Source organism: Artemia sp. Qi Xiang Cuo, chromosome 21 (assembly GCF_049724085.1).
Source record: "Artemia sp. Qi Xiang Cuo chromosome 21, ASM4972408v1, whole genome shotgun sequence".
NCBI lineage: Eukaryota > Metazoa > Arthropoda > Branchiopoda > Anostraca > Artemiidae > Artemia > Artemia sp. Qi Xiang Cuo.
The window spans coordinates 42,181,346-42,242,293 of record NC_142814.1 but is presented as its reverse complement, the minus strand read 5'-3'; the positions used below and the strand labels follow the sequence as shown (position 1 = coordinate 42,242,293).

The following is a 60,948-nucleotide window of genomic DNA, read 5'->3' as shown; positions in this document are numbered from 1 at the left end:
GCAGGAATTTCAGATGGAGGTTAAAACTAAAAAATCAGAAAAAGAACAAATGAAGGTGATTATTCAAAAATAACTGAAAACTGCACTGAAAAAACGTATACATCCTAAGGCCCTGCCCCATCTAAATATATGCCCGCACAAAATTGGTATGTTTGAGAGCCATATTAAGTCTTGCATTCCACAATTCCCTCTATCACCTTCTATTTACTCAGTTCTAAATTGAGCGGATGTCTATAGAAAAACTGTTTTTGAAATCCTTTCATGCGAAAAATTTTGAAGGGCTTTCTAAGAAAGTGGCTGATATTAAAAGTCAAGCTTTAGTAACACTTTCTTATGCACTGTGGTTCAAAACTGAAGTGCGTAGGGAAAGTATTAGAACAGGGCGTTAAAGTGATTTAAATCATGAACAAGTCTCTTGAAGTACTTAGCGGCTTAAAACTCTTTCGAGCGTTATCATATTGACCACGATAGTGAATAGGAAGCAGGGCCATATCCAGAATATTGTTCGGGGGATGGGGTATTTTTTCGGTGGAGGGGGGGTTACAAAACTACTTAGAAAAACGCATGAGAAATTTGTTTACTATGCATTTAGTTACATCTTTACAAATAGGACAAACATTTCGGGGGGAGGGGGGAATTCAAAACCCCTTCCCCTGGATACGGCCTTGACATTAAGCATATATTGAATGTCATTTTTAGTTAACAAACAAATATTAATAGAATAAGAAGTTTGAGAACAATGAAAACTTCGAAAATACTCTATTTTGATTTCAGATTCTACGTACCTTTTTGTACGTAAAATTGTACGTTTTTTTAGTTGTACCTTTTTTGAACTGGAATCTTGCAATCAGACTCAATTTGGGAGTGCAGAATGGGCAGCCTTCCTTGATTTCCCCACGTAGGTAGTGAACAACAGGAGCATACCCAAGGATACCATCTTTGGATGACAATTCCATTTTTGGATGAAACTTAGTGGCATAAACGGTTAAAAATATTTTAAAGGATCAAGAGAGCCGGAGATGGCCAGCAAAGAAGTAAGTTACAGATTCTTCAAAATTCAAAGTCAAGTCAATGAAACTAGGGAAGAACCTATTACGGTTGCAGCTATTGCTGCAATCTGGTAAAGAGCGATTCACGGGCCATGGTAATAGGAAGTTTAAAACGGGTTTGAAGCAAAACTCTCTGGTGAAACGAATTGCAATTGGAAGCTGATTCAGGTGTGGTAGCTTATATTTCGGTTATTAGTAATAGTTAAAGGCTATCCCAAAAACAAAATTATGGAATTTCGAAAAAGAGTCAGAAATATGGAATGGAAATAGAAATGAAAAGTGCACCATTAGAATTACCATGTCCAAAACTCTATACACGAGGATTACAGTCCCGACCTTGAAGAACAAGAAAAATCACTTTTTTGCATGGGAAATACTAATGTATTTTCTGTTTTATTCTTCTTCTTCTGTTTTATCTGGGGTGATAATGCTTATCCAATAGTCGTAGAATGTTACAAAAGGGCTGACTTAAAAGGAATCTAGTACCCTTTTTGAGTAACAAAAGACGCTGGGCCACAGCAACGTGGTGTTTTCTGCCATTTTATGTCAACAATTATCAATTCTGGCCCAAAGAGGATCAAAATGCCAGATGATAAAAATTCTAAAATAACCAAGGAATTATTCATGGTCTAAAACCCTATCCAGTTCCAGTAGCTTTTGACAATCCACAGCAAAGTCTAAAACACTTAAGAGGAAGTTTTGTGCCCCTATCATGAGACACAACAGCAAAGTGGTGTTTTCTGCTTTTCTGTGCCATAAAACATTTTTTTTCTTCGCCTAAAGAGGGTTAAAAGTAGAAGAATGAAAATGAAGAGGTAGCCATTCAATTTTCACGGTCTAAACCAAAGCCCCGAATAGGTGGTTTGAGCCACCACTACCCATTCTGCAAAATGCCTTTAAAGTTTGATGAGAATGCTACACTTATTTCCAAGGTTGTCGATAAATCGTCAGCACATGCCTTTCAAGTAGCAAAGAGACCATGCCAGGGGAAAGTGATGTTTTGGCCATTTTGTCACGCAAACTATCAATTTTTGCCCAATGAGAGTCAAACTGCATCGAAATGCAAATTCCAAGATACGAAATAAATTTCTTGGTTTGAACCCCAACTGGAGTTGCGGACTGGTGTTCATTGCCATTTTGTATGGAAACCATCCAAAAGAGGGTCAAAATGCCAGGTAGTGCAAGTTTTGAGGTAGCAAGTAAGTTTGTCAGGATTTAAAACACCGACCAGGAGTTTTTGAGCCATTGAAAAATGGCTCTAAAATATGACGTGAATGCCGATAAGAGTTCCGTGTTTGTTTATAAGTCTTGTTATTGCCAATTTAAAGCTATTGCCTCTTTCTGCGTACCCCTTGCAAGTTAATTTTAATAAATCTATCTTAAAGTGTCATATAGTACCTTTTGGACTGCAAAGGCTGGGAAGAATAATGGAGATACATTATAACCTCCATGGCCAAAAATCCCTATCCAGAAATTTATAATTCCGCCTCTTACATAATACCCTCCCATCCGCCTTAGTATGCAAAAATTAAATACGCGCTTAAAAAACGACCTAATGAAAAAGATTGTTCATTTATTGAACTCCTTATGTGCAAATTCACAAAATACCGATGATAAAATGCCCCTTTGATTCTAATTATGTGACAAAGGTGCACATATCTCGAGGGAAAGTTTAAGCAAGGTAGGCAGTAAAATCGACACTAAATATCGCTGTGTTTTGACAAAAAAAAAAAAAAAATTGAATTTTGTAAGGTTTATGATGTGCCTTGAAAAAAACGAGCAAAAATTAATTAAAAGCAAAGTCTTTCTTATGGAAGCTAAGAGCGACGGTGAAACCTAAGCCGGCCTTAAGTATTGCTTCGCATATTAAATAAGATCTATCTACAAAAGTAGCTTAAATTACCTGCTCTTTATTTTATTTATTTTTTTTATTGAAAAAGTCGTTTGAAATTTGTGAGTTTTTGGGAGGGTGTGCAGGGAGGCGGGGAAATAGGTTTGGGGGAGTTTGGTAGGTTATGACGATAAAAAAGTTTTAACTTTTTTTGAAGATTAATTATTTGTTACTTTCTGATGAAAAAGAATAAATTAGTTTAGAGTTATCAGTTATTGAATATTTTTAATTTGAAAGACGGATATAAGATAGAGCCACCCACAGAACTTTTTTCTTTTATGTAGCTATTCAGTTTTTATTTAATTTTGTTTTATTGTATTTTTTTTTTTTTTTTTTTTTTTTTTTTTGTTAATTAATAAATAGCTGAATCTGACTGACTCGACATATTTTCCAGTATCTGTAGAATTCTTAACAGTAGCGCTTTTCTGAAAACCGAGCTTGCTTAAGTTTTTCAGAGTTTTATAATTGTATACTAAGATTAATCAATATCATGGCGAGTGAAAGACTTTTGAGAGACTTATAAATTGGCCTCTATTTTGACCACTAATGGAATTTTCTGATCCTAAGTGAACATCCTAGGTCTTGTTGTGTTTTCAGAAAAGTGTTAGTTCTTAGAATTCCTCAGATACTGGAAAATATCACGAGTCAGCTTATCGAAGCTAGTTCTGTGGATACATCTTACGCAATCGAAGAAGTAATAGTTTTTGTTCTAGTTTCAACTTCAGTCTTTACTTCCATAAGAACATTTTTGTTTAAAATAATTTAATTTAAGCCATGTTTAAATAAGGAAGTCTTAAGTGGGTCATTTAATTAAGGGCTGATTATTGGCCTCTTATGGAAATAAGAAAATATATTGGTAATGTTTGGAAAAAGAGGGTTCATATTCACGTTTAGTTTGTGGACGCGCAGATGAAAGCGTGCTTTATTCAATGCGTATGTGCGAAGCATCAAAAGAGTTAGGGGACAATGTCTGCGGACGTGGCAAGTGAGAGGAAGATTTGTTGTGATGTGTTTTAGGAATATGTTTTTGGGAATGTGTATTCGGAAAGATTGATTTGTTTTGGGAATAAATGTAATAGTCAGTTGGGAGTGGGAGCATTTTCAAAAGTAAATTTCATTGGAAAGTGTAGGGTATTAAAGACCAAGTGGATAAATCAAATTTCAAATAGGGATAAATTTTTTTTAATAGACAGTGTTTCACAAACAGTGATAGAAATTCACAAAGATACCAGATATTTTGGTCACATATGCAGTTACCGTTATCAGTAGTATGCAGTAAACGTCATAGTGACTGCATATGTAAACAAGGTGACTGCATATGTGACCGAAATATCTGGTATCTTTGTGAATTTCTATCACTGTTTGTGAAACACTGTCTATTAAAAGGATTTTATCCTTAATTCGAAATTTTATCTATCGTCATGGAAAGGCAATGTGGTCTCCGAAATTATTTTGGGTACTTGGGCATTATATGGGCATTTCTAAAAAGTCAAGTTCGGTTAATGCTAATGAAATAAAATAAAATAGGATGACTACATAATAGTTTATAAACAAATTTGGGCTATTTATTTGCACATTAAGGGTGGGGGGGGTGTTCGGTAGAGCATTGCATATATTAAATGCGTAGCCTAACTTTACCTAGGTACCTTCCCCCCCCCTACATCCCCAAAAAACTGTTTAAATATCGTATACGCAATGAAAACAACGTTATGCATTCCATTACTCTATAGCGGTGTATTAAATTAACCCGTCAAAAACGGGTTTTTCGAGACCGATTTCCTTGTAACTGCCCATATAATGCCCAAGTACCTTATTTCGTTTTTGTTGTTGCAAAGAATGTTATTTTCTACCACAGCCAGCCTAGCTTTCTATCTGAGAAATTACCAAGAATCCATGGTGATATTAGTGAGAAGACGAGAACTGTATAGACTCCATAAGCGAATCCACGCCACTGGTGGAAAATATTCCTGGTTTACTGGTTTTAGCGTCAAATTCAAATTATCTTGCACATGGTTTAAAACAAAATACAAATATCATTGTTGTCTGGATTGTGTAACTCAGTGTGACTTTATCAGAAGAATCGTATTTTTGAAAATATTGCAGAATATAGACGTGATAAGAAGAGTTTATAGACGTGAGTTGATAAGAACAATCGAACCGTGGCCAATTTTTAAATAGCTTCCTTTTTAGTCAATTTTGGCGGTAATAAGCTGATCTTATATGCCGGCTTCGCTTTCTATTGGATATTCCTTGGATTTTTTTATTTCCATTGGAGCATATCGGCTCAATAATTACCGAAACTCTGAAAAATAGTGTTTTGATAACAATTGGTACAACAAAGAACTGGATTTTTATGCTAGTTCCAACTATATAAAGTCCATTAGGTTTAATCCTTCCCATCAGAAGTTACGAGCCTGCGAATGTTTGCCTTATTTTCGAAAAAGGAGGGGGGTCACTGTCAAAATGTGAAGTGATCTTATGAAAATGTCACAGTCAGTATCAGCATATCAAAGAACCTCACTATAGAGGTTTCAAGCTATTATATACAAACATATGGAATTTTGTATCCTTTGCCAGAAAAAGGATCACGGATGTGCGTTTATTGGCTTTTTTTTCCAGGGGCGATCGTAGAATTTTTCATGGAGGGGGGGCAAAGTTTCTAGGGGGGATTTTCCTGGGTAAGTTTTACATGGGAGGAGGGGGAGGATGATGGCCGCGGAAAGAAGTAAGGAAACACAGTATTATCTTCTTAAATTATACATGTTAGTAAATTATTTTCCGCAAAAAAAAGTTTTCAGCAATAATTCTGAACATTTTATCACAAATCTATATATATTTCACTATATAGATTTCCTAAGTATCACAGTCTTTACAACGCCTATGCCTTGGCTAATTTTTCTGAACTACGTGGTCTGAGATAGCTCATAGGCCCTTTAAAAGAATAAAATAATAATAATTCTCAGTAAACATTTAGTACTAAGAAGGGAAAATTGTGGGGAAATGTCTGAAAGGATTTCCAGAAGCTATTTCTCATGGAAGATAAGCTGCTAGTATACAAAGAAAAAAAAAACGGTTGCTTACCTGAAATTTCAAGGACTTTTGGTAGTAAATGATATTCAAGAAAAATTTTTCTCTGGGAAAGCTTGGTTATATAGTATCTACACAGTGAAAATGTCATAACACAAAATACTTTGAGAAAAAATGGGAGTAGTAACGAAAACTTGTCTTACTATATCTAGCTGACAAATTGTTGCTAGTCTAATTTTTCAGGGGAACACATCTATGACTTCGTTTCCTTAAAGCAAGCCACAAACTAACGGTTTAGACACTATTTGTGCCTTTTTTAGCTTATGATTCAAAAGCCCCCCCCTCTTATAAACATCCTCCACCACTCTCTTGACCGTCCTATGCGTATGAAACGATTCATGATAGAGTTGAAGGCAATAATATCACGCAATAAGTCATACACAGTATATTATTGAATATAATATCTAAGCCCCCTCCCTATTTTAATCTTATTAGATATATGGTGGTTGTTTACCTTATCGCGAAATGTATTGTTTTTTCAATATTACCTGGTGTCTAATGTCTGTCAAGGTAATAATGTATGGTGATATATTAATAACCTTCTCCCAGAAGTAGATCTAGAGCAAAATCTTGGAGGGAGGGGGTGATGTGACAAGGGTGTCAATAGGAAAAATCTTGGGGGGCCCAATGTGATATGGGTGTCAATAATTGACAAAAGTGACAAATTCATTTAAAAAAAGTGAAAAACAGAAAACCAAGGAATGAGGGCACCAGAAAAAATCGGGGAGGGACCGGGGTCCGTCCGGCCCTTCTCGATCTGCCAATGCTTTCTCCAAACGGTCTTTTCCATATTAGGTCTGTTTTTCTTATAAAACTTAAAAGCGTTTTTCTTAGAAAATGCTTTTCTGAAAACAAAATAATTTATTAACATTTTGTAAATTTATAACATTGAAAAATAATACAGTTCAAGAAAATCTTGAATTGCTGAGATTCCCAGGAGTTATTTTTATTATATAATAAACATTCAGTTCAATTTCTTTTGAAATTTTTCCAGTCGTCTTGGAAATTACAGTGTTTATTTTTTATTTATTTTTTTTCGTTGTTGTTTTAAATAACTAAAGCCCACTGTTCAAAACACAAAAGGTTTGCAATAAAAGGTAAATAATGCAATAGGCCTTGGAACTTCTATTGCTAGCGGAGGGAGAAGTAGCCAAAGGAAGGGAGAGGGACCCTATTTGTTGTAAATTATGTTCGTTTTAAGTTTGACTTGAATATTAAATTTAATTCTTGCTCGTTTCCGATTTATTTCGTCAGCAGTATGTGTAATCTTTGTGTTTGATATGATTAATTATTTTTATTTCTGTTCGCTTTGGGTTCATTTATTCTTTGATAGTAATTTCTGGTCATTTTAAGCTTGAGTTATTATACGACTCTATTTCTGCTCGCCTTAAGTTTAATATGGCTCTTTACCTTTCTTTGAGAGACTTCTTTATGGGAATTTTTTTTTAATTAATCCAATTAAAATGTACTAGGAGTTATTTAGTTTTACTTAATAACATAGCATATCATCTCTATAATAATTAAATAAAAAAAACAAGTTTTTTAAACTGAAAGTAAGGAGCGACATTAAAACTTAAAACGAACAGAAATTATTCCGTATATGAAGGGGGCTGTCCCCTCCTCAACGCCTCGCTCTTTACGCTAAAGTTTTTTTATTGTTTAGAAAAATAGAGTTGTGAGAAAGTCAAACATTAGCGTAAAGAGCGAGGCGTTGAGGAGGGGACAGCCCCCTTCATATACGGAATAATTTCTGTTCGTTTTAAGTTTTAATGTTGCTCCTTACTTTCAGTTTAAAAAACTTGTTTTTTTTATTTAATTTTTGAACGTTTTTGAATTAATACAGGTTTTGATTTTGGCTCACCGTACATGAATAATTAAAACAAATTTTGCATATTATATTTGGTTAAATGGCGTTCTCGAAACTTGTTTAATTTTATTTACGAACGTTTTTATTAGTAATAAATATACGTAACTTAGAATTAACTTACGTAACGAACTTCTCTATTCATAAAATTTTAACACGTATATTAGGGGGTTCGCCCCCTAGTCAATACCCTGCTCCTTAAACTATAGTTCGAATTTTTTTCCAGTTCTTTAAAAATGACCTCTTAATCACAATCAGTTGATCAGTTGAAAAACTTGTTTTTTTTTATTTAATTCCTGATCTTTTTCTTTAATAATGCTGGGAAATCCGGCGCCCCCTTCAGAGCCATGTCCCTTCCCCCCTGACCACGTCCTTCATGGACTGATCCTTCCATATAGCCCCCGCCCCGCGCCGGCCCCCCCCGCCCCGCACAAATCTCCTCTGAAAAAGTCTGTATACTTCCCAATAACCAATACTATATGTTAACATTGAGTAAAGTTCATAACTTTCAGCCCTCTCCCTGGGGACTTTGGGGGATCAAGTGATTCTAAAAGACATTTTTATCATATTTTCGACCATGCTGAACAAAATAGCTATCTCAAAATTTCGATCGGGTGACTTTGGGAAAAAAATGAGCGTGGGAGGGGGTCTAGTTGCCCTCCATTTTTTTTGGTCACTTAAAATGGGCACTAGAAATTTTAATTTCCGTTCGAATGAGCCCACCCACGATATTCTAGGACCACTGGGTCTATACGATAACCCCTGGGTAAAAAACAAAAAAAAAAAAAAAACAAACAAACAAATAAACACGCATCCGTGATCTTTCTTCTGGCAAAAAATGGAAAATTCCACATTTTTGTAGATAGGAGCTTGAAACCTCTACAGTAGGGTTCTCTGATACGTTGAATATGATGTTGTGATTTTAATTAAGGTTCTCTAACTTTTATGGGGTCTTTCCCCCTTTTTTCGAAAATCAGCCAAATTTTCTCAGGCACGTATATTTTGATGGGTAAGCTTAAACTTAATGAAACTTACATATTCGAAATCAGAATTAAAATCTGATTCTTTTGATGTATCTATTGGTATCAAAATCCCGTTTTTTAGAGTTTCGGTTACTATTGAGCCAGGTCGCTCCCTACTTACAGTTCGTTACCACGAACTGTTTGATATCCCTATTTTTTATAGAAAATTTTAACCAAAGAATTTCACATGACAGTGAATCAAAGGGTTTTTTGAAATTTTATCAGCTGAAGTTGAATTATTTTCCTTTTCAGTACTACTACTGCTATCACAACACTTAGTACCCCATTTTCACCCTAGGTGAGGTCAGCAGGGGTAAAAAGTGTTATTTGTCGTATTATAATAACATAACACATAATTGAAAAAATATGTAATTGAAAGGTCGATTCCTATTATTTCAAGTCCGGGGAGAACCAAAATGACATCAAAATCGAAAAATCCCATCATTTAGTACCTCATTTCTATCTTAGGAGAGGTAAGAACGGGTAAAAATACCATTTGTGGTATTATAATAATATAAAACATAGTTGAACAAAATCGGGCTTGTCTAAAACAATTTCGTCTGAAAGTGAAATCATTCGTCTCATACTCTTAGTATTTTAAATGGTTTTACAAAACTACCCAGACTTTGTTTTGTCACTTTAGCCTATTTTGCGATTTTGTTTTAGCGATTGTGCGATTTTAGTTTTAGAGAAAAAAAAATATATAAAGAATACGGCATCAAACTTTACAGTTCCTACCGGCGGTGCTGATTTTTTTTTCATGGTCCTTCAGCCAGAAAGTGCAATGGAGGGGCTGGGGGCCCACCATCCTGTGCTTTCACACCCCCTTCCTGTTTAACTTTCCCATGTTTCCCCAGGTACACATTTAGAGTTGGGTCGACTCTGGCTGAGCTTACAGAGTCACGCCACTAACCCCAGTTCCAAACCAAATAATCAGCGACACAGGACTCGAACCCCTGTCCTCGCGGACAAAGGATTTCAAGTCTAGCTTGCTAACCATTAGGCTAGGGAAGCTCAAACTCGTTACTCCAATTCATACAAGAAACATAAACAAGCTAGAAACCCCAAATTAAAAAAAATCCAAGTTCAAAAATTATTTTCTGCTCTCTTTAGTATTACCTGATTATAAAATAATTAAAAATAACTTTTCGGCGTCTCTTTTTTGTCATCGCTGCGTCAGTGGCATCCCTAGGCTTAAGCATCTAGACTTCTTAACTTTCTAGACTAAGCATCTAGACTTCCTAAATTTCTAGACTAATCATGTAGACTTTCTAGCTTTCTAGACTAAGTATCTAGACTTCCTAGCTTTCTAGACTAAGCATTTAGACTTCCTATCTTTCTAGACTAAGCATCTAGACTTCCTCTCTTTCTAGACTACGCCTCTAGATTTCCTAGCTCTCTAGGCTACACCTCTAAACTTCCTTTCTTTCTTTACTAAGCATCTAGACTTCCTAGCTTTCTAGACTAAGTATCTATTTCCTCACTTCCTGCATTCATTGAGCCGACATTAATACCGTACAGGTATTCATCACAAACTCGATGTGTCAGTTTGATTACAGGAACGGACTCCTAGACCGGGTGTGCCTATTCCCATTTGACTAAGAAGTGTAATTGTGTTTTGACAGTTTTTTCTACTATACTCTATCCCTCCCCCACCACCACCACTAAATTTCAATATTTCAAACTGTTTTTTTTTATATAATCTGTTATATGAGTCGAGTAATTTGCCTGTGTTTAACCTCTTTTCGAGTATGCCCCCTCCCCACCCTGCAATGACGCTCTTCCCTGGAATAAACTTCCACCTATGCGTCTTTGAAAATTCTTCAAAACTTAATCCCAAAATCGGCAAGAGTCATAAGAAATAGGTTTGGGGGCATTACTAACCATCTTCTAAGGGTTCTCTATCTTTCTAAACTCACTTTTGATATCTATACCGTAGGAGCAATTTGACATTTTGACTCTGAGTTTATTTAACATAATAAACAAAAATATAAACCATTACAAATATAAATCACTACACTAGGATTTTTTTTTTGTTTTTTTGCTAACGCGTTGCGATTACCTACATAAACATTCCTAAAAACATGCTACAGTTATAAATTAATTTAAAAAAACAAAAACAATTACCTTCTCCCAAACAGCCCAGGGGCAACAACCACCGTCCAAATAGAACTCCAGCCACCCCCTACCCCTTCCATCCACCCCTCCCCCACCCATACAAATAGACCCCCTACCCCTTCCATCCACTTCTCCCCCACCCATACAAATAGATCCCCCCCCCAAAAAAAAGAAATTCTCTTGGTGACAAGCACTTAAAGCTTGTCATCAGCAAACTCACAAATATACGAAAAATATATACGTTTGTTGTTATGAAGCTTAAATTTATTAGAAAACAAGGATTTGTCCGAAGGTAATCCTTTAGCCGTGTTACCAAAAGCTAATAAAGAATACCTTTTTTCTGCCGATTAACTATATCGTAGAAACATCAGCTTTTTTTCTACTAATGTAGAATGAGTCCCACGGTGCTTATTTATACAGAAAAACAGTCATCCAGATAAGCAAGGGAAAAGAAGTGAGGGGTGTACAATTTATAAAATTGTCTACACCATGTTTCACGCACGACGTGCTGCGAAGTGTGCCATTCTTGACACGGAATATATCATGGTTAAGACAAAGCAGCACGACTGGGTGGAGATGTACCACCCGGGGTGACATCAGGGAAGGTCTGGTAGGTATACAGTTGCCAGATAGTGGCCAGTCCCTTGATCCTGTAAAACGAGCAATAAAATTGTGTCAACAAAGGTATATTGTTCGCTATTAGCTCTAGTGATAAAGGTAGAAGGCACTTGACTTTTTGTCAATATTATATGGAAGCCCCAAATTTAATAAGAAGGAGGAAATGGGACTTGAGGGGGCTGGACTGAAAAGGAACTTTAAACCTGGGTTGGAATAGCAAAATTGCAAACTTAAGGGAAATATACATACAAAGAAAACACTAACTTTATATATTAACAGCCTTTTCTAATGGTGCAGACGCTGGCAACTGTACATGAGGGCCCCAGACTTAATGAGAAGGAGAATCTGGGTTTTGATGGAGCTGGACTGAAGAAGGACTCTAAATATAGTCTGGTTTAGAAAGAGTTCCTTTAAGGGCAGTTCAAAAATTCAAAGTGATTTAGCTTACAAATCCAGAAGAAATATGTGAAGAATTTGCTAACCATTTCTCGACAGATGGATGGAAAGTGAAAGAGTCGATTATAAGCAAACCAGGCGACCAGACTTTTCAAATCATCTTCCTAAGGAGTTGGAAATGTCTTTAAATCTTCTCCCAGTTCAAGAATCTGAGGTTCGAAAATTAGATGAAAGGTTCGGCTCCTGGCGAAGATATTGTTTCAATTAGAGCAATAAAAACATTTTGGGAAGTGATTACTCCAACTTTTGTTTCATTAATTAATGAGTATCTTGTAAACCTTTCTTTCTGCTGATAAAGGGTTTACTTTGATAAGCGTTATGGTAACGTAGCCGAATCATTCAGTTATGGGTTCTCGTGGAAGAGGTAGAAGAGTCTCTGTCACTATAAACTATGTGTTTATTCTGCAAAACAAATATTATAGAAGAGCTTGACTGCATCAAGACAAGACAGGAACTAACTCTAAACGCTTCAAAAGTTCAATATATAATCACTTACAAGGTCCGTTAAATTGCACACCATCAAATCAAAAACCGCATTTCTTAGAATAAATCTAACTATCTAGAATAAACCATAAAACTTACTATCTAGACTTAAAAACCAGGATTTTCGGTACTTATGCATTATACTGTAGCTTTATCTTTATCAGAAGTTTACAGTCTAAAAGTAGGAGTATTTCCAAGTTGTTTTAAATCAGCGAAAGCTATACAAAAACGTAAAGGAGGTAATACTGGTGATGTTGAAAATTATAGGCCAATTTAGATTTTACCCATTATGTCTAGGATACTAGAAAAATACTTTTCGGTCAGAATGTATCAGTACCTGGAAGACCAGAGAATATTTACTCCTATACAGTTTGGATTCCGGCAAGATCGCACTACCGAGCAAGGAAATATATATTTGACAATGACAAGAATTATTAACATGGCGTTAGATAATAGATATAAAGTGGCAACTGTACTTTAAGGTATTGTAAAGGCTTTTGATACGGTCAGTCATGATATTATGTTAATGAAGTGTGAAACTTGTGGGACTAGGGGCCCAGCTCATTCGTTTTTACGTTCCACTTTTGTCTTGTAGAAAACAATATGTTCAAATTGGTAATATGGGTTCTGATGAAAATTGTATTGAGTGTGGAGTTCCACAGGGTTCGGTACTCGGACCCTTATTATTTTTATTTTTGTGAATGATCTTCCACAGTCTGTAAGTAAACTGGAGACAAGAATGAGTGAGATCTTCAAAAAGGATAGTGCGGCTACAGTGCCTATGTTTGCTGATGTTACTTCTTTAGTGTTGATCGCAAAGTCAGAGAGGTTGTTCCTAGAGAACGTAAGAGAATCGTTAAATGAATTTTCAAGATGGCTGAGAGTGAATCAGCTAAAGGTTAACCCCACTAAGAGTACTTTTCTCATATTTTCGAGAACATCGAATTATTATCCATGGATACAGCATATAGCATATGAAGTAGTATGATTGCTCGTCAAAAGGTAGTAAAGTATCTTGGCACTATTATAGATGAGATTCTCAGTTTCCGATCTTATATTGAAACTTTACCCGGATTTTATCGTGTAATTTGGGGATTATCCGTAAACTTAAATATATGTTTCCAACTAGTATACTTAGGCTTCTCTATTTTTCATTAATAAATCCTTATACTTTGTATTGTTCTTCCGTATCCTTGGGTACATTTTCTTCAATTGTTATTCTGTGCGAATTATTCAAAACAAGTCTATTAGAGTATTATCAGGAAAATCAGAAAGAGAATCGGCTCGAGAAGTTTATAGGGATCTTAGGATATTTCCGGCGGTGGGTCTTCATCATTTTTATATGTTAGTGTTTTTTATATAGGTATAATGTGAACCAGCTGCCGGAGTGTTTTAACTTTTGATTTTATAGCCGGTGGAATATACAGGACCAAAATACTACGGGTAAGAATGACTATTACCCTTCACCTATAGTGTCTGCCAGGTCCAGGTTTTCTTTTATTAATTAAAAAAAAACTTTCCGAAAAATAAGTTTTTCAAAGAAAAGTAAAGACCATTTTAAACTTATCTCAGCATATACAAATACCTGTTAAAATTGAAACTCAAAACGACCAGAAATTACTATTAAATAATAAATGAAACCCAAAACGAACAGAAATTAAATAAACCATCATAGCAGAAATATACAACAAGTAATAATATAAATGAATAAATAGATCTTAAAGTGAGTAATGCTTGGATTGAATATGAAAATCAAGCTTAAAACGAAAAAAAATATTTTGGCTATTGAATTATAAATGAAACATAAAACGACCAGATATAAAATAAACAATCAATGGAAACAAACATACAGTAGATATTTATGTAAATGAATAGTTAAATCTTAAAACGAGTGAAACTTAAATTGAATATGCAAATCAAGCTTGAAACGAACAAAAACCACTGCAAACAAGAGTCTGGGTATCGCCTCCTTCTCTCACTGTAAAAGTCTAAAACCTACTGCGATTGTTTTTGAACTATTGAACTATTTTTAACAAAATTGCTACCTCAAATTTTTTATCAGATGTATTTGGGGGAAAGGTCTTGGGGGGATATTTGCCCTCCGATCACTTTTGACTCTTAAAAAGGGCACTATAACTCCCGATTTACAATCGAATGAGCCCCCTTTGAAGTTTATACGAAGACCCTTTCTACATGAAGTGCCTCTGGGAAAAAAATGGAGTTGGGGGAAGGCTAGCTGCCCTCCGATCAGTTTTGGCTCTTAAAAAGTGAATTAAAACTTTCAATTTCCAATCAAATGAGCCCTCTATGAAGTTTATACGAGCATCCCTTCCATAACAACCATATATGTCCCCAGGGCATAAATTACAACGACTACCCCCGGACCCTGGGGGGCCGCGTCGACACTGGTGTTTTGTTATCTGAACTTTGAACTATTTTTAACAAAATTAATATCTCAAAATTTTCATCTGATACATTTAGGGTGTTGAGGGATCCTGTCCCCGGGTCCTGGGGGTTACCTAAGTTTTGTTATCTGACTTTTTAACAATTTTTAACTTAATGGCTCTCTCAAAATTTTAATAGGATGCATTTGGGGAAAAAGGGGCGTGAGGGGGGGGGGGGGGTAGTTGCCCTCCAATCTCTTTTGACTCTCAAACACTGAACTAGAACGTTTAATGTACAATCAAAGGATCCCCCATTGAAGTTTTTACGATCATCTCTTTCATAAGAACTATGTATTCCCCCAGGGCATAACTTACAACGCCTGCCAACGGCTCCTGGGGGGCTGTGTTCACCCCGGAGTTTTAGTTATATGATCTTTGAAATATTTTTAGTTCAAAGATCTCAAACTTCTTATCGGATGGGTTTGAGGAAAAAAGAGAGCGAAGGGGGAGGGAGCTAGGTGCCCTCCAATCTCTTTTGACTCTTTAAAAGTTAACTAAAACTTTCAATGTCCAATCAAATCAGCCCTCTTTGAAGTTTATATGAACATCCCTTTCATAAGAACCATATATGCCCCAGGCATAACTTACAACAACTGCCCCCGGGCCCTGGGTGGTTGTGTCGACACCAAAGTTTTTGTTATATGATCTTAGAACTATTTTTAACAAAATAGCTATCTCAAAATTTTTATCGGATGCATTTAGGAAAAAAGGGCGTGGGGAGCTGGTTACCCTCCGATGTCTTTCGACACTTAAAAAGTGAACTAGAACTTTTAATTTTCATTCAAATGAGCCCTCTGTGAAGTTTATGCAAGCATTCCTTCCATAAGAACCATATATGCCCCCAGGGCATAGCTTATAACCCTTACTCTGAAGACTGTGGGTGGAGTGTCCTGCTCGAAGATATAATTTCTAGAACGTTCAACTACGTTAAGCAAAATGGCTATCTCTAAATTTTGATTGGATGTGTTTGGGGAAATGGTGAGCGTGGAAGAAGTGTTAGTTACCTTCTAATCCCTTTCGACTATTAAAAAGGGCACTAGCCATTTCCATTTCCAATCGATTGAGCCCTTTTTTAAGTTTCTACGACAACGCTTCCCAAAAAAACTTCACTTGTCCCCGAAGCATAACTTACAACCCTTGCCCTAAGGGGTGTGGGGAGGGGGGGTCGTCATCCTCAAATATATAATTTTCAGAACTTTCAACTACGTTGCACAGAATTGTTAACTCAAAACTTTGGTTGGATGTGCTTAGGGAAATGATGGGCGTGAAAGGGAGGTTAGTTTCCTTCCAATCACTTTCGATTACTAAAAAGGGCACTAGTCCTTTGAATTTCCAATCGAACGAGTTCTTTTTTAAGTCTCTACGACAAAGCTTTCTATAAAAACCTTATATGCCATCAGGGAATAACTCACAACCCTTGCCCTGAGGGCTTTGGGGGGAATGTCTTCCTAAAAAAATAATTTTTATCTGGAACTTAACTAAGTTGAACCAAATGGCTTTCTCAAAATTTTGATTGGATGTGTTTGGGGAAATGGTGGGCGTGGAAGGGGAGCTAGTTGCCTTCCGATCACTTTTGACCCTTAAAAAGGGCACTAGAACTCTTCATTTCCAATTGAAAGAGCCCTCTTTGAAATTTATACGACAACCCCTTTCATATGAAGTGCCTCTTGGAAAAAAAATCAATAATAAAACATTGGAGCCGTTTGGCCTTTACTATAGGCAACGCTATAGCGTTGCCGTTCATTATAAAGGGTATAAATTTATGGAATAACTTGGACTATGATATGACGAAGATAGAAAATTTTAGTGATTTTAAATGAAAATTGAAAGAAAAATAACTAAGCAAATATGAATTTTAGTTTTGTTTGTTTTGGAGGAGATTTGATTTAAATTAAGTTTTAGTTCTTTGTTGATTGGTGAATGTGACCCCATAGCATGGATATTGTATGTAGTTGCTGCCCCTGTAGTATTATTATTATGTTTTATTTTTTTCTTTCTTTTCTTTTCTCTCTTTCTTATTATAGTGAATTCAAAAGACGTTATATGTATGTGTTTTTTTACCTGATTCATCCCATGTCAACCGTTTGGTTTTGGGTGAATCATATTAATTTTTGTATGTAAATTGCTGTTAAAATTAATTAAATATATCAATATATCAAATATATAGCGCTTCTGCATTCTTCAGTCATATCAATATCAGTTATCGTTGTTCTTGGCAATATAAGCCAATATAAAATTGTTCTTGGCTATATTGGCTGTAATGTTCTTGGCTATAATTTTGAAGCAGACTGCATGGTCTACAATGTTATATTTTAAAATTACACGGTGTTATATTTTAAAATTACACGGTATGGTAAATTACACTAATGGCGTCTTATCATTATATTAATTAAAAAGAAAAAAATTCACAAAAGTATTTTTCAAAGAAATGCAAAGAGCTACATTAAACCAAAGAGCACCCCCCCCCCCCCGAAAAAAGTGTCTTCTAATGACCAGAACGTCACTTGGGCTGTGCTGAAAGCGATTTTTATTTTGAGCTGTATCTTTTTATTTGTCAAGACATAAAACAAGAAAAATAAGTCAACACAAAAACCAACATTACTGAAAAGTATAAATGACTTTCCAGAGTTATTAACGTTATAAAAGCGAAAAATTTTAAAGTGTATTATTCTTTCAGTAAAGCGGAAATGACGTTCTTCTCAAACAGTTCGTGATAACGAACTGTATGTAAGGAGCAACTCGGCCGGGAAAAAAAATACTTCCAAGAACTGACTTTTTAAAATTACTCCAAAATTATAAAATTCATTAACTTTAATGTTATTCATCAAGAGCTATGAACCTGATAAAATTTTTCTTATTTTCAAAAAAGGGGGAAACACCACAGGTCAAGGGAAACATAAGATCAAGTGATCTTAATGAAAATCGCACCATCAGGTTCAGCAGATTATAGAACCCCACTGCAGAGGCTTACAGGCCCTATCTACAAAAATGCGGAATTTTGTATTCTTTGGCAGAAGAAAGATCACAAATGTGTATTTATTTGTTGTTGTTTAATTTCCTGGATTGATAGTATTTAACCAATGATCCTAGAACATCGGGGAAGACTCATTCGAACGGAAAAAATTAGTTTTTTGTTTTCTCCATGGGTGATACTATACAAACAATGTTCCTAGAAGATTGGGAGGGAGCTCAGTCAAACGGAAATCAAAGGTTCTAGTGCACGTTTTAGTGACCAAAAAGATGGTAGGTTTCTATAGCCCCCATTCACGCTTGTTTTTCCCCAAAGACATCCGATAAAATTTTTAAGACAGTCATTTGATTCAGCACAGTTAAAGGTCCAATAACCAAGCCTTGATGATTACATGACCCTCCATAGTCTTTGGGAAAGGGTTGTATGTTACGCAATTATGCAATTCGCAATTTTTTTTTGGGGGGGGGGGAGAGCTTATCCAAAGTGAAGTTTTCTCTGGGAGGGGGCGAGTTTTAGGGTAGAATTTGTAGGCTGATATTTTATACAGGGGGAGGGAAGGAAATTTGTATTTCCTGGCACGATTGAAAAACGGTCAGAAAATAAATAAATAAAACAATTTTTTCAACTGAAAGTAAAGAGCAACATTAAACCTTAAGACAAACAGAAATTATTCTACATATGATGGGGGCTGCCCCTTCCTCAGCCGTCGCTGCTTAAACTAGAGTTTGACTTTTTGTCCTGATTCTTTAATTAAGACTACTCAAACACAAGGGCTTTTGATTTTGGCATTTTTAAAGAACTTTAAGACTCTAGCGTAAAGAGCGGTGGTAAAGTAAGGAGCAGCCCCGCTGATATACAGAATAATTTCTGATTGTTTCAAGTTTTAATGTTGCTCCTTACTTTCTGTTAACTTTTTTCATTTAAACTTTAAAAGACGTACTCTTGTTTGTTGTAATTTCTGTTCTATATAAGTTTAATTGGATTATTTATTGTAATTTCTCTTCTTTTTAGATTTCATCTATTTATTGGTATTTATTTTTGTCATTTTAAGCTTGATTTAGTATTTGACTTTATTTCTTCTCATCTTTGGTTTAATGTTGCTGTTTCGTTTTCTTTGAAAAACTGCTTTGGGGAATTTTCTTAAAATTTTTCTTCATGTATTAGTTGACAATTTGTTTAATGGCTAATAAAACAAATATTGGCAAAGCTTTTTATTTCAGTTCTTTGCCTTAAGAATCAAGATTTTGCTTGGTATTTATATTTTGGAAAATAATTGTCAAAAAATTTTAAGAACAGTTGTACTGTAGAACTTTGTATGGATGGGTACAGCTAATCTTATTCAAATAAATGGATTGACAATCTGCAAAATTTCGGACTTCTATAAGGCTGAAGCCATTCTAACCCTTATCATACTACAACTTTGAGTAACGACAAATATTGATCGATCATTTAGTATAAGAATCTTATCGTGTCAGATGTTGTTATAACCGCTTGTTTGTTTAAATGGTGGCCGGTGTTTACCCCCCCCCCGGCGAATACCCCCTCCCCCGGAAAATACCCCCCCCCCTCTGGAAAATCCCCCCGTGGAAAATACCCCCCCGTGGAAAATACCCCATAAGGAAAATACACCCCGGAAAATATCCCCCCGCGGAAAATACCCCCCCCCCCCAAAAAAAAAAAAATACCCCCAAAGGAAAATAAGGCTTTTAAAAATTGGGAATTTCATTTTAATTTTATTTTTTTAATTTCCATAGGAGGAAGGAATTTTGGTACTTGTGTATTATGCGCCACTCACTCAAGTTTACGCTTTGTAAAATTAAATAAAAAAAACAAGTTTTTTAAACTGAATGTAAGGAGCGACATTAAAACTTAACACGAACAGAAATTATTCCGTATATGAAAGGGGATGTCCCCTCCTCAACGCTTCGCTCTTTACGCTAAATTTTTTTATTGTTTTAAAAAACAAAGTTGTGAGACAGAGTCTAACTTTAGCGTAAAGAGCGAGGCGTTGAGGAGGGGACAGCCCCTTTCAAATACGGAATAATTTCTGTTCGTTTTAAGTTTTAATGTCGCTCCTTACTTTCAGTTTAAAAAAATTTTTTTTTATTTAATTTTTGATCGGTTTTTAGTTAATGCAGCTTTTATTTTGGCTTACCGTCATTGAATAAGTAAACAGAATTTGCATAAAAATTTTACTTTTCTTTTGTTAAATGGATGTCTCTAAATTTGGTTATGACGTAATTTACAAATTAACTTACGTAACTAACTTCTATATTCGTATATTTTTCTTCTGGCAAAAAATACAAAGTTGCAGATGTTTGCAGATATGAGCTTGAAATCTATGTAATAGGGTTTTCTGATACGCTGAATCTGACGGTGTGATTTTCATTAAAATTCTTTCACTTGTAGGGGATGTTTCCCCCCTCTTTAAAAAATCGGGTAAATTTTCTCAGGCTCGTAGCCTTTGATGAGTAATACTAAACTTAATAAAATTTATATATTTAGAATAAGCATTATTAGCCCATTCTTTTGATCATTCACTGAAATCAAAATTCGGTTTTTGAAAGTTTTAATTACTATTGAGCCGTATCGCTTGTTTTTTTTTTATTGTTTTTTTTATTAGAGATACGGCATTATTTATGTAAGGGGGTTCTCCCCTTAGTAAATACCCCGCACTTTAAGTTAAAAGTTAAAAAAAATTTAATTCCCAAACCCCTGAATCACAAAGGCCGTTTAATTAGAATAGATAGCTCTTTTGAAATCACTAAAAATAACGGTAGCGTAAAGAGCGAGGTATTGGCTTGGGGGTGCCCCCCCTCATATACGTAATAATTTCTGTTCGTTTTAAGATCTAATGTTGCTTCTTATTTTCAGTTGAAAAAACTTGTTTTTTGTTTAATTTAATTTCTGATCGTTTTTTAAATAATGCTTGGAAATCCGGCACCCCCTTCATAAAAATGTCCCTTACCCCAAAGAAACATCCTCCACGGACAGATTCTCCCGAGTACCCCTCTCCTCCAGCCCCCCCCCTCCAGAAAAAAAATCCTTCCTGAAAATGTCTGTATACTTCCAAATAACCAATAAATAATGCTGGCAAGTCCGGCGCCCCCTTCATGGCAATTTCCCTTTCCCCATGAAAACTTCCTTCATGGACCGATCCTTCAACATTACCCCCGACCCCCCCCCCCCACTACCAGAAAAAAACCCTCCTGAAAACGTCTGTATACTTCCCAATAACCAATACTATGTTAACATTGGGTAAAGTTCATAACTTTTAGCCCTCCCCCCGGGGAATTTGGGGGATTAAGTCATCCTAAAAGACATAGTTATCATATTTTTGACCATACTGAACAAAATAGTTATCTAAAAATTTTTATCAGAAGACTTTGGGGAAAAAATAAGCGTGGAAAGGGGCCTAGTTGCCCTCCATTTTTTTGTCACTTAAAAAGAGCACTAGAACTTTTAATTTCCGTTCCAATGAGCCCTCCCAAAATATTCTAGGACCACTGGGTCGATACGATCACCCCTGGGAAAGAAAAAACAAACAAAAAACAAATAAACACGCATCCGTGATCTTTCTTCTGGCAAAAAGTGCAAAATTCCACATTTTTGTAGATAGGAGCTTGAAACCTCTACAATAGGGTTCTCTGATACGCTGAATATGATGGTGTGATTTTCATTAAGGTTCTATAGCTTTTAGGGGGGCTTTTCCCCTTTTTTGAAAATCAGCCAAATTTTCTCAGGCGCGTAACTTTTGATGAGTAGCACTAAACTTAATAAAAGTTATATATTTGAAATCAGCATTGAAATCTGATTCTTTTGATGTATCTATTGGTATCGTTTTCTAGAGTTTCGGTTACCATTGAGCCGGGTCGCTCCTTACTTACAGTTCGTTACCACGAACTGTTTGATTCGAGAACACGCCGGTTTTTTTGTTAGTTTCTTCGTTACTTTAGAATGAATTTGCGCTATAGATTTGCACATTAGGGGGGGGGGTAAGCATAACGGGTCTGCATGCAAAATGTGTTTGGTACAATTATTCTGCATATTAGATAGATAGACAAATAAGTGTATTTTAAAGCCAAATATACAGTCATGAACACAGTAAAATAACATAAATGAATACAGTGAATGGGGGGGGTGTTTAACTCCCCAAAAAATGCCCTCCCCCCCCCCCCCCCCACCCCCGGAGAAAAGAAGGCTTTCCAAATTTGAGAATTTTATTTGAGTGTTATTTTTTTAATTTTTGTAGGGGAAGGAGTTTTGTTACTTGTGTATTATGGGTTCAAATATTACGCTAAAGTTCAAATCTTGTTCGAATCACAAATCCCTTAGTCATAAAGCCTGTATAATTAGACTAGATAGCTCTTTTGAAAGTACTAAAAAAATTAGCGTAAAGAGCGAGGTATTGACTAGGGGACGAACCCCCTCAAACACGTAATAATTTCTGTTGGTTTTAGGTTTTCATCTTTCTCCTTAATTCTAGTTGAAAAAACTTGTTTTTTTATTTAATTTCTGATCGTTTTTAAATAAGTAAAACATCAAAATTAAGATTAAGAAAATCAAATAAAAATATTTAATTCAATATTTTTAATTTAATTTTGAATGCCAAAAGCCAGCATATTTGACACCTTTAAACTTCATAACTGTAAAAAATAAATTTTTTTCAAGATGACAACTAAATAAATACCATCACTCCTGGAAAAAAAAATTGATATTAAAACACAAAAAATGTATCCGTTCAGGGGGAAAATACAGAAATATAGTATTCTTTCCAGGGGAAGCATTTCTGATTATTGTGGCTTCATACATCAGCCCATGGATACTCTTGCAATGCAATCAAAAGTTGACGGCATATTTTTACCAAAATCGCCCCTTATTAAGTTGTTTTCCTTGTGTTATTTATGGTTATGCAAACTTTCTTGTGTACTAATAACTACACTAATTACTAATAAGCTAACACATATTTAAGATCACCATAAAAAGCCGATTCTTTGGCTAAATGTTATCAATAGTTAGGCTCAAAATTCCATTATTGACAAGGATCGTTATTTACTTACCATTAACTATTATGTAGAATTTTTTTTTTCTTTTGCTCCAACCAAAGCATGTAGAAAAATTTTTTGTGGAAAACTTGTTAGGGGTCACTCAGTCACAAATTAAAACTTGTATTTTTCCTTATAATGGGTCAAAATCTATTGGCAGGCAGCCAACAATGGGGCAACAAACATTTTTTCCATGGTTTTTCCCTGTTCTGCTTTTTTCCTTTGGTTTCCTTATAATTACTGTATAGTCCCAAATTTCCAGGGGGGCCATGACCCCCCCACCCCTGTCCCCTCGCCGATGCCCATGGCCTCCTTAAGCCAAAAATAAGTAGAAATAAATTCAAATAATTTTCCAAGCGTAAAACTACCACAAATCACCACAAATAAATGAATTGAACCCAAAACAAAGAGAAATAACAATAAAAAACTTATTCAAACTCAAAATAGCAACAATTAGCATGAGTAGAGCTGACAATCCCCACACCTCCTCAAGACCAGAAAGCAATTTGCACTTTACTGAAAACATAATACATTTTAAATTTTTTCACTTTTTTGACCTCAACAAATAAAGAAGTATTAAAACTATAAGGAATATATATCACAATATGTATATCAAACTGACAATACACGTTTTTTTTTTTTTTTTTTTTAAGTAAAGTGCAAATTATTTTCTGGTCTTTCTGGCCAATTTGGGACCTTCTATCTTTCAACAGATTGTATGCATCCACAATATTATTCAACTCTTCATGCGCTTCACGAATTTGTTCACGAGTATAGAACTTAACTCCAGTGCTGATTACTGAATCTTTCGTAATATCCTGATGCCTTAGGCATGTTTCAACGAAGTTCAGTACCGGCGAATATATATACCGATAATTTGCCATCATAAAGGTGTTTTGAGCTCATTTATGAAAAACATTTCTGATTTGTTGTTTCAAAAAAAAAAAAAAATAGCGTTTCAAGAATCAATACAGCCAGATATATTCCCAGTTGGGGTTCCCTTGGTGCTGAGAAGTTAATTAATGCAATCACGGCCTGAAATTTTAATCAGATCAACATAAAAAAGAACATTTCACAGTAATGTAAGTACATTTTTCTTTGATTTCCCCATCTATTGTCCATTCATAGTTTAAGCTAGGTCCTTAAGCTTTTAGTTTATACCCTAAGACTTACTTCAGATAATGCAGATACGTCTTTTTGACAACCTGGATGCAAATAGTGTCTGTTGATTTAGTTGAATACCCTCTTCGATATTTCCAGGACGATTTACTTTACTACTTTAGCCAGGAACGGCCAGGAACAGCTAAAGTAGTAAAGTAAACCGTCCTGGAAATATCGAAGAAGGTATTAGACCACTAACTTCCAGGACAGTTTACTTTACTACTTTAGGCGTTCCTGGCCGTCGGGTATTCATTAGTGGTCTAGCCCCTGAAAAGACTGAGTCGTGTTCAAATCAGAAACGGTTTATCGAGGAGTTTATAACCCCTAAGCATTTGCAGAGGATTCAGCAGACGAAGTCTGGCTTAGTGGCTTATATCAAAACGGACTCTGCTGCTCAAGCCCTAAGTGATTCGTTATCCAAGATATCTGATATTAAAGTGAAATACCAGAAAGAAAAGTTCATGGCTGTTGCAAAATTCGTTCCACCGGGTACTACCCCAGAAGAGATAATTGCCGGTAACCCCAATGTCACAGAAGCTAAAAGATATGGGACTTCACGGACAGTTCGACTTGCGTTTGCTGATGCATCATCACGTGACAGGGCTATATGGCAAGGTATCTATGTTGAGTACACCCATCTCAAAGTAACGGCGTTTAAAGAAATCCCAAAAAGGTGCTTCAAGTGTCAGTCGTTCGAACACTTGGCTCGAGAATGCAGCAACCAACCTTGCTGCCCCCGCTGTGCAGGCCCCAATGAATCGACAAGAGAAGTCCCGTGTCAATCGAACAGTGTTGAGTGTGCCCTCTGCCCCAACGGAAAGAACGAGCACCCAAGCTATAGCCTGTTCTGCCCAGCTGTAAGAAAAGCTAAGAACAAAGCGCCTCAGCTTCGAAAATGAACAAGCTAAAGGTCTTTTGCCGAAACATCTACGGTCATAACGCTGGGAAAATAGACTATCTAAGTGGAATCTGCTCCGATTACAATGTAATTTGTGTGCAGGAGCATCTGCTTACCAAGGAGCATCTGCTTACCTTCCCGCGCAAATCCGTTTTCATGCATGAAGCTAAACGACAATTTACGCGAGGAAGACCTAGCGGCGGCACCGCTGTTTTAGTGGACGACCAGATCCCCTGTAGGCTGTATAAGTCCTGCGACTATTACACTTCTGAGGAATTTGATGGGCCGTCTAACTTTTTCCTGATCAATTTATATCTTCCAACAAACCTGAATAAAGATCGTTCTGAGAAACGCTATGCCGAAGCGTGTAGTTGTTTAAGCAGACTCCTGTGCGGAATCGGCAACAGACGTTTTCTAATCTGTGGAGATTTCGAGTGCAACCCATCTGTACCTTGTAAAATAACAGACATTCTTCTAGCAGCATTACCATACGGGGTATCTTTTTGTGACAAAGATCAGCAGTTTACCTGTATACACAATAGTGGATCTACGAATAACATTGACCACGTGGTAACAAACTTCCCACTAATGGAAAGGGTCGGTGTTGATTCCGACCATACCTGCAGTGATCATTTGGGTCTATCCTTCTGTATCCCATTTCAGTTGGCCGCCACCAGAGCAGCTAATACACACTTTACAAAAGCTGAGTGGAAAAAGATATTCACCGTGCTTTATCAATACACCTGTGACACAATCTTGAGTAAAATTAAAGCGCCGTATCAGCTGTTACTGCACGGTGTACGAGACCCGGTCTTATTAAACTTCTACTGCTCGCATTAAACTTCTGGGACAAGTATCCTTTGGTAAAACAAGCGAAAAAACGAGCAAAATTGTGGTACAATATTTGGAAGCCCCGATCAGGGCTGATATTCCAGTTGTTTTGGAGCACGAAGAAGAATTATCTTAATCTAACTGAAAAATTAAAAAGTGAAGAAGCTGATAAATTTTCTGAACAGGCGGCAAAAGATCCGAATGTAATGTGGAAGCTCTTCAAAAGATCTCAAACTAGTGCTAAAACGTGCTACTTTGATATCCCGGAGGATGAATGGGTGAAGCATTACTCTGCAGTGTTCGGTTCCAAAGACCCCAGCCTGGAGCAGGATTGTGACAAATTTTTAGATGAAAAACTCGAAACCCTATTAAAAGTGCGAAATACCTTTGTCATATCGAAATCGGCTGTAGTGAAAATAGTGAGTAAGTTAAAACGCGGAAAAGCATCTGGTCTTGACGGGATATGTCCGGATAACCTTCGGCACGGTACAGGCCTATTGTTTGAACACGTCTGTCTCCTGCTCCAGATTTGTGTCGATACTGGGATGGTCCCCGATTCATTTTGCCCCGGAGTACTGTCAAATTTCCCCAAAAAGGGAAAAAACCCAAACCTGTGCACAGGATACAGACCAATTACTTTGTCTAGTGTTCTAAGTAATGTCCTGGAGATACTTCTGCTTCCAGAAATTTCGGGAAAGTGTAGACTAGATTACCGACAGTTCGGGTTCCGCCGAAATCTGAGTTGTGCGTTTGTGCATAGATTGCTAAAGAAAGCTATCGATAAAGCCCATAGACTGGAGTCTTTCCCTCCTCATGTGCAGTGTAGATATTTCGGCTGCCTTTGACTCGGTTGTGCAGCCTCAGGTACTTCTAAAGTTACTTGAATGTGGGTTAAGTGCACATATTGTAGTACTTCTGTCATATTGGTATTCGAGGAGTTTTGTGAAAGTTAAACTGGCCGGGGGTCTTCTGAGTAGACCGATCAGACTCTTCCGAGGTCTTCGACAAGGATCTGTTTTAAGCCCTATCCTGTTTAACACCCTGACATCTGGAATAACAAAAATATTGCCGGAGGGTTTAGCATCAATCTGCGACCTTAGCCTGCTTTCGCACGCGGATGACCTGCTAATACTAAGTTGCAATCTTGTTTCTCTGCAAGAGAATGTTGACCGCCTGATTACTGGATATAAAAGTTATGCAAACTTTCTTGTGTTCTAATAACTACACTAATTACTAATAAACAAATACATATTTAAGATCGCCATAAGAAGCTGATTCTTTGACTTAATGTTATCAATAGTTAGGCTCTTATACGTTCGTTATTGACAAGGATCGTTATTTACTTATCATTCATTACTATGAAGATTTTTTTTTTTCCTCCAACCAAAGCATGTAGAAAAATTTTTTGTGGAAAACTTTTAAGGAGTGACTCAGTAAATAACTAGAAATTGTATTTTTCCTTATTATGGATCACAATCTACTGGCAGGTAGCCAAAAACGGAATAACAGACATTTTTTCCATGGTTTTTCCCTATTCTGCTTTTTTCCCTTTGGTTTCCTTATAATTACTATATGGTCCCAAATTTCCAGGGGGGCCGTGACCCCTGCCCCCTTGCCTATGCCCATGGCCTCGTTAAGCCAAAAATAAGTAGAAATAGATTCAAATAATTTTCCAAGCGTAAAACTACCACAAATCACCACAAATAAATGAACTGAGCCCAAAACGAAGAGAAATAACAATAAATAACTTATTCAAACTCAAAATAGCAACAATTAGCATGAGTAGAGCTGACAATCCCCACACCTCCTCAAGACCAGAAAGTAATTTGCACTTTACTGAAAACAAAATACATTTTAAATTTTTTCACTTTTTGACTTCAACAAATAAAGAAGTATTAAGACTATAAGGAATATATATCACAATATGTATATCAAACTGACAATACACGTTTTTTTTTTGTTTGTTTTTTTAAAGTAAAGTGCAAATTGTTTTCTGGTCTGAAGAAGACATGGGTGTTGGCAGCCATTCTCCTTTCACTTTTTGCTCGTAGAATTTGACAACGCTTTTGTCCATAAAAACTTTAACAATTTAGAATGTGTTGATTCCCAAGGCCAACTATAATAATAATAATAATAATAATTTATTTGTGCCCGCTCATACAAAAGAAAGGAAAGCGGAGTAAGGAAAAGGCGAAAAGAAAAACAAAAACACTTCAACACCAAAGAATAAACTCAAACAACAACTTCTTCATTCGCACTCGTAGATAAGGTGTAGGGGCAGAAATTCGCACAAAGTTTCCATGGCCCTTTTTTCGGCGTTTCTTTCGGAGGATGGCATAATGTCAGTCGGGTCAACCATATTTTGGGAACGCAGGATGAATGTGTTTCTTTCACGGAGCGGATATCTAAGTAAAAACTTCAAATACTTGCAATAGATTGACCGGAGTTTTAGTCTATCAGTTTAGGTGAACCAATCCCACAATGGCGATACATAGAGCAGGTGAGGGAGAGCACCTGCTGCATAAAACTTTGCAAGAACCTTCCTGTTCAGGCTAAACTTCAAAGAGACAAGTTTGCCGTAACTTGATCGAATACGTTTGGATATTTTATCTATTATCAATAAACGTGAACTTCAAAAATCTTGACCGTACGTTATTCCCAGACACTTCATAGAGTTTCCTGGAAAAATTTTCGTTCGTCCCACCTTTACTACGTATGTATTTTCACTGCATAGTTGCTTTCTTGCCGAAGAAGTAAATTCCAGAAGCTCAGTCTTAAGTGCGTTAACTCGTAAACCAATACTTTCATATCCAGTAATCAGGCGGTCAATATTCTCTTGCAAAGAAACAAGATTTCAACTTAGCATTAGCAGGTCATCCGCGTGCGAAAGCAGGCTAAGGTCGTAGAGATTGATGCTAAACCCTACGGCAATATTTTTTGTTATTCCAGATGTCAGGTTGTTAAACAGGATAAGGCTTAAAACAGATCCTTGTCCAAGACCTCGGAAGAGTCTGATTGGTCTACTCAGAAGACCCCCGGCCAGTTTAACTTTCACAAAACTCTTCGAATACCAATACGACAGAAGTGCTACAACATGTGCACTAACCCCACATTCAAGTAAGTTTAGAAGTACCTGAGACTGCACAACCAAGTCAAAGGCAGCCGAAATATCTACACTGCACATGAGGAGGGAAGACTCCAGTCTATGGGCTTTATCGATAGCTTTCTTTTAACAATCTATGCACAAACGCGCAACTAAGATTTCGGCGGAACCCGAACTGTCGGTAATCAAGTCTACACTTTCCCGAAATTTCTGGAAGCAGAAGTAGCTCCAGGAGATTACTTATAACACTAGACACGGTAATTGGTCTGTATCCTGTGCACAGGTTTGGTTTTTTTCCGTTTTTGGGAATATTTGACAGTACTCCAGGGCAAAATGAATCGGGGACCATCCCAGTATCGACACACATCTGGAGCAGGAGACAGACGTGTTCAAACAATAGGTCTGTACCGAGCCAAAGGTTATATGGGCATATCCCGTCAAGACCAGGTGCTTTTCCGCGTTTTAACTTACTCACTATTTTCACTACAGCCGATTTCGATATGACAAAGGTATTTCGCACTTCTAATAGGGTTTTGAGTATTTCATCTAAACATTTATCACAATCCTGCTCCAGGCTGGGGTCTTTGGAACTGAACACTGTAGAGTAATGCTTTACCCATTCATCCTCCGGGATATCAGAGGAGCACGTTTTAGCACTAGTTTGAGATCTTTTGAAGAGCTTCCACATTACATTTGGATCTTTTGCCGCCTGTTCAGAAACTTTATCAGCTTCTTCACTTTTTAATTTTTCAGTTAGATTAAGATAATTCTTCTTCGTGCTCCAAAACAACTGGAATATCAGCCCTGATCGGGGCTTCCAAATATTGTACCACAATTTTGCTCGTTTTTTCGCTTGTTTTACCAAAGGATACTTGTCCCAGAAGTTTAATGTGACCAGTAGAAGTTTAATGCGACCGGGTCTCGTACACCGTGCAGTAACAGCTGATACGGCGCTTTAATTTTACTCAAGATTGTGTCCCATGTGTATTGATAAAGCACGGTATCTATATTTTTCCACTCAGCTTTTGTAAAGTGTGTATTAGCTGCTCCGGTGGCGGCCAACTGAAATGGGATACAGAAGGATAGACCCAAATGATCACTGCAGGTATGGTCGGAATCAACACCGACCCTTTCCATTAGTGGGAAGTTTGTTACCACGTGGTCAATGTTATTCGTAGATCCACTATTGTGTATACAGGTAAACTGCTGATCTTTGTCACAAAAAGATACCCCGTATGGTAATGCTACTAGAAGAATTTCTGTTAGTTTTCCAGATACAGATGGGTTGCACTGGAAATCTCCACAGATTAGAAAACGTCTGTTGCCGATTCCGCACAGGAGTCTGCTTAAACGACTACAAGCTTCGGCATAGCGTTTCTCAGAACGATCGTTATTCAGGTTTATTGGAAGATTTACATTGATCAGGAAAAATTTAGACGGCCCAACAAATTCCACAGAAGTGTAATAGTCACAGGACTTATACAGCCTACAGGGGATCTGGTCGTCCACTAAAATAGCGGTGCCGCCGCTAGGTCTTCCTCGCGTAAATTGTCGTTTAGCTTCATGCATGAAAACGGATTTGCGCGGGAAGGACTGGAACAGAGCAAAATTGTCCTTGGTAAGCCGAAGCTCCTGCACACAAATTACATTATAATTGGAGCAGATTCCACTTAGATAGTCTATTTTCCCAGCGTAATGACCGTAGATGTTTCGGCAAATGACCTTTAGCTTGTTCATTTTCGAAGCTGGGGCGCTTTGTTCATAGCTTTTCTTACAGCTGGACAGAACAGGCTATAGCTTGGGTGCTCGTTCTTTCCGTTGGGGCAGAGGGCACACTTAACACTGTTCGATTGACACGGGGCTTCTCTTGTCGATTCAGGGGGGCCTGCAAAGCGGGGCAGCAAGGTTGGTTGCTGCATTCTCGAGCCAAATATTTGAACGACTGACACTTGAAGTACCTTTTTGGGATTTCTTTAAACGCCGTTACTTTGAGATGGGTGTACTCAACATAGATACCTTGCCGTATAGCCCTGTCACGTGATGATGCATCAGAAAACGCAAGTCAAACTGTCTGTTAAGTCCCATATCTTTTAGCTTCTGTGACATTGGGGTTACCGGCAATTATCTTTTCTGGGTTAGTACCCGGTGGAACAAATTTTGCAACAGCCATGAACTTTTCTTTCTGGTATTTCAATTTAATATCAGATATCTTGGATAACGAATCACTTAGGGCTTGAGCAGCAGAGTCCGTTTTGATATAAGCCACTAAGCCAGACTTCGTCTGCTGAATCCTCTGCACATGCTCAGGGGTTATGAACTCCTCGATAAACCGTTCCTGATTTGAACACGACTCAGTCTTTTCAGGGGCAAGACCACTAATGAACACCCAATTGAGCGGTTTTTCAGGTGCTGGGAGCGGGGGCCAGTCAGAAGGCTGGGGTAGAGCAGCTTTGCATTGATCAATCATTGTTTCTAGGTTTTCGACACACTCGTTTACGCGGACCGTCATAAATGTGATCACATCCGGCGGGATACGGGGTATTTTAGAAATTTTCGAAATCGTGAACCTGACATTAAACTAAATATTGTTCCGTAGAGTTTTCACCGTGTCATTCATGTCGCTGAACAGCACATCACGGCCAATTTGGGACCTTCTATCTTTCAACAGATTTTCATCGTATGCATCCACAATATTATTCAACTCGTCATGCGCGTCACGAATTTGTTCACGATTATAGAACTTAACTCCAGTGCTGATTACTGAATCTTTCGTAATATCCTGATGCCTTAGGCATGTTTCAACGAAGTTCAGTACCGGCGAATATATATACCGATAATTTGCCATCATAAAGGCGTTTTGAGCTCATTTATGAAAAACATTTCTGATTTATTGTTTAAAAAAAAAAAAAATAGCGTTTCAAGAATCAATGCAGCCAGATATATTCCCAGTTGGGGTTCCCTTGGTGCTGAGAAGTTAATTAATGTATTCACGGCCTGAAATTTTAATCAGATCAACATAAAAAAGAACATTTCACAGTAATGTAAGAACATTTTTCTTTGATTTCCCCATCTAATGTCCATTCATAGTTTCAGCTAGGTCCTTAAGCTTTTAGTTTATACCCTAAGACTTACTTCAGATAATGCAGATACGTCTTTTTGACAACCTGGATGCAAATAGTGTCTATTGATTTAGTTGAATACCCTCTTCGATATTTCCAGGACGGTTTACTTTACTACTTTAACCGTTCCTGGGGTATTAAAAACGGGCCTTTTGTACGACCATGACGCACATAGTGTCTTTTGATGTCATTCAGCACCCTCCTGACCATTCCATAAAAGTTTCATTTATCAACCTGGATGCCCATAGTGTCTTATGAATTAGTTCACTATGCCCATTAACGTTCCCTGAAATTTTCAACTTAATTCTCTTAGCTGCTCCTGAGTTATTGCATGCATGCCATTTTCACAACCATAATATGCCATATTTTCTTAGCTCTATATTCCCCTTGATATTCACCAAACTTTCAACTTAATTTCAATGCCGTCCCTGGGATATACCAAACAAGCATCTTTTAGACATTGATGTACATATTGCTTTTGATTTGGTTCAGCCTCCTCCTTTATATTCCCTGAAAGTTTTAATTGAATACCCTTAGAAATTTCTGATACATTGCAGTTATGCTGTTTTTATGCTCATAGTGTTTTTAAGTTTATTTCAATATACCCCTCAATATTCCCTGTAAGTTACAACTTCGTATCCTTAGCTGTTCATGGGATGTTGCAGATAGGCCCTTTTGACATCCTGAGAACAAATAGAGTGTTTGATTCATCTCAACATACATTGAAAGGTTTGACTTGATGTCCTTAGCCATTCTTGAAATATTGCATGTACGCCATTTTCACAACACGGACATACTTAGTGTCTTTTTATTTTAGTTCAACATCCCTCTAAACATGCTCTGAAAGTTTCAACTAAATACCCTTAGCTATTTCTGATATTTTGCAGGTACGCCCTTTTTACCATTTGGATGATATTCCCATTTGTCTCAGCAGTTGTTTTTTAGTTCTTCAGATCTACCGAGTTCCTTTTCAAAACTCATATCTCGGGAAAGTTTCATTCCTACTAGACCGCATTCTCTGCTTGGAATTGCCGAATAACTAGTATATTATAGTATATACTAACAGAATTAACAAAAAATTACCATTTATAGGTAACCTATTATAGTATATAGTATTTACATGAATTTACCAACTGGAAATCATACCTATCGAATACTATAAATATATTGAAAAAGACTGATCATATTAAGCTATATTCTAAAAGAGAAGTGAAAATAACGCAAGAGTGATATCTCGAAATTCCCATTATCAGTTAATTGTTTTTATCAATTAAAACACATTTTAGCTCCTGCTATTCAAAAGCTATTATGTTGAAAATACATTAACTGTTAAGGACAAGGGAAAAACTAGAAAGCACCAAGGTGTCCCACTTTCTGCCACCTGGTACACAGTTTGGAGTGTCACTTGTGCCGCAAAAATCCATCCCACGTGTCACAACTTCGCCATACGAGGCACAGTCCCTGTAACACTTGGTACAGCTCCACAACGCTTGGAACACTTTCGCAACCGGTGCACATGATTTCTTAAAGTCGGCGTTCTCTTGTAGACTCCGTTTTGATTTTTTGCCTTATATTCGCTCAGACAGGTGAGTTGTAGGAAACTCAAGTGGATTCCTCGTCACATTGCCGTAGCAGTGAAGCCACACAGCCTATTCAAATAAAAAAATTTAATAAAGGCAGAAAATTTAAGCTTAAGCAATGTTGGCGATTATTTTTCTATAAAGTATATCTTCTACACTTTTTAAAAATACTTTCCCCAAACTGTTGGGGTTGTTAAGAAGACACAGTCTGTTTGAGACCAGGAATGTTGTGGATTCAAACACGAAGCGTACAAAGCAAGCGATATGACGGGTAAAATACATTACTTCAGACATTTGACATATAAGGTACAAAGGATTAGAGTATGGGAGAGAGTCGAGGCTTCATTAAAGAGAACATTGGTAGAGACTGAGCCCAGTTTTTTTCTTTGTCTCGTTTCAAATTGGAGGTCAACATTAAAGTTCTCAATTTAACTATTTGTGCCTCTGCTTTCTAGTATTACGTGGTACTGCGAGGTTTGGCTTGTTATGCCAATTGGGCTATTACCAATGGAATTTTACCAATAATAAATTTATGAGACCTTAATCAATTTGGAAAACTCATGTCATAAATTAACTTCACAAAAAAAGGAAATTCATTAGCCCAATTTTTTGCTGATTTTTAGGGCTATTTAGGGTTGATAAAATAGGGCTATTTTTGGCTGATTTTTCCCCTTTTAGTATCTAACTACCTAGCAATTGCGGTATGGTCGTATTGATAGACTAAAGTTCAATATGTTAGTCTTGTCGTGACTAAGTCATTGTTTAATCTATCATGGCTGTAATATCATATGCGAGTAGTAGGCGCCCAATTCGTTTAAAACTTACATGCAAACTTACGCCTGAGGCATGGATATGTGTGTAAGTTTTCAACGAATTGGGTTACCAGGGTCATTTGCAAAGAGGTATCATTTCTATAGAAGCTATAACAATTTAAAATATCATATGGAATTTGCTTGAAGCTATATACTTTGCGTACGCGCCCGTACCAAACAGGTTGGGTATAATCTGTTTTGGTTCAAGTTTTTTCTGACACAATTAACTGAATTTCTATTTCCTGATATACAAGGTTTTTTTTCGAGTATAACTTGATTGGTGATTAGGATTTGAATAAAAGGAATAGTTTTCTTTACACTTTTACAATCGGAAATGTTTGATTAATATTTGCAAAAAAGGGGTAATGAGATTTGCGAATTGGAGTGTAGGATATGGGGTCGACTTGCACGAGGGTTCAGTAGCACGAGGGTTCAGTTGTACAGGGTTTCGGTTATACAGGGGTTCAGTTACATGGGGGGTTCAGTTGCATGGGGGATTAGATAAATGGGGTCGAGTAGCACGGAGGTTCAGTTGTACGGGGTTTCGGTTATACAGGGGTTCAGTTACATGGGAGGTTCAGTTGCACGGGGATTAGTTAAATGGGGTCGAGTAGCACGGAGGTTCAGTTGCACGGAGGTTCAGTTACATGGGGGGGTTCAGTTGCACGGGGGTATTCCTTTTTCGAAAATCGGGCCCCCTGATTTCAAAATCCCTTTTTCTTCTGAGGATTGGAGCATTTGGTGTCTAGATATTAAACGTAATGAAATTTATATAATTGCAATCTGCATAAAAACCCAATTCCTGTCAATTGTTATCAAAATTCCATTTTTGAGTTTTGGTTACAATTGAGCTAAGTCGCTCCTTCATTACAATTTAACACTATGAACTATTTGATAGGACTTATTTGGCTAACGTCCTATTTTTAATTAATCTTTTAACAATCCGGAGTTTTTGAGGCATGATTCACGCTATTAAAGCTTAGTATTTCTGAGTCCAGTTGAAATGTACACCATTTTAGAAAATTCTCTTTTTGGGGGAAGCTTTTGGTTCCTTTACATGTACGTAAAGGACTGAAATACCCTTACAGGAACTAGAACTTTTTATCTACCGTGAAAATATTCACAAGTATGGTATTACTTTTTCTATCTTCCACTGAAAAATTTAGAATTGAACTTTAAATTTCTATATATCTTTGTGAAATAAAGAACTTAAGTGGAAGATTTTTATTTTCTCTGGATAAATTAGAATTGAATTGTGTTCTTTGGTAAAATTCAGTAGGGAAGTTGAACTTTCCTTGACTTCGTTGAGAAAATTTTAAATTGAACTTTAAATTTTTTCATCTCTATGAGAAAAGTCGGAACTGAATTTAAGAAAATTTAGAATTAAAGTGAAACTTTCTATCTTCATAGAAAATAATCACAATAATAGTATAACTTTTCCTATCTTCTATTGAAAAATTAGAACTGAACTTTAAATTTTTATGTGTTGGTGAACTTAAAACTGACGTGGAAGCTTCACCTACGAAATACTAAGAAACCTTAGCTCAGAAAAGTCTGAAATATCCAACTACTCATCCCAAACTAGAATTTCCAGTCAAATGAGCCCTCTTAGGATATTTTGGTACCACTAGGTCGATAGATATGCGGGTCAAATTTCATCTTAAAGTGCCAATGTATCTGATAGAATAATTTAAGTCTTATGATCAATTTCATAAAACCTATAATTTTTACCTTTTTCTTCATTAAGTATCAATTACTTCAAGAAATTAATTCCACATTTTTGCAGATAGGAGCTTGAAACTTCCGAAGTAGGGATATTGGTTTTTAGAGTTTCGCTTACTATTGAGTCGTATCCCCCAACGCCACCTATGAAAAGATTCTTTTAAAAGAAACACTTCAAATTGAAAAAAAAACCATAAGCAAATAATCTTAACAAAGTTTAATCTCTTCCAAAAGAAACTTAAAAAGTAAACAAAGTCAACCCATTTCTCACTGGCAAATTCCTACGATATTTTTGAGTATATAAAAAATATAATTTCCCTTTCATGTTAAACTTTGATTGAACAAATATTAGACAAATCTACTTCACTTATACAAGTAGAATTATCTGGCAAGATTTCTGTCTCAAGAGGTTTATCCGATATTGGAATACGGTTTTTTAGAATGTGCCATTGAAGATGTATCGCTTGTGGAACTTATTTTTAGCCTCAGGTTCTTTACAGGGCTTCTGTCTTCTTCATTAGCATCTATATTTCCTTTTTCAACCGACCACTTCGTTTCCGTAGCCTCAGAGTTTCTAAGTTTTCTTTTCAGCTTTTGCTGGGTTTTCCAGGTTTTCTTTTCTACTTTTCCTATAAGTGCTTCATCTTTCATATCAAGTGGAATTTCCTTCTTTGGTTCGCTTATTTCGCACTTGGAATGAAAGTCCAATTCGTCATAACGAGGATGTAAAGATCCTGATGCCAGCAGAGCACAGGACTTTAACTCACTTTCTGTTAGTTTGTTTAGCACTATTGTAGAGGACTTCAATTGTCTCCAAATTCCAGTTATTTCAGCGAGGCTAATGAAACATCTTTCTGTCATTTTTTTATTTCCTGAAATGGAAACAGAGATCATTGAAATATTGATCTTTTTTCTACATTGGCAAAAAATATTGCATTCAAAATTCTTTACAGTCTCATGAAATGTAATTAAACAAATATAAAAGATTTTTCAACTAAAGTAAGGAGCAAGTTTAAAACTCATAACAGATTGAAGCTACTTTGTATATAAGGGAGGGACCCCCAATTTTCTTAAAAAAATTTGGAAAAAAGCCAACTTCACAATAAAGAGTAAGGAGTTAAGGATGAGACAGACTTTTGATCTTTTACATAATTAAATAAATAAATAAATAAAAAACTTGGGAATATTTTCATTCGAACTTAACTTGTAGGAAATAATCGAAGCAAACTCAAAACGAGAAAATCCCCTATGTCTTCCCAATTTAATTTTCTTTCATATGAATACTTTTCATTTTAAACTTAAAATATGCTAAATTATTGATTTTCATTCTAACTTAAACTTCACAATAAAGAGTAAGGGGTTAAGGATAAGACAGACTTTTGATCTTTTACATAATTAAATAAATAAATAAATAAAAAAAAACTTGCGAATATTTTCATTATAACTTAACTTGTAGGAAATAATCGAAGCAAACTCAAAACGAGCAAATCCCTTATGTCTTCCCAATTTAATTTTCTTTCATATGAATACTTTTCATTTTAAACTTAAAATATGCTAAATTCTTGATTTTCATTCTAACTTAACTTGTAGGAAATAATCGAGTCAAACTCAAAACGAGCAGAAATTAAAATAACTTGAGTGCAAAACCCCCTTTTCAATTGCGTATTTTCTTTAAAAATTTGGAAAAAACCAATTAGCTGGGATGCCAAATGGACACTTTTAGTGGCTTTTGGATACTTTTTTTACTTTGAAGGACACAGGGACACTATTGAGTCAAAAAAGGTAACTTTTTGAAAAAAAAGGACACTTTCCATTTCAGGAAATAAAAAAATGACAGAAAGATGTTTCATTAGCCTCGCTGAAATACCTGGAATTCGGAGACAATTCAAGTCCTCTACAATAGTGATAAACAAACTAACAGAAAGTGAGTTAAAGTCCTATGCTCTGCTGGCATCAGGATCTTTACATCCTCATTATGACGAATTGGACTTTCATTTCAAGTGCGAAATAAGCGAACCAAAGAAGGAAAGTCCACTTGATATGAAAGATGAAGCACTTATAGGAAAAGTAGAAAAGAAAACCCGGAAAACCCAGCAAAAGCTGAAAAGAAAACTTAGAAACTCTGAGGCTACAGAAACGAAGTGGTCGGTTGAAAAAAGAAAGATTGATGCTAATGAAGAAGACAGAAGGCCTGTAAAGAACCTGAGGCTAAAAATAAGTTCCACAAGCGATACATCTTCAATGGCACATTCTAAAAAACCGTATTCCAATATCGGATAAACCTCTTGAAACAGAAATCTTGCCAGATAATTCTACTTGTATAAGTGAAGTAGATTTGTCTAATATTTGTTCAATCAAAGTTTAACATGAATGGGAAATTATATTTTTTATATACTCAAAAATATCGTAGGAATTTGCCAGTGAGAAATGGGTTGACTTTGTTTACTTTTTAAGTTTCTTTTGGAAGAGATTAAACTTTGTTAAGATTTGCTTATGGTTTCTTTTTTCAATTTGAAGTGTTTCTTTTAAAAGAATCTTTTCATAGGTGGCGTTGGGGGATACGACTCAATAGTAAGCGAAACTCTAAAAACCAATATCCCTACTTCGGAAGTTTCAAGCTCCTATCTACAAAAATGTGGAATTAATTTCTTGAAGTAATTGATACTTAATGAAGAAAAAGGTGAAAATTATAGGTTTTATGAAATTGATCATAAGACTTAAATTATTCTATCAGATACATTGGCACTTTAAGATGAAATTTGACCCGCATATCTATCGACCTAGTGGTACCAAAATATCCTAAGAGGGCTCATTTGACTGGAAATTCTAGTTTGGGATGAGTAGCTGGATATTTCAGATTTTTCTGAGTTAAGGTTTCTTAGTATTTCGTAGGTGAAGCTTCCACGTCAGTTTTAAGTTCACCAACACATAAAAATTTAAAGTTCAATTCTAATTTTTCCATAGAAGATAGGAAAAGTTATACTATTATTGTGATTATTTTCTATGAAGATAGAAAGTTTCACCTTAATTCTAAATTTTCTTAAATTCAGTTCCGACTTTTCTCATGGAGATGAAAAAATTTAAAGTTCAATTTAAAATTTTCTCAATGAAGTCAAGGAAAGTTCAAGTCCCCTACTGAATTTTACCAAAGAACACAATTCAATTCTAATTTATCCAGAGAAAATAAAAATCTTCCACTTAAGTTCTTTATTTCACAAAGATATATAGAAATTTAAAGTTCAATTCTAAATTTTTCAGTGGAAGATAGAAAAAGTAATACCATATTTGTGAATATTTTCACGGTAGATAAAAAGTTCTAGTTCCTGTAAGGGTATTTCAGTCCTTTACGTACATGTAAAGGAACCAAAAGCTTCCCCCAAAAAGAGAAGTTTCTAAAATGGTGTACATTTCAACTGGACTCAGAAATACTAAGCCTTAATAGCGTGAATCAGGCTTCAAAAACTCCGGATTGTTAAAAGATTAATTAAAAATAGGACGTTAGCCCAATAAGTCCTATCAAATAGTTCATAGTGTTAAATTGTAATGAAGAAGCGAATTAGCTCAATTGTAACCAAAACTCAAAAATGGAATTTTCATAACAATTGACAGGAATTGGGTTTTTATGCAGATTGCAATTATATAAATTTCATTACGTTTAATATCTAGACACCAAATGCTCCAAGCCTCAGAAGAAAAAGGGATTTTGAAAACAGGGGGCCCGATTTTCGAAAAAGGGATACCCCCCGTGCAACTGAACCCCCCATGTAACTGAACCTCCGTACAACTGAACCTCCGTGCTACTCGACCCCATTTAACTAATCCCCGTGCAACAGAACCCCCCATATAACTAAACCCCTGTCTAACCGAAACCCCGTACACCTGAACCTCCGTGCGACTCGCCCCCCGTTAACTAATACCCCATGCAGCTGAACCCCCCATGTAACTGAACCCCTGTATAACCGACACCCTGTACAACTGAACCCTCGTGCTACTGAACCCTCGTGCAAGTCGACCCCATATCCTACACTCCAATTCGCAAATCTCATTACCCCTTTTTTGCAAATGTTAATCAAACATTTCCGATTGTAAAAGTGTAAAGAAAACTATTCCTTTTATTCAAATCCTAATCACCAATCAAGTTATACTCGAAAAAAAAAACTTGTATATCAGGAAATAGAAATTCAGTTAATTGTGTCAGAAAAAACTTGAACCAAAACAGATTATACCCAACCTGTTTGGTACGGGCGCGTACGCAAAGTATATAGCTTCAAGCAAATTCCATATGATATTTCAAATTGTTATAGCTTCTATAGAAATGATACCTCTTTGCAAATGACCCTGGTAACCCAATTAGTTGAAAACTTACACACATATCCATGCCTCAGGCGTAAGTTTGCATGTAAGTTTTCAACGAATTGGGCGCTTACTACTTATGCGGTCTAGTAAAGAACGAACTCTAGCCTAAAGAGACAAACAATTTACATTTAAAAGAAATATTTATTAACTTTTGATATCTAATCAAGGACATCCATAGGACAGGGCAGAGGAGGGCGTCAGCCTCCTCATAAATTGTATAACGTTCAGAAAAATCTGGCGCAAAACAAAAAATTACTCGACAATGTTTATTAGCTGAATCTCTACGTAATTAATGACCTAAGGTCAAAATATCAAATGGTACTCCTTGAATATATTAGTGTATTTGGAATCAGCAGTGGAAAATCAATTATTTTTGTTGCAAGCCATTTTGGAAAATAGCGAGTTTAGAGTTTACCATCATTCAAATTTTTGGTACTTGCTAAGAATCCAGAAAATACGCGAAATATTGTATAGCGAACATGATAAAAGAAACTAGTCAAGCAGGTTTTTTCAACGAAGAATTCCTATGCCAAGCATTGCAAACACGGGTTTTTCACTCCGTTTACAATATTTAAACTTTAATCTTTTGGGGTTGAAGGGGCAAAAAAAGGTACCTATGTTAGTTTAGGTTACGTATTTAATATACACTATGCTTTACACCCCCCTCTATATGGGAAAATATATAGCCCGAATTTGTTTCCAAACTATTATATTTTCATCCTATTTTGTTTTATTTCATAAGCATTAACGAAACTTCACTTCTTGAGAGTTTCTGGATTCTTAGCAAGTACCAAATTTTTATTTAAAATCGATCCGTCGTTACCATCGTTCCATAAGAGTTTACCCTCGTTCAAAGGTTGCAGTAAATGCTTGTAACCGCTAAAGCAGAAGTCAAAGCTACTTGTTTGTTCAACCTAAGACTACCATTTGAAATTTTTAGGTTATCTTCTCCTACCACCTTTCACATTGTAAAAGAGAATTTGCACCCTTAAAGGTCATGCTATTATCCCGCTTCCCCCTACAGCTAATAAATACTTACCTAAAAGCGATTCATTTAGTAGCTTAGTTCTTGTATATTCTGTAGTGTGTTTAATATATTATGCACAATCCGTATGTTGCCGATAGACTGTAAAAGCCTCGCAACTTTAATTTTTTATTATTTTTTTTTTATTGTTCCAGCTACCGGAAAGGATCACAAAAATGATTATAATCATGCAGTATTTTCAGGGAGCTAATATTTTTGGATGTATAATATCTATCTAGTGATAACTGAACCGACATACCTACCCGAACCCGAGTACAAGTACACATTAAGAGGTGTTAATAAATAACCCATAGTAACCAAAAATTCAAAACGCTTTGAAAAATGTCAAGTGAGAAAAGATTGTCATTGTATCTGATTCGGGAATGGTAACTATGACTCCGATTAATCTTTATGGTAAAAGACTATTGCGATAACAAATTTATAGGAATTTCGAAAGATAGCCTCAAAACGCTCGAAAATGGTGTTGAGTTGAAATGAAAACTACATAATTGGTGCCATTGTCGAAAACCCCTTGTAGGAAAGTTACAGCCCCCCCCCCCACCTAGAACAACAGAAGAAATCACTTTTTGCATAGGTAGCACTGATAAGTCTTTTTTCCTATTTTTTTCCTTAGCCTTATTGTTAGGAAGATACTATTGTCGACTAGCGATTTAACTAACGCAAAACTGTCTCTTTCGGGTGCCTTTAACCCTTTTATACCGAAGATTTATGAAAAAAACTCCTAATAATATGACAAATTATTTTAGTAAAACTCCATCGTGCATTCATTTATAATCTGAGACATATACCCCCGCTTTAATTTCAATCTCCCTTGTCACGGTCATCTGTCATAAATCTATCCGACTTGGAAATTATATTGCGGCAACAGGTGCATTTGTCCCCCTATCAGAGGGAATTCAAGCAGAAAATCATCTTTTCATGGCTCCCAGCAGATGCTGCATGTCAAATTGATTTCATGGTCCAGGCTGCTTCTTACTTTGATTTGTCAAGCTAAACACTTCTCTTATTGGTACCTATTTATTGGATTTCCTTGCTGAACCTTTTATTCCTTCCAGTATGATATTACAAATAATTGGATTGTCTAGGTCCATGATCTTAATTACCCGGGGTATGAGCGAGGAGGCAAAGGCTAATTGAGATCTTTATAGATGTTTATTAAGACGCATCAAAAAAAAAAAAAATACTGTCCTATTCTTCCATGTTAGAAAGCGTGCTTTAATTCAACTGGTTTAGTTTTTAGACGTATTTCCACAAGAGAATCACACGGCTTCTTATTTATAGAAGGAAAAAATAGCAGGGGACACGGGGCACGGGCAAGGAAGTACCAGATAATATTAGATTGTTACTGACACGCGTCAAGAGGAAAAGAGAAATTACTGTTCTTTTCTTCTATGTTAAAAAGCGTGCTTTATTTCAATTGGTTGATTTTTGTGAAGTGTTTTCACAAGAGAATCACATGATTTCTTATTTGTGGAAAGAAAAATACTTGTGAGGGACTCGGAACACGGCTGAGAAAGCAAAAGGCAAATCAGATCATAGTTGATGTTTGCTGAGACACGTTAAAGAGGAAAAGAAAATTACTCTCCCATTCTTCCATGTTAGAGAGCGTGTATCGATTCTGTTGGTTTGTTTTTTGCGACGTATTTTAGCAAAACAGCCACGTAACTTCTTTTGCAAAGAGAGAAAATAGTCCCATCATTTTAGAATCTAAATGAATTATTTGCAAGAAATATTACTCCAAGAATAAGAACAAATGTTTTTTAGTCGCAATATTTTTTTTTTCAAATAAACTCTTTGTTTTAGAGGCTGTTTCTTTTTTTTCTGGGGGGGGGGGGCAAGGTGACCGAGGGGGCTTGCCCCGGGCGCAGAAATTTTAGGTGTGTACAATTTTAAATATATAGTCTTACAGTTATAATCTTTTTGAAACTTTTGAACTTTTATTTCTATTAAAATAAAGTAGAGGGTGGAGTTGGCATTTAGTATGAGCAAATTGAATCCAAAATTTTTATTTTTTTCCACATTTTCATCTGGATTCCTTGAAAATAAAAGCAAATAGCAATACAAATAAAATATTGTGATGATTTAGATCCATTCAGTTGTTCCACGAACTCCAAGATATGAAAAAAAAAATAAAAAATCAACACCGACGCTTTTCCTGGAAGAAACATATAGATGTATTAGAATTAGTTGTGCAATAGGAAGATGAAGTGGTCTTCGCAAACGTAAACATTGCCTATCGAATATTATTAGCAATTGCAGTGTCGGTGGCCAGTAATGAGTGGTCGTTTGGTAAGCTTAAACTAATATTAACGTACCTCAGATCGACTAAGGGCCAGGAGTGACTAAGTGATTTAGCGTTAATGAGCATAGAACGTGAAGAATTAGACGCAATCAATTCGGACGAGATAATTAATAATTTTGCAGAGGCTAAAGTAAGAAAAGTCAAATTTAAATAAATGAATCTTTTAAATAAGTGAAAATGTTGTTACTAATGATAGTTTTCTTAAAATATGGCTTGAAAATCTTTGGGACACATGGGTGGGGAGGGCTAGTTAAGATTTTGCCCCAGGCTCAAGAGAGGCCAGTACTACCACTGCTTTGTTTCTCTGGGGACAAGTATGCATGAGCTTAAAACAGAAAGCGGGCCAATATTTCGATGGAGCCTAATAGAAAAAAAAAACACACCAAAACAGACGAATGTAAAGAATTATTAAAATATGGAGACTACAAAGGGAGCGGGGTGATGTGACCATGTTCTGTCAAAATTTAACTTTAAGCTTTTAGGATTTTTCTGGGGGGGATAATTTTATGGAAAAAATCAAATACAGACTTTCGTTTTTAGAAAAAGCTCTTTTAGTGTCTAATGGGGAATGGGGTCCTTCAAATTTCTTTCCTTAAATTTGTATTTCTGGTAGCATGGTATTAAAAATAAAATTGGATTGTCAAGCTTAGTTGTATGTCTTAATTACTTGGTGCATAGACAATATTTCCTACCCCCCCCCCCAAAAAAAAAGGAAAAAAAAGAAAAATTAGCAAGTTACAAGATTCCTTAAATCAGTTAATATTCACTTTAAGAATTTTTCTTTCTAGTAGGATAATGTTGGAAACTTAGGCTAGCAAGTTTAAAAGATAATTAATTTTCTTATTTTTAGGCTATACTTACATTTCATACATACTTACTTACTTACATACTTAGATATATACTTTCCTTAGGCCATACGTCAGGGCCAAACGAAAGGAAGGTCGTCCACGAAAGGAGTGGGGAGCGATCTTAAGGAAAGATGGAAAGGAAATCGGAACTACACTGGACGGTATTCAGAAAAAAGTTTTGGATAGATTAATAAGAGGAGAAGGAGTATGTACAACAGTGGTAGCCTCAGGCAGCTTGGTGCTACATTGAGTCGTTAGTAATAGTAGTGGTAAAATATTTGTCTTTGGCTTCGTCTCAAAAAGTGCCTGAAGTAGTTGTGTCTCTGCAGAAGTAAGCATGATAAAGCTTTAATTTCGGATAGTAAGTATAATACCAATAACTGAATTGTCCAGGTTAATCTTTTAATTCCATTGTCCATGGGCAAGAGAGAACAAGAAGGGGGTGTCAATTTACAAAATATTGGGGATGGGGGATTTATGGGCTTTTTAAAATCTAGGGGAGAGAAGGCAATTATTTTTTTTTTTCAGTGAAGACACCACAAGTTTTTTGTTCAATAAAAATAGCAAAAAGGCTCTGTCTCAAAGTCTGAAGGAGGAGAGCGAAAATCTAGGGCTGCAAAAACCTGACTTGTACTACACACGCCATTTTTCTTGCCCCAACCAAAAAGCGTATATCTTACACAATTTCCAAACATGAAAAACTCCTTAGTCGGGTTAACTGCTTCTGTAAATGCTATTAGGGGCATTAGCCCCTAATAACTTTCTAACTTGTGCTTGCAAATGGTAAAGACTATTAAATATAATTGTCTGTCCTATGGACAAAATAAACGGATTTATCCGGATAAATCTTAAAGCACCAAGGACAGTGAACATTAATTAAATTTATTTAATTTCTTTTAGTTTTGTATCAACTATTAACAATAAACTTAACATCAACACATCTCCTCCAAATGCCATAGCACAATATGGTTTAACAAGTTCAACAGCAATGATACGGTTCGACAAGTTCGAACTTAAGCAGTCACATACATCCTAAAATCATAGGCATCACAATAGTGCTGCCTAAATAAAGATTGAAGTGGGCACAATATTTTGTTTTTTACCAAGGCATTTCACTTCGTATAGAAGGAGTTGTGATAGAAACTTTTAAAAGAGCTAAGTCGATTGAAAATTAAAAGTTCTAGTGCCGTTTTTACGAAATTAAAAGTTCTAGTGCCGTTTTTACGAATCAAAAGTGATTGGAGGGCAAGCAGCTCTTCTCTCAATCCCATTCATTTTCCAAACGCATTCAGTAAAAATTTTGAGACAGCCATTTTGTTCAGCATAGTAGAAAGCTCCAGCAACTATGTCTTTAGGGATATTGGCCATGTCAACCCCCCAACATTATACAATTGGCCCATTATGCTTTAAAACTGAATTTTGCTTTAAAATAAATCAAAAGGCTTGTATTTGTAGTTGCCAATAAAACCACTTAGAATAATATTGAGTAGAAGTGGGGTTATTAAGCTGAAACTTTCGGCGCTTCTGCTATTACTACTTCCGATATCACAATTCGAATAGTTCGAAAGAGTGCAAGTGAATCAAGGTTGTCAAAGAGCATAAATAGAATCTTTTGGGAATGATCTTAAGTTTAATTTTTCAGGTCAACTTCAGGAGTTATAAAATTACATTTAAAAATACTGTTTGTATCAGGATTGAAGACTGTTGAAAAAGTTTCTCCAACATACAAATAGCAACCCAAACTTATGGATTCTAAGCAGCTCTCCTCTGATGCCCATTAATTTTCCAAACCCATCCAATCAAAATTTTGACATTGCCATTTAGTTCAGCATAGTTAAGCGGTCCAGTAGCTATATCTCTAGGGTTATTGGGTATGTCAACCCCTCACAGTTATGCAATATCCCCATTATGCTCTAAAACTAAATGTCACTTATAAAACTAAATCAAAAGGTACTGTGTGTATACTGGTTGTCAATAAGAATTCTCAGCAATATCTCAAGAACGACTGAGGGTATTAAGTGTGGAAACTTTCAGGGCTACTAATATTAAAGCTTCTGTTCTTGCAATTTAAGTAAATCAAAAGAGTGTAAATTTATCCGGGTTTTCAAAGAGCATAGATACAGTTTTTAGGGAATACTATTAAGTTTTATTTTTTAGGTCAACTTCAGGAGGTTTAAAACTAAATTAAAAAATATTATTTGTGTCCAGATTTTGAAAAGGCCGTATCTTGTTAAGAATTGTTGAAAAATTTTCTCCAAAATACAAATAGCAAGTTAAACTATGTATATTAATAGAAAAAAACAAGAAAAAAAAAATTAAAATATTGTTTTCTTGCCCATGACAAAGACTATATCCATAAAAAAAGAACAGAAATTAACTTTAAAAAACTTTTTCCACAAAATGGGCTTTCCAAAGAATAGTAAAGAGCTCTATTAAACCAAAAATGAGCAGAAATAAAGTCAAATGATCTTCCAAGCGTAAAACTACCACAAGTCGCAATCAATAAATAAATGAAACCCAAAACGAACAGAAATTACAATAAACAACTGAGTCAAACTCAAAACAAGCAGAAAGTGGATTGACTGTTCAAGATACATAAATACTGATATTTATTCCTTAAAGTCTCAATAATTTTTATTTATTAAATTAAAAAAATATAAAAACATTTAAAATGTATTTTATTTGTTCAGGAAATCAAATGCTAACCTATAAGGCTCTCAATAGTCTTTCACCGGCCAAGACATCAGTAATCTTTAGTGCACAATTTGAATTCTCAGAAAAATTCGAGCAAGGTTAGTTTTTAGTAAAGTGCTTGTTTTTCAGAAATTTGCAAACATAGATTCTGGGAACGTATTGTGAAGGAAGATATCACGAGTATGGTTACTTAACTAGCTCATTTAGAAGCTCTTACAGATATTTCCAAGTTCAGGGTAGTACCAGGTAAGGAAAGTTTTACAAGATTACGGAGAGAGAGAAATTTGGAATAATGGGCTGGGTATAGGTAGTAAATATTGTAGAAAATATTTTATGTGATCAAGAAGTAGAAGTTTGACCTCTCTGATTCCCTGCGAATCTTTCTGGTTGTAAAGGAGACATGGGAGGAAGAGAATTTTTTGAGGTGAATTTATGAAAGGAGGAGATAAAGTATATTACTGAATTGAGGGTAAATAGTTTCCCACTTCAGGGAAAAAGAGAAGCTTTAGGGAGAAGGCAATGGCAGGATGGTCCTTACTCTTGCCCCGTGTGTTGACATATGGGTAAAAGGGTGGGTCACGAGATGGTTGAGTGGGAAGAACTGAGTGAGTAACAAAAAGAAGATTATAGCGATTGTGGGTTTGATGAAAGATGGAAGGCAAGTACAGTGAGGGATGGATGTTTGGCGAGTGTGGTAAGGTTAGGACGATTTCTCAGACTAGCAATGGAGCATAGAGACAGATTTTTTAATTGGTGTAATTTTTTTTTATTTATGGGTTGTTTATGTCAATTTTGGTAATGTCGATTAAAATTGAGTTTTTGTTGTTGTTTTTCTTACTGCCGTAACCCTAGGGCTTTTAAAGCAATTAAGTTGTTATTATTGCTATTATTATCATTTGTTTTAAGTTTTAGCGGCGCTCTTTGTTTAGCAAACTTCTTCAATGAAATCAGTTTTTCAAATAAAAGTAAAGTCCTCAACCAAAAATGAGTAGAAATGAAGTAAAAAAATTTTCCAAGCGTAGAACTACCTAAAAATAACCATCAATAAATAAATGAAACCCAAAAGGCACAGGAATTACAATGAATAACCGATTCAGACTCAAAACGAGCAGAAACTAAGATGAATGGGGCTTAGCCCCCCCCCCATGCCTTCTGGAGACTAGAACATAATCTGTACTTCACTGAAAACGATCCTTATTTCGAGCTGAATGTTCCTATTTCTGATAATATCGAAAAAAATAATCAGAACCAAGATTACTGAACAGAACAACGAATGGATGTAGATTGACAGTTTAATATATATATATATATATATATATATATATATATATATATATATATATATATATATATATATATATATATATATATATATATATATATATATATATATATATATATATATATATATATATATATATATATATATATATAATAACATTTATTCCTTAATGTCTTAATAATTTCGGATTTACTAAAGTTAAAAAAGTGAAAACACTTGAAATATATTTTGTTTTCCGTAAAGTACAAATTATGTTCTAATCTTCAGATAGCATGGAGCGCAACAGTACATGGTTTCACCCCCCCCCCCCCCGCACTAATTAATAATTCTAAATTTTTTTAAATTAAATTAACTCATATCTATTTGTTATTAGCATTCTTTTTGTTACTGTCATCATTCACAAGTTTAGTTTTTGTTTTGCTGCTGATTAGTTCTTGTGTTTTTATTTATGATAAATTATTGTGTTATTATTCTATTAATGAAAGACAGAATTACTGCAGCAGATTTTGCCTTTCAGTCCCATTAGGGGTGCCAATTGGCAAGGGGGAGGGGGAGGTGTTGCTAGATTGTGAAGAATACCGTTTTTGGTGTTTTGTTTTTAAAAATTGAAAAAAAATCCCCTATTCTTAGGTTTTGAAAAACATATTTTTTATCATGTTTTAATCCTATATGAGTAATATTGTGTACATTCAACATTCATTTCAAGTGGTATATATATTTCATGAAATTTTATCTGCTTCTGTTTATTTTTTTTTCTATGCTCCCCTTGCAAGATTTTGAAAAATAAATTTTGGATGTGTTGACTAAAAAAAAAAAAAAAATTTGGAAAAATCCCCCTCTCTTTAAATTTTTGTGAATTGGCACCACTAAGTCCCCTCTGAGTTACTTTGTGTGCATCCAATGTTCCTTCCAAAAGATTACAGACGTGTTACTGTACTTTCTAAGTGGTATATACTACATAAAATTTTATTCATTTCCATTTATTATTTTAATTTTTATACCCCCCCCCCCAGATTTTGAAAATTAATTTTTTGGTGTGTTTTTACGATTTTTTAAAGATCGGAGAAATCCCCCCTCCTTTAAATTTTTGTGAATTGACGTAAAGTTAAATCCCATGTGAGTAATCTTGTGCACAGCCAATATTAATTCCAAAAGGATTACAGACGTATTACTTTAGTTTATAAGTGCTCTAGAGGCACGTGTCTTGTGCGTTGATTTGAACTGAACGCGTCTCTGATTAAACACTAACACGTGGCGGCCTATGAAGTCGCCACGTGCCAGGCATATTCATTTCTTCGTTAAGTGATCAAAAGAGGGAATTATATTTGCTGATTGAATTCTAAGGGCAAGGGGCTAATGATTCCTGTAGGCCGGATACGATTAAAAGGTGGATGCAATTGCAGTTAAACGCTCCATGGTGATGTCGTTTCGTCTTTGTTAATGGGGGTCATAAAACCTTTGGGAAAAGTTATTTGGTGGGAAGTTTGACTTACGAATGAGAAACGGCGATTAAGATATGATAAAGGAAGCAATTACCAGAATAAAAAATGACCAAGAAATGAAGGTTGTTGGTAGGATTTCATATCATGCATGTATTGGAGTGACACAAGCCAAAACATCATATATCATTTTTTGTTTTATTTTAAGTTTGACTCCCAAAGGAGAAACAGTGTTTCAGGTACGATTAGGCATATGAAATACCACAATAAATGGCTAAATTGTTTGTTATGCTTTCATATGATATAATTTTTTGAAAGTGGCACAAGTCAGAAAAGTATGCGAGGTATGTAAAATTTATTTTCATATTTGACAACCTAATTAGAAACTGTGCTTGAGCTCTGGTTAGGCAAATGAACTATCAAAAAAGGCTAAAAACTAAAGTTTTCTGTTACATTTTTACATAATTCACTTTTTTAAAGTGGCAAGTAAAAAGAAAATATTGTGTTTATATTTTTTTATTCTTGACATCCGAATGGGAAACTATGCTTGAGATGCGATTAAATAAATGAAATACCAAAAATATGGCTATTACATAAATGAAATACCGAAACAAATGGCTAAAAAACTGAAGTTGTTGGTCACCCTTTCACACGAAAAATCTTTCGGTTTTTAAGTGGCACAAGTTAAACCAGCATAGTTTAATATATTTGTAATATAAATAGTTTTACATATTTGTTTTTAGTTTGCCTTTCAAACGAGTAACAGTGATTGACATACAACTAATAAAATAAATACCATAAACAAGAGCGTATCCAGAATCTTTGTTCCGGGGAGGGTATAGTTTTGGGGAGTGCAAAAAAAACTTAGAAACGTATCAAATTTTTTTTTATTAATTTTTGTTATGTTTTTAAAGTCAGACAAAGCTTTCAGTGGGCGGTTCAAACCCGTTAGACCCCCGCCTTCTATACGGCCTTGAACCACAAACTTAAATACTTGAAAAACAAACTTAAACATTCTTTAAAAGTGGCACATGTCAAAAACTACATTATGTTTAAATTTAGTGTTCCGACAAAATGCATTTCGAATTAATTTAATTGCAGCATGGCGTTTTGGGTTTCGATAAACTCACCTATTTAGCTATTTGTCTATAGCTGGTTGTGCACCTTAGTCCAGGAAGGGAACGGTTTGACCGGGAACAAATTGCAATAGGAATGATTCTTTCACTAGCCGACTCAGAAAAATGCGCTGATTCCAAATATGCAGTTTGCTCATATACCTGCTTCACAAATATGTTTTTTTTTTAGGTCTAGGTTAATTTTGAGGTGTTAAAATTCGTGTTTCCATAAAAAGCCGTACAACAACAAAATTGATGTCTAGTATGGGGAACTAGATCATAGTGAGTATGAAAATCACCTTTTTTTGAAATTAAAATTAAAACTTTCATTTATCTTTTTAGGTTGAACGATGAATATATAGCAAAATACTAAAAATTATGTTTTTGAGGTTGATGTTGATTTTGAGGATGTAAAATTCATGCTTTTATATAAAGGCGTACAACAACGAAATTAATGTCTAAAATAGGGCACTAGGTCATCGTGATTATGAAAATCCCCTTTATTTGAATGTAAAATTAGAACTTTCATCTAAATATTCCATCAGTTTCATTATCCTTTCGCGACTGACGGGACCTCACAATCCCAGCATGTAAAAAATCCTTCGGGCGATTCTGAATCGATCGTTACAATGATAAAAACCTGTTCTGTCGTGTTTTGCCTTATCTGGCCAGTCGATTAATGGGTAACAGGTCAAAGGTGTGTTCAGTCAGTGAGAGTTGTTTAGCTGATGGTGAAGTTCTGCTGTTCCATTTTTTTTCACAAAAAGGTAAGAAGTCGGGTTTTTTATCTGTGATAGCAGAGTACAGCGTAGTAAGGTCAGAGTAAAAACTGCAAGAGTTTTTACTGATTTGTAATAAAACATTTTGGTTTAGAAAAAAATAAGACAAAGCCTTTCGGACGTCAGGTGTAATGGATTCTATTAGAGGGACATTGCAGTCGGAGTCGGCAGGGCCCTTGCCCGACGGTGACTTTTAATTCATGTTCGTCCATTATGGTAAAACGGCCCTTTTGAAAATGCTTGATGATAATCAATTTCGAAAGCCGCAATTATCTTGGAATTGTTGTTCTGTTTTTTTTTAGTTTGCTTTGGCTTTTGGATTTTTTGTCTGTGTGGCCTCGGTGATCACACACGCTCCCCCTCCCTTTCTCCCTCCCTTTCTCTGTCTTTCTCTAGGTCTCTCTCTCTCTCTCTCCACATCTCTCTCTCTTTCTCTCTCTCTCTCTCTCTCTCTCTCTCTGTCTCTCTCTCTCTCTCTCTCTCTCTCTCTCTCTCTCGATCTTAAAAACATTATACCAGTTTAAATTTAGCTATATCTTTTTAGGTTGAACGATGAATGTATGGATAACTATTCTTTAAGTTTAAATTGTCGATATGAATTGTATCATTTGCAAAGAAGAAATAGTGGAAGAGTCGGGAAAGGTCGTTTTGGGAGAGAAAGGTGCAGACTCGGTGAATGAAGCTAGTCGATCAAGGAAGCGTGCAGATGTCAGAGCAGTTATTGGGGATCCTGTCCATAAGTCATGCAGGTCTAGCTTCACAAACAAGAAATCTATTGAACAGTACTAGTCATCGTTGTCGCAGGTGAAACAAAGTCAGAGGCAAGAATATTCCCGTTTATCTGGAAATTTCAACTTCAAATCCGATTGTCGCTTTTGCTCTACGCCAGTTACCTTTGACAGAACGAAGAAGAAGGAAGACAGTTTCAAGGTTAGAACGAGAGACTTTGAAAATACACTAAGAGAGGTTTGTGGAAAGAGAAATGATGACTGGTCAGGAGCAGTGATGACTAGAATTCTTGCTGCCACTGCCGATCTACACGCTGCTGATGTAGTTTACCACAAATCCTGCTACTCAAACTTTTTAACGGAACGTAATATACCCAACAAGTATAGCAGAATTCCTTCACAGTCTGGAAAACGAAAATCTGGTCGACCACAGAACTTGAATCAGAACGAGGCGTTCGAGAAAGTTGTCGAGTTTTTCCAGGCTAACGATGATGAGCAACTAACACTGAATGATCTTGTTAGTATGATGAACGAGCTCATGGGTGATTCACAGGATTCTGGATATAGTGAGATACATGAAAAAGAAGATGCGAGAGAGATTTGGTGAAAGCGTAGTATTTGCAGAGATAAACGGCAGACAGAACGTCATTACGCTAAGAGCCACAGCTCATGCCATTCTCCACGAGCATTACTTAAAGCCAAAAATCTCGATGTGGAACAAGAGAAAGAAGCTCTCGTCCGAGCAGCTGCAGCTATAATCAAAAGTGATGCCCAACGTATTAAGCAACAAATGTATGTGCATCCTAATTCCGAAAACCACGGAGAGATAACAGACAACATCAAATACCTACCCTCATCTTTGCGGCTTTTTCTCAACACTTTGTTCGTAGGAGACAAAACAAACAGAAAGGTTGAGTCAATAGGTCAGTGAATGTTACAAGCCTGCCGGCCAAAGATAATCAGACGACACTTTCACATTGGATCATATGCCCAATTGCATCATCAGTATGGCGGCAGCTTTCTAATTCGGAAGCTCAGTGCTATGGGTTTCAGCTCATCATATTACGAGACGAAGCTCTTCGAGCGTAAGACTGCGGTTTCTAACAGCACAAACATAGAAGGACTGGAATGAACTATTTTAAATGCAGCACATAGCTGATAACGTCGACCACAACGTCCGAACCCTTGATGGAAACGGCACTTTTCACGGCATGGGCATAATTGTTTCTGTGACGCCACTGTTGAGGTCTTCAACAGTACTTAGAGGAGAAAGTTTGTTAGGTCAAGGACAGATAACTGAACCGAACCGAATTCCCATTAAGTATCTCAGACAGACACTAGGACAACCTAACCTTCTGTACGATCCGCTACCACGAGCTTCGATTCTGGATCCCTCAAAATATTGCGACTTGCTATGGAAGATGTCAAGACTTTTTCCTGCACCCTTGCCTAGCTGGCAGGGAGCTATGAGTGAGCTGTATGTTGATACGCAGTCAGGCTCTTACACAGGGAAAGCCTCCATTCTCTTCATGCCCATGATAGATATGAGCCCAAGTGATCCCATTTGTATCTACTCCACACTCAGCTTCGTTTGCGAACAGTGTTCCAGATACGGTGCGACTCCAGTACTAACCTTCGATCAGCCACTTTACTGGAAAGCTCTTACCATTATTGCTGCCGAGACCGATGCAAGTTCTATAAAAAAAAAATCGTCCTGTGGCTGGGTGGCTTCCACACACTCATGAGTTACATTGGGGCTGTTGGACAGATTATGGAAGGCTCTGGCCTTCAAGACACGTTGGAAAATGATATATGCGCCAAATTCTGTTCTACAAATCATTTCTGGGAAAGCTTATTCCAGAGCTATACGAGGACACATACTCACTGACTGGGCACTGAACACACTTCTCTTCACTGAACTTTACGGCACTGAAGATGGCGCTGATTCAGCAGACACGGAATCCGCTAAGGTTTTAGAGTTTTACGAATCCGCTAAAATTCTCGCGGACCAACTATCCACCTAGCAGGAAATCTTAGTAGCTGAAAAGATAGCAATGATGCTTTTGTTAAAGCACACAGGCTCAATTTCAAACACCCGATTAAATGCATTATCTGAAATTTATTGAGGAAGTTACAGAATCTGCTTCGTATGTTGAGTCTAAAGTTCTCCCTCCCACCAGTGATGCTTGCAGCTTCCACTCATTTCAAGTTTATTTGCCATTTAAATCCTGAAAAACCCTGGGATGTAATCTTGACCCAGACCAGTTTGGTTGTGTAACTCAGAGTAGAATATATCGCCCTATTTTTGGTTAGCTCCCTGCAGCCCCTAACTTTTTTCTTAGAGTTTTTTGCTTTAACTGCAAAAACGACAGCTCAAATATGCGATGCACTTGCAAAAGAAATGGCATGAAATGCACCTGGGCCTGTGGAGCTTGCAAGGGAACAAGTTGTGCGAACTGTGTTACAACTGAGTTTCTCGGAGTTGATGGTCTCGAAGATAACGAAGATCTATGGATACTGATATTTCGTTTTTTTATCACATTTGTATATTATGTAGCGGAAAAAATTCAGAATTATTTAATTGTTCACCGAACAATCAAAATGGGTGATAGTTGTCATTCTACATTTTAAGACTGGTTTGTTTCAGATTAATTTCGGTTTAACACTTGATGATGAAATTCACCCTCTTCCAGAATGATTTCCCATTAAATGCAGAGAACAATTGTCTATCCTGGCAGTTAAAGATAATTTTCAGATTCAGCTTATTTTATTACCTCTAGATTAATATTATTTTTCGTGGTTCTACGCATTTCTGCAAAATACATTTTTCTCCTCATCGTTATTTACCTCAACCCCAAAAAAATGTATTTGTGAAACAGCTAGATGAGCAAACTTTGTATATTCGGAATCAGCACATTTTTCTGAGTCGGGTAGTCAAAGAAACATTTCTATTGCAATTTGTTCCGGGTTAGGTCTTTTTTTTTCAAACACTTCCTGGACTATCTCTATAGTAAGGTATTTACAGTCTATAGAATACTATTACTACTACTAACAACTCACTGCAGCACCAAGCCACCTGAGGATAACACAGCTACGCACGCTTCTTCATTTCAATCTAATCAAAGCCTCGTCTTTACATCCTCGCAGGACGTACATAGAAATATAGACGTATATAGGACGTACATAGGATTTTATTTCCAGAGAAAGGGTCCAAGGCCGTACCCAGAGGGGGGTTAGGGGGTTTGACCCCTCACCCCTCCCGAAATGTTTGTTTGACTCGTAAAAAATTAACAAAAATGGATATAAAATAATTTTGTATGCGTTTTTGAGAGTTATTTTGTGTAACTCCCCCCCCCCCCCGAAAATTGTTTTTCGAGTAAAACCCCCTCCAAAAAATCCTGGGTACGCCCTTGGGAGGGTCTGTCAAAAATAATGATAGAAAGGTGAAATAATAAGGAAACCAATCCGCAGCTTATTCCCTTTTTTTGTGTTTATTCGATTTCTAAGATTTTGTTCATTCTACACACTCCAATAGATATTTTTATGTTTTTGTGTTTTTTGTGTTTTATATTTGTGTTTTTGTGCGTTTATCGGATTTCTAAGATTTTCTTGTACAACACAGTCCAATAAGTGTTTTAATGTTTGTGTATTTCTTGTGTATTATGTTTGTGTTTTTTCTGTCTATGCGTCAGATTTCTAAGATAATTTTTAGACTCCAATAAGTGTTTTTATGTTTGTGTGTTATTTTTGCTTTATTTTGCTGCTTTTTTTGTGTTTATTGGATTTTCATGATTTTTTTATTCTACACCGTCCAATAAATGTTTGTATGTCTGTGAGTTTTTTTTGTGTTTTATATATGTGTTGTTTTTTTGTGTTTAACGAATTTCCAAGATTTCTTTATATTACACAGTGCAATAAGCGTTTTAATGTTTGTGTGTTTCTTGTGTATTATGTTTCTGTTATTTCTGTCTATGTATCGGATTTCTAAGATAATTTTTACACTCCAATAAGTGTTTTTATGTTTCTGTGTTATTTTTGCATTCTGTTGCTGCTTTCTTGTGTTTATTGGATTGTTAGGATTTTTTTTTATTCCAAACCGTCCAATAAATGTTTATGTGTCTGTGTGTTTTTTTGTGTTTTATATATGTGTTGTTTTTTGTGTTTATCGGATTTCTAAGATTTTTTTATATTACGCAATCCAATAAGTGTTTTATTTTTGTGTTTTATGTTTGTTTGTTTTGTTTTTTAGTCTTTATTTGACTTCGAAGATTTTGTTATTCTACACGCTCCTATATGTGTTTTTATGTTTGTGTTTGCATTAGGGCTTGTACAAAAACACAATAAATACAGTTTACTCTCACTTCTGAACTTAACCGTATTATAACAAAATTTTGATTTCATTACATTCAGAAAATTTCCTTTTATTACATTTTATGAGTTCTTTTAGTTTTACGGCAGGTGATTTTTAAATATATTGATTCACTTGAATTTTTTTCTGTTATATTTGATCTCTTTCTATGTTTCATGCGAGCTAAAATAGCCAGAAATAATGAAATGTTTTACAAAATCGAACACAAATTGAAAAAGATATTCAATGATAAATCTTCAAAAAATAGACAAAATAGATAAAAGATAGATAAAAAAACAGAAAAAAACTAAAAAGTAAAAAGTAACAAAAATTACGGATAACAACAACAAGAGTTGAGTCATTCCGCTCCACTTTAAACAACGAAGTCGAAGAAGACACCAACAAAGGTGTAAGGGTCAGTTTCTTCTCTTTTTTTCTTTTGCTTTTGTTTCTTTTTTTGTTTTCGTTTTGCTTTTTTTTGTTTCTTTTCTTGTGCTTCTTGTTAAACCCTATCATAGAGCTGAAAACCTTAAACTTTTCCAAAAAAATTAGAAGAGGCAAACATTTAGAAATATCCTTTAGGGGGGGGGGGGGGTTAAAAGTTTTCTCTTATTCGCACTGGCTTTTTTTCGTTTTTTTTATGGCGAATAAGTATAATGTTTTATTAGCAAAACAGTCGGCTTTGTCGGTTCAGTAACTTTTCAGGTAAAATTGAACCACTTTAAGGGCTTTACGTCGCCAACCTTCACTCGCCTCGCTTACTGCGGTCAGTTTGCGAGGGCTGATTTTTCTTAAAGGACCTGACAATATTCTAAGTCGAGCTGTTTGAACTTTTTTCTATGAATTACTATTGTTATGTCTATAGGTTCTAGCCATTATTATGTTTCCATTATTTTTACTTTTCATATTTCTAATTTGATTAGTTTTGGCTGAATTTTCAGTGTACTTACACGCGTACCTACTTGTCTTTTCATATATGGATTTAATATTTATATTTTATTATATTTTGACCAATTTTTGTAGTATAAAAACCCATTTTTAGCTTGGAAAAGAAAGTTCAAAGGTGTTTTTTTTTGTAACTGGAAAAAACTCTCAAACTTTTTTACTTGATTTTCTATTTATATTTTAGCTTGATTTAAAAATCCCCGAGAAAGCAAGAAAATTAGTTTAAAATAATTTTGGAGGCTACTACCTAAGAAGTCTAGGAACTTTTAGTAATCTAAATACATGACCGAAGCGAAACTTGTATCAGTTTCATTTTCTGCCAAATTCTGAAAGGCGCTCCGTAACAATTCCCGCTGTCTTTTTTGTGGAAAGCAGCACTGAGTTTTGTAGGTCAAAGAGAGCATTCTAACAATGCAAAAATATATCAAAGGATATTAGCAGAGAGAAAAACAAACTAGAGTCTTATACTATCGTGGTGAGAAGTGTGCCTTAATTCCATTGGCTAACTAATGTGATGTCAAATTTTTTTAGTCAGTCACATCGCTCCTTGAGTACATGTAAAAAAAAAGAAGCAAAATATCCTTACCACTTACTCAATGTTTTACTTACCTGTTTGCTATGTCAGAGTCGCAGCAAGTAAAAAGCACGTACAAACTTATTGGCTCTGTTTTGTGGAATTTTAAGCCAATGGAAAACAAGAATTTCAACACTTATTGTTCAAAACTCAGTACCTGATTTTTTTATGATATTTTTCTCTTTGCCAGTACCTTTTTTGATAAAATAATGAGTTTCAGCAAAATGGGAATCCTAAATTTAGTTTGAATTAGAACAAAATCTTCAGAATCTTGGCGAATGGGTGATTGGGCAAATCTTCCCCTCCCTCCCCCTCCCCTATGTACCTGCCTGCCTTAGCATTAAGTTGTACAAGCTAAAGACACTGGTGCTTCTGGGTCTGCCTCTGTGGTGTGAACACGTTGGTTGTCAGTAGAGTGCTGCATTCAGTAGCCGTGGAATGTCCATATGCAGTACACGGCCAAGGAATCTCCATCGGCAGGTTCTTATGACATCTGTCACAAGAGGTTGACCCGTGTTGTCGCGGATACATTGGTTGGTTATCCTCTGCTGCCTGTGGATTTTGAGAATTCTTCTTTCGAATTCTTTAGAGAGGCATGCGTTCTCGACAGCAAGAATTCTCCTCTCTTCTTCCTCATTCAGGTGCCAGGTTTCAGCTGCGTAAAGCAGAACTAGCATGACACTCCTATTAAACAGCCATAATTCCAGCCGCATAGAGAAGTTTTGAGACCACCAAGCTTTCCGTTGTCTATTGAAAGCTCCATTGGCTTGACCAATTCTTGTGAATACTCCCTTTGTGGTAGATCCGGTGTTTTTCATTACGTTTTCTAGGTATTTGAAATGGATGACTTGCTCAAAGTATTGGTCTTCACAAGCTTCTCAGCTCAGGGGTGGGTCTGTGGTGGTCATCCATTTAGTTTTTTCAGCATTTATTTTTGGGCCTACCTGGCAGCCTTTCTCCTTCACTTGATCTATCAGTTATGGAATTTGGGCTTACATGATTTTAGTACGATGATTTCGTCCGCGAAGTCTACATCACTAAAGCGTGCTTCAGGGTTTATCTGGATGCTATCTGTGCTAGTGCTTTGCATTATGTAATCAATGCCAATTCCAAATAGTAGCACCGACAAGACGCAACTTTATTTAATTACCAACAGGATGCGGAATTCCTGACGGTGAGAAGAGCAAGGTATTGAGGAGGGGGCAACCCCCCTCGTATGCGTAATAGTTTATGTTTGTTTTAAGTTTTAATGTTGCTCCTTACTTTCAGTCGAAAAAAATTGTTTTTTTTACTTAATATTGGGGATGGGCTGGAATAAGGACTAACAGAGGAAGTTGAGTTTCAGAGGCTTACATTTTTATACAGCCAAAGAAGCCGAAAAAACAAGTGTAATAAAATAAAACATCTCATACCACGACTGAATTTAATTTGGTTCTCTCTGTTCTTCGAGACTTTTATTGAAACGAGCAGGAATAAGGAGTATCAAAAGATAAGGTGAAATAAGATTTCGTTCCGAAAGATGACTTCGTTAGGGGTCTTTCCAAGGTTAGAGATAAGTTACAGAAGATCATGAATATGATTTTTGAAAAAGGGGAATTACTTAGTAGTTTTAGAAAAACTCTTATTAAGCCCCTTCATAAGAAAGGTTATAAGAGTGAGTGTGGTATTATAGAGACGTTAGGCTGGTTTCTGTAAGAAACAAATTATTTAGTATGAGGATACTATTTAGACCTAGGGATGCTATGGATAAAGTTTTAAGAGAAGAACAGCGTGGTTTTAAAAAGGGGATAGGATGTTTCGACCAAATTTTCACTCTTAGGCTAATAATTAAGAAGGGCCTGAGTCATCAAATGTCATCAAATGCCTTTAGTCCTTATTTTTATAAATAATGAACAAGCATTTGATTCAGCTGATTGAAGAGCTTTAGCGGCGGTCCTATCTATGTATTGTATACACAATAAATGCATTTATGTGATTTGTGCTATGCATGAGAATAACATTGCTGTGGTTAAGGTGGGAAATGTGGTTAGTAGCTGGTTCTGTATTGAAACTGAAGTTAAGCAGGGTTGCGCTCTATTCCCATTTGTATGGATCATTTTGATGGACTTTGTCCTAAGGAGTACAGCAAAGGCAATGGGAGAACACGGAATCAAATGGATAAAAATCGTCTAGACTTAGATTTTGCTGATGATTTAAGCATTCTAAGATTAAAATGTTAA

General features: G+C 36.0%; 1 protein-coding gene and 2 pseudogenes across 1 annotated transcript in view; 1 reads left to right on the top strand and 2 right to left on the bottom strand.

Moving 5' to 3' along the window:
• Positions 1–1,019: 1,019 nt before the first annotated feature.
• LOC148939573 (uncharacterized) lies at positions 1,020–25,947 on the top strand (annotated as a pseudogene).
• Positions 25,948–29,926: 3,979 nt separating this feature from the next.
• On the bottom strand, positions 29,927–31,508 carry LOC148939572 (uncharacterized; annotated as a pseudogene).
• A 28,898-nt stretch (positions 31,509–60,406) lies between these two features.
• Positions 60,407–60,948, bottom strand: part of LOC148939571 (uncharacterized) — a 4,033-nt gene continuing 3,491 nt past the window's right edge. Inside the window, exon 4 of the mRNA XM_089106910.1 lies at positions 60,407–60,418. Coding sequence (XP_088963036.1) covers positions 60,407–60,418 — 12 coding nt within the window. The remainder of the gene's footprint in view (positions 60,419–60,948) is intronic.